This window comes from Scomber scombrus, chromosome 3 (assembly GCF_963691925.1).
Source record: "Scomber scombrus chromosome 3, fScoSco1.1, whole genome shotgun sequence".
Classification (NCBI taxonomy): domain Eukaryota; kingdom Metazoa; phylum Chordata; class Actinopteri; order Scombriformes; family Scombridae; genus Scomber; species Scomber scombrus.
Genome location: NC_084972.1, coordinates 5,736,474 through 5,808,562, shown reverse-complemented (window position 1 = coordinate 5,808,562; position 72,089 = coordinate 5,736,474). Strand labels below are relative to the sequence as shown.

Genomic DNA, 72,089 nt, shown 5'->3' with positions numbered 1-72,089 from the left:
CTTTATTATAAAAATCTGTCTCCCAATGCTACAAAGATTCTAATGTTTCCAAAGAAAAGATATCTATAAAAATATGTAATGAAAGCAATATAAAAAGATGCACCAGACACCCAGTATCATTTCATTTGATATAATAGTACGGCCATGAAAAATATGGTTTAGGTCATTTAGTGTAAGCCTCTGGAAAAAGTACTTATTGTGCTCTATACAATACTGTACTGTAAGTTTATGGGGAATTTAATAATAATAATAATAATAATAATAATAATGATAATAAACTTTATTTATAGAGCACCTTTCATACAAGGGATGTAGCAGTGTATAAAGTGCTTTACAGAGAAAAATAAAAATACAATACAATAAAACAACAATTTAAGGGTTAAATCGAGAGATTAAAAGGTTATTTTACCCAAATAACAAAAAAACCCTGTTTCTACTCATGCAGGTAGATTCATTTGGTTTTGAGATATTTGTAGCTCAGATTTTCGCTGCAACGTCAAGGTGAAAGAGGTCAATTAAACTTTGCTTGTGGTGCTCAAATCATTGAATGATATTTGAAAAACCTCAAAAGCATCTTGCCTTTCGTGGAAAAAATTGATTACTCCCATCTTTCAGATGTTTTTGTGAAGAACAGAAGGGAATTGGTATTTTTTTGTACCCAAGGTCTCTGAACCAAAACCATTTGACATCTGTGGATTATATGGAGCATTTTTACCTGCAGAGACACACATTCAGGTGGTGGCAGATCTGAGAGGCTAATATCTCAAACCTTGACAAATAAAACTACTTTGATTGAATTTGGACCTATTAAGAATTAATTTAAATGTAGTCATTTTTAATCCAGTAGTCAACAGACAGAAAAATTAAGGGACTGTCAAAAAATGACTAGGGTGGAGCGGGGCTGGACATCATATTTGACTTTTTTTTAAAAGAGTCTTTCAAACTTTAATATTTTCTTTGGATCCTCTTGACTTAAGAGAAAACTGCAAAACCTTGCAGTTTATAAGAGGAAATGAATAAAAAACCTAAGATGACAGGCATTTTTATAGACAAAACAACAAATGAATTGACTAATGAATTGATAAATAATCCCTATATAACCTTACTAATGTCGGTAAAGCTGACTGAACTAAACTAAACTGAACTGAGCATTGCTGCAGATATATATTAGGTTGAATATGGACCCCATATGGAGGGAAGATAAGAGGCTGTCAACCAATCAATTGGGATCAATAGCTTGGTCATTTTGTGTGTGAATGTGACAAGGAGCCATTGACAGATTATATTGACTCTCTCTCCCTGGCTTCACTCTTTGTTTTGGTTTTTCCTCGCTTCTCTTTCTCTCTCTCTGTCGGTCCTCACCATCACAACCTGGAAATCAGTCCCTCTCCCTTTAAGTGGGAGGTGAGCGGCAGGGCGCTGCGGACGGTGAGTGTTGGAAACCCAGACCAGTTAGATAGAAAGTCACTGGGAGTGAGTGAGTGAGTGAGTGAGAGGAGGGCTTGCGCTCTCTTGTCTCCAAAACATTTTTACGCACGGCAGCAGCAGCGTTCCACCTCTCTGTACTGTACTGTACTACACTCCCTACCGTCCTCCACCAACACACCAACATCCACCTTCGCCACCACCGACCCCGGCTTGTCTCCCTCTCTCTGAAAAGGACCGGAGCAGAAGTACACCGTACCGAGCACCTTCTGTCTCCCAAAACCACCGCACTTTGCATGCGGTGAGCAATTAAAGCGGGAGAGGAAGAGGAGGAGGACGGAAGTTTGTTTTTTTCTTCTTGTTTTTTTTTTTTTGCTTCTTCTTTTTTTTCTTCTCGTGGGGAGCTCAGGACGCATCGGGACTGGTGAGTGAAAGCTTGATCACACCTCGGTGTCTCTTGAAATGTTCTTCATGTCAATGTTTACCACAAATGAAACTTAGTGAGATGTTAGAGAGCTTTGCACTTCAAGTCTGTGTGTCACGCAATATTCGCGTTCAAAACTTCCAAAAAAAGTGCGGAACCGTGCTGTTGCTGAATGTGATCAATCAGCAAACTAGCAGCTTTAAAGGCGCAGTTAAAAAAAAAAAAAAATCCACCCCATTTATTTATATACTAACCCTAAACCTATTTCCAACTTCCAAAAACTTCCTTTTTCTTTCTTTCTTTCTTTCTTTCTTTCTTTCTTTCTTTCTTTCTTTCTTTCTTTCTTTCTTTCCATCATAATTCAAACTCATCACCCAGTTCATTTTAACTTGGACCACTCAGCTGCACTACATCTACCCTCTGATTCCTCCCTCTCTCTCTCTCTCTCTCTCTCTCTCTCTCTCTCTCTCTCTCTCTCTCTCTCTCTCTCTCTCGTGACATCTTTATTTTTGCCTCTGAATGTGCCAGAAATGAGAAGCTGACAGCGCTGCACCGCGCTCCTCTTCACGGGTGGCAGCTTTACACAGTTATCTAGTAGTGGGAGAAGATGTTGATGATGATGATGACGATGATGATGATGTCAGTTCTGTTGGCAGATGCAGGCGGATATCAGCAGGTTCACCAAGAATAGGTACAAGTGTCAACATTTTTTAGTAAAGCCTTCAACACCCGTTCCATTTCTGTTTGCTGCAGATGATAAAGTGGAAGTGAATAATGAGCTTTATGGAGTTTCAAAATAAAAAGAGGTTGTTCTAGTCATAAAAAACCCAACAACAGCAACATCCTGTCAGGTGTCAACAAAGCATAAGGTTTCTCCTGCCGGACACCACTATGGAAGCATTGTGGTTGAGTTGTCCTTTCAGAGTGTCCGGGGGTCCCCCATATGTGAAAGGGGTCAGTGGTCTAATGCGGATCAGTTGTGATGTCTTGGTGTAGACCGGTTTTGGTGTATAAACTGGTCATGGATGCATAGCCAGCAGGTCCTGGACTAGTTCAGAGGTGAAGTCTCGGTCCCCGCGCAGAGCACAAAGTGTGTAAAAGCTTGTGGACTTTGTGGCACAGCGGGCGGCGGGGGGGGGGGCTAGATTTGCAAGAATGTCTGTTTGTGTGTGTGCGTCTTTATAGTGGATGGCCCCATACAAAGTTGTCTGTCAGTGGGGAGTCCCTGACCTTTCTTTCCGTCAATCCTCCTATTCTTTCCTCATTCGCTCTTCGCTCCCATCTTCACACCCCCTACTGCTGCTACCACACATTGTCTTTTCTTTCTTTCTTTCTTTCTTTCTTTCCTTCTTTTTTCTTTCTTTCTTTCTTGCACACAGTCCCATCATGCTGCTCAGTGTCTGCAGGATGGAGTTGTAAAAAAAAGAGCCTGTCAATGCTACATACCTCTGTCACTCACACACACACACACACACACACATTGACAGGATAATCTTAAAGAGTGCTTTGGCATTTCACCCTTCACCCCTGCCCCCCCCCCCCCCCCCCCCCCCCCTCTTTAGGAGCTTTGTCTATCCAGGTGAATGGGTTCATGCAGAACGAAAGGTGACCCGGGCACTCACTCTTTCACTCTTTCACTCTTATCTTCTCTCATTCTCTCTGCCTGCCGGTCAGGCTTTGAGTACTATCATGTCTTACATCACGGCCGTAGAACATACTCGTTTTTGATTGGCTGGTGAGTGTCCATTAAAAATCTGGTCAAGTGCAGGTTACCATAGCAACACTACTTCTTCACCTGTCAACAAACAAACCTTACCTTGGGTTAAAGTATAAAGCAACTAACGATTAAATTTGGTGTTGATCGATTTTTCGATTGATTAAATTTGTAGTGATATTAAATGAAGAAAAGTAGCAAGTACCCAATACTGAGAAGCTGAGAGTCTAGGTATGGCTTTTCTCCAATTAATTGATGGTAATAATAGTAGGCAATTAATTGTCTGTCAATCAAAACCTTTCTTTTTTGACTTTTGTAAGCAGTTATGTCGTAGTAATTTTGTGACAAAGAATTTTCCTATGGGGACAATAAATGGCTATCTATCTATAATGCACTTTGTACTGTTCCAGTATAAAAAATAATGAACTGCAGTTATTTTCTTATATTGGAACATCTAGTTGTGCATTATTGGTTTTTAACCTTTCTTTCTTGACCTTTGTAAGCAGCTATGTCTTAATAACTATAACGCACTCTGTACTGTTCCAATATAGAAAATAATGGACTGCAGTTATTTTCTTATATTGGAACATCCAGTTGTGCATTATTGTTTTTTCTTCTCATCTTACATGCATTAGACTTCAGAATGTGTTGTATTATTTAACAGTTTGTGTGTGTGTGTGTGTGTGTGTGTGTGTGTGTGCGTGTGCGTGTGCGTGTGTGTGTGTGTATGTGCATTGATATGAACATGTGAGCATATGTGCCAGCGTGCACTATTTCCTATACATTGAACGTCTCCATAAGGGCAACAGAGCAGACAAAGGTTTTTTTCCCCCCCTCATCTCTCCTCCTGACCTCCTATATCCTCTGGACATTGTTCTCTGAATCCTATTGAACCAGGAGTCCATAGAGAAACACCACAATGCAGAATAATGGTGTGCCTGTGTGTTTCTGTGTTTGTGTGTGTGTGTGTGTGTGTGTGTGTGTGTGTGTGTGTGTGTGTGTGTGTGTGTGTGTGTGTGTGTGTGTGTGTGTGTGTGTGTGTGTGTGTGTGTGTGTGTGTGTGTGTGTGTGTGTGTGAGAGAGAGAGTGTAGTCCTCAGCCTCTCCTTCAGCGCAGTGTGAGGCCAAGCCAATCACACAGAACAATGCTGGGTTTTCGGGGGGAAACCTTCTGATCTCTTTTAAATAAAACCTTCTCTTTGCATTGTCTGCTTTGGATGAATCAGAACAAACGTGAATGTTAAAACACTCTGTTGGTCGGCCGACTGATAAACACACTGACGTCGGACAGTTTAATGCACATGCCATGTCTCTTACTGATGCGTTACCATGGAGTCTCACAGCTGTGGTTGTGAAACTTCAGACTGGTCAATGTCAACACTTTAAATCCTTTATCTCATGCGTTTGATTCAACCAATTGAGCACATGGCTGGAATCATATTGTGTTGATTTAATGTTATCATTCTACAAATTATAGTGACCAAATTAATGATTGACCAAATCGGTAAATAGGAAATTGACACATATGAATTGAGTTGGGTGGATCACACATCATTACTTCCAGTATTAGTTTGATTACTTTTTAGAGCTGCAAAACTTAATTGACCTGCTGATTGATTTCTGATCAATTTTGATACTTCATTAAACATTTTTTCAAGACAAAAAATTCCAAACATTTGCCTGTTCTGTCCTGTCTAATGTGAGGATTTGCTCATTTTCTCAGTTTGCGTAATGTGAATATCTTTTGGTTTTGATCTGTTGCTCAGATGAAACCTTTAATTACAAAAATAACTGATAAATTAACTGATAATAAAATAAAATGACCTCTAATTATAATATGATTGTTTATGCACTTGCCATATTGCAATGTACAGTATATATTAATCCTTACGTACAGTTTGACCTGTTTTGACATTTGACAGCTTGTAAAAACACCCCAAATGTCTTTTAATCTGAAATTTAAAAGTAAATAAAAATTATTTTATTTATTTTAATAAAAATAAAATACACTCTGTCTTCTCTTTGAAACATTAATCAAGGTTTAATCACACATTTATTGATCAGTCAGATCGACTATTGATGCTTTCTAAACACATCTGTGGTTCAAAATGTGGTATAGACACTTTTTATGAGGTGTAGGTGTATGAGTCAAAACTGACCCCGAACATACAGAGAGGGTGTAGAATATGAACAGTATGTAAGGGTTAAAATATGTTACATTTTTTAATATTGTAATAATCACCCAAAAATAATCCGGTAATAAATACATTCTCATTACCCCTAATCAAAAACCCTGTATTGATGAATTGACTTGATCTGCAGATCAGTACTAAACACTACTCGCATCCCTGTTTTGTGTCATCATATTAATGAAATATCTGTTTCTGTTGTCTTAACATGAATGTTGGTGTTGTTACTTTTACTTTTCACACATTATTTAGTTTTTAAAGCCCAAATTAAAAAAACAAAAGAATCCTGTGGCGTCTCCAGTAGATAACAGTAGTGCTGTTAACTAGGGAAAAAAACACCAGACCACCAAATGATGCAAATAATTGTTGCTGTCAGTAATGAATTGATGTCTGTATTCAGGCTGCATAGATGATACAGGTGTTTCTCTCTCTATCCTGTAACTTAAAAAGTAGATGAAGTGAGATTATTCTGGTTAATTCTTCACTGAGTCCCTATCACACTCTGCGCCTCACAGTGTCCTCTTTTGCATTATATAACAGCCTATTCTCCTTATGTAAAGCTATTATAACCTGCGGACATGTACAGTAGTCTTTAACAAGTCTGTACATCAGTATCACACAGATAAACAGCAGTAAGAGCTGAGAGGAGACATTTGTGGTTAGCTTGAAAGTGTCAAAATACACCTCATCTTCATTTAAAAAAAAAAATCTTTGATGCAAACAGAATGAGAGAGTGTTAATTATAAGCAGGGATATTAAAAATGTCAGGAGAAGCTGCTAGAATTCATCTCTTTTTGAAGGAAACACAAAGGTGGAAGTGTTCTTTGAGACACTCTTCACTAGTAAGACACACTTCCCACCTGTTGCCTTCGTAGAGGAAGAAAAAACAGGTGACTGTAGGAACTTTATAGGACACACACACACACACACACACACAAGCATACATACAGTGTGCTCACGCTGGGCGGGTGATAAAGTGCAAGTCTTATAGTGGTAATGGGCCCCTTTCAAACACTGAGAGAACAAAGTAGACACCTAGAGACAACAGCAGCAGCCACTGCGCTTACACACACACACACACACACACACACACACATATGCATCCCTGCAAGCATCCACACACACTTACAAGGTAAGATTCATGTTTTACTCACAGCATTAACACGTCTTTGTATCATTTAACAAACCTCAGTAATGTGTGTGCAGTTTGTTTGCCTCTCTGCTCGCGAGGTTAAATATCTTGTGGGCTTTTCATTTGTTTGTCTGTGAGGCAGATGCATCGCTGAAGTGTCTGATGAGTTGTGTGTGTGTGTGTGTCTGTGTGTGAAAGCGTTGTAGTATTAGGTGTTTAGGTTTCTGGTGCATATAAAGCCGCAGATTAAACAGTTTCTTTTAAAATGATCAGGTGGGAGTTCTCTCTCACACACACACACACACACACACACACACACACACACACACACACACAGGTCGCTGCAAAGTGCACGTACACTTGCGCTGGTGCACTAATAACGAAAGAGTGAAGCAGCTCTGGCAGCTTATTTATCCACATCTGTGAATCTTTTTTTTTTTTTTAAAGAATGAAAGAAAGAAAGAAAGAAAGAAAGAATGGAAGCATCCTTGAACGCTGCCCTGCATTTTCTCATGCCACTGTTGAACTCTTTCTAATGTCTCACATGAAAAAAAAAAGTTTCGTGCACTTTTCTCTATCTGTGTGTGTGTGTGTGTGTGTGCACGTGTTTATTCAGCACATGATGAGGAGGTGTGCGATGTTAGAATGCAAGCTCCTACAGGACTAAGGTGTGTTTCGTTAAATACAGAGTTGAGAAGGGGAAGCTTTTGTTGGGAAGTATGCATCGCACGCTTTGAAAAAACAAAAAAAAGTCTGATGTATTTGTGTAAGAGCCATGAGCACGGATGTCTTTGTCTTGCTGTTGCCATAATGCTCATCACATAATGGTCCCGCATTGTTTGACGCACTAGACATGAAGGAGCAGGTTCACAGCGTGTCACTGTCAAACCTAAAACTCTCAATTTAAAGCTTATGAAAGTTAAAGAATGATATCGTTAAGGAGTTCATAATGAATGTAGAGCTTTAATGAAGGAAAAAAGTGAGATTGTGATCATAAGCAGAATGAATGCATGCATTGGTCAGGCTTAGTTAGTTTTATAACTCTACCACAATGACCAAAAAAGGGGGGCTTTGTTTGCCTTATAATACCTTTCAGATACTTTTTTATGACTTTTTCAGCGTTAACCATCAGATTTGCATCCACATCACACGAGCGTTCACAAACAGGTGTTTTTTTGTTCGGGGCCCGGGCATAGATGAGGGTATAATCAGCTCACTGCTGTCCCCCCCCCCCCCCCCTTTTTTTTTCTCCCAGCAGATTTGTTTATTTCTGAACTGAAAGAATACAAACACTCTATTGATACATCGGCTCTGCCCGGCACAAATAAAAACACACTAGTTTCCTGGTTCATTTACATGACTCCAACTCCTACTTTAAGTTGATGTTTTGGACATGTAAGACTCCCTCTCTACACCTGTTAGTTATATGTGTTAGTGTGTGTGTGTGTGTGTGGGAGTGTGTGGTCATTTGCAAATGACCAGCAACCGTTTTGTTTGCTCCACAGCAACTCCACTGTCACAATTTGCATTTCCTTTCAAAAAATCTGTGAAATCTAAAGCAACGGTAGTCTATTATGTGCCGGCTTTGTAAAGGCCGGTTGTCTGTTTTGACTTTTTACATTTGCGGCAACATGTGAAACAGTACTGCTTCTATACACTTTTTTTTGCCAAAAAAATGGGAAAAAGAATAGGTGTCTATCTACATCTTTTGCAGTCATACCTGTTTCTATATGTTGTGTAACATGTTGCTGAATGGCCCCAGGGGATAAAACAGCCGCTCTACTGCAGTTTGTCTTTTCTGCATGCCATGACCCATGCAGCGATTGAGATGCTCCATTTAAAATAATGAGGGATCAAACAGAAAATACAAAATAATGATAAAAAAAGGTGAGATGGTAGATATTAAAGCTGCAGATGAGGACATACAATATGTCAGTTACAAACCTCAAAAATGTGTTCTTATACTTCCTCTATTTGCCGCTCTGTGTGTTCTCGTTCTCGGCCGTTAGCTCACCGCCAAAGGCAGATAAGGAGTTTTATGTTTTAATGCTTCTTCAGGTATCTCGCTTTTTATCACGAGCTGAAGTGGGACAACAATTGATGGAGAAACCACCCAGATAAATTTCTCTATGTGGCATTTAGTTGCTTTATCAGCCTGTCACCTCTGAAAACAAAGACCCCCCCCCCCCCCCCCCCCCTGTGGACTGGATAAAAATAAAGATAAAAATGAACTTTCTCCTCCAGATTATAAAAAAACAACAACAAAAAAGTCAATTTTTAAAGCAAATATTCTTTATTTTGAATATATTTTGTCATTTTTATATATTTTTACTGCTGTCACAAAGAATACATTTTTAACTCCAGTAACTCCTGTTTTAAAAGCGCAATCTCCACAGTCAAACTTCTGTAAATGACATTAAAAATTGACAGTCAGTTAACCTGCCAGTGCTTTCCTGCTTCTTTGCTTTGCTTTGAGACGTGGAGCCGAGCAGAGCAAACATTACAAGGATTAATATGCATTTACAAAGCAAGAGAAGAAGCTCAGAGAAGATTCAGCTGTGAATCCACCCGCAACAGCTCCATTCACAGAAGATTTGTTTTCAGTTTACTCACTTGGGAATCGTATTTTACTTTTAATATACATTTTTTTTGGCAACTTTGGCAGAAACCAGTTTGATTGATATTTAGAGTCATGTTTCTGTCCATCTGGTGAATATAAGTCCAATATTCACTTTCTTTTAGCTCTGTTTTTGCTCTCTACCCAATACTCCTGAGGGAAATATCTGGCTCTTTAGGGGCTAAATGCTACGCTATGTTCACCAGCTAGCTTACAGCTAACTGTGAATTTGCCATTTGGTTCTGAGCAGGTAGTGTTCAGTGACTTTTTACAGGTTTTCTCTGAAAACAGCTGCTTGCTGTGACCCAAAAGGACGCTATGAGAGCACAGAGATTGAACCAACATAGTAAAGCTGCAGCCGGGCAGCTAAACAATGAGCTGAAACTATAAAGCCGAGCAAAGCATCTCACATTACACATTGTTATTATAAAAATAGTGATTATAGCTGCCTGGGATAATTCTATAATTTTCTTAATGTAAACAAATAAAAAAAACTATACTATTTATAGTTTAAAGTATTTCCCACAGCTACATCCCCTAAATGACAAGGTGCATTTGTTTGGAACTATTTTCATTCGCGGATGAATCCACATTAGCTGCTGTAGTTAGCATTTATGACATTTATGAAGGTGTGTGTGTGGGACCGAATCAGCATGTCACCCAGCAGTGTAACAGTGTGGCTCACAGATGTGTTCTTAATGCTCCGTGGCACAGAAGAATATCAAATATCATAATACTTGTTCATAGGATCGGGTTGTTGTCATTGTTTTGTGTTCTTTTCATGCAATGTAGAATCTCACCAGCTAACCTTTTGAAAGTTGGTGTCTGTCTCGTCAGCCTGGTCTTCATCTGTGCTTTAAGCCTCCTGCTCAAACCTGCAGAAAACACTTTTCGTAAATGGTCTTTTCTTCTACTGTTGATTGTTCATTTGAAAGCATGAAGGGAAGAGTCGCAACACAGATTCTAAAACAGGTTAAGAGCAATTTTTTCTTCTCGTCTATTGAGTTGGCTATCAGCACAGATCCCAGGCTCAGGTGACAGTAGAGATACAGTCATTTTCGTGTATGTTAAGTATATATTTTCTCTCATTCCCACATTTATAAATCCTGGCTCCTCATCACTGTTCTCACGGCCCAGCTTTTATCTTTTCTTGTGCTTCTTGAACTGGCATTGGGTTCCCTCCAAGCCCCTGCATAAGAGTTAATAGAGCAAATCTTTCGCTCTCTTTTTTTTTTCTTTCTTTTTTTTTTTTACACCCATGTTCCTCTGGTGTTTTCCTATTTTCAGACACTATCCAGATATATCTGCTGTGTAGTCCAGTTTGTGTGCTAAGCAGGCAGCTTGTTATTACAGCGGTCAGCCTGCAACTTCAGACATGATCTCCAGCTTATTGAAGCTGGTTAAGACCTATGGCACTAAGTTGTTTGTGGCATAAGCTGCTATACTTCTGAAACACACGTCTACATGCGCGCACACACACACACGCACACACACACACACACACACACACACACACACACACACACACACACACACACACACACACACACACACACACACACACACACACACACACACACAGACACACACACACACACACACACACACACAGCAAAGACCTCCTGCAGTTTCTCAATGCTGAGACGACCAGGCCCTCAGCAGAATCACCTGTTGTGCTCCTTACTGCTCAAAGGCGTTTCCATAGTAACACCTCAGAGCCCTGGCCCCTTGGACTATACGACCCTCAGCAAACATAGACCCCCACTACCGCTGCTGCTGCTGCCACCATTACAAACTCCATAAAACACACAAGCGCACGAACACACACACACACACAAATACAAATACACACACACACACACACACACACAAATTCGGTGCACACGTGGGTACTCTCAAGAAGAAGCAGTGAATGGAGTGAGGATATAAAGTGTGCCGGGCTAAAGCAGGGAGCACATTGTGAGAGTCAGGCCTCCTTTGTCTGCGCTAGCCTGAAGGAGCAGGGGGTGGAAAAGGGAGTGGGGGTGGGGGGGGGGGGGGGCTTTGTGAAGGAAGAGAAGAGAGAGAGGAGAAAAAGAAAAAAAAAGTGGCCTTCATACACATCCTTTCTTCCCTTTCTCTTGTTCTATCTCTTTATTGGGAGTGTGTTTTGTCTTCTCCCCTCCCGCCCCCCTTCCCCTCTTCTTCCTCCTCCTCCTCCTCCTCCTCATCCTCTCTGATAAATGCCACAGTAGCCTTTCGCGAGCCGCCACAATAGACGACCTGTTTCGGAGAAGGCGAGGGGGAGAGAGAGAGAAAGAGAGAGAGAGAGAAAGAGGGATGAGAGAAAGAGGGAGGGAGGGAGGGAGGGAGGGAGGGAGGGAGGCATGAAAAGAAAAATGGCTGCTTTTTAACCTGTGCTTCTGAAAAGCAGAAGAATAAAGGAGCCGTGACTAAAGCCAGAGTCCTGTTCTCCCCTCTTTTCTCTCTCCTCTGTGTCTTTGTGAAGGGCGCAGTTGTGTCATCAGCCTATTTATACATCTTATTTAGAGAGCCTTTGAGAGAAAGAGAGAGAGAGGGACAGTGATAAAGAAAAAGAGAGGGAGAGAGAGAGAGAGAGAGAGAGGAAGAAATAGAGGTGTATGAAGTGTATTGAAACACAGCAGACATGTTTTATCTTTTTAACATGTAATTCAGCTTACTTTCAGTGGATCCACGTCATAGAGAACCAAGGCAGCAGAACTTCTAAGGCTTCTAAGGTATTCAAGTGAATGTAATGCAACATTATCAACTCGATATTTGGTCATTTTCATCTTATACTGTAGATCCTAAGCCTGTCACTCAAATTTGACATAAGTAAACGTAGAGATATATTAACCGTAAAGTGTACAGAAAGTAGCAAAAGTCAAAGTACTCATTACCTACAATTATTCCTGTCAGTGTTATATAATATTATTGGATTATTAATATTATTATTATTAATGAATTAACATGCAGTCATTTTAATGGTGTATTTGGTCAGTGAGAAGCCAGTTTTGAAGATCATTTTATACCACTGATATAATGATAATATAACAGTGGGATTGGAGAGTGGGCACTACAATTACATAAAAATACAGACTGTCATTATGTTTGGGGACAGAGTTATTTACCTTTAATTCTTCTACAGTCTCCACTCAGGACGTACACAGTGAGGAATGGAGGACACTACTTGTTTAGCCAATGTGACATGAATAGTCTCTTAGCTGTTAATGTGAAGTGTGGCAATATTGAGGCCAAAAAAAAGATCAAAGTCATGTCCATGTATCATATTATAAGTCGATATATAGACATGATGATAATTACGTTATTGTACGATAAGTCCATTAATTGTGTACAATAATTCCTGTCAGTGTTATGTAATATTATTGGAACATTATTATTAATAAATGTATAGATGTATAGTGGAGTAAAGAATACGTTACCCTCTGAAATGTAGTGGAGTATAAATATAAGGCAGCATACCATTTTAATATGGTGTAAATACCTTCCTGTAATTACAGTACAGGTAACTCAAAACTGTATTGAAGTACAGTAATTAAGAAAAATATACTTAGTTACTTTCCACTGCTGTAGGACAGTTGTTGTGTTAAGTTTGCACAGGGTGAACCGAGTTACTTTATTATTTTAATCCTTAATGTGTTCCTATCAAATAAGTGTTATGATGACCAAAGTAACTGTTAGTGGTATAATCCAAAACACACAAACATGCTCAGTGTACACATGTACCGTCCAAGCATGTCATATATTTGTGCTGCATGCCTTGAACTACACACATACAGAAGTTTAAACTGGGCTTCAGAAGAAGGAGACACTAAAATTAGGTCAACTTTTGTAGTTTCTTTTAGTGTGGTAGTCTGAAGTGCTACCGCTGGCACATTTATGCATGTCACTGGTCAAATGGTCTGTCCATTGCCATGCCTTGAGCTACAGTATATACAGAACATGGATCACACAGTAGAAAATAACCCACATCAGGTGTCTGATGCAGACTATTCTTGTATCAATGCAAGACATATTTGTCGTGTTACATCATTTCTTTATTCCAATGTCAGACTTGGTGACAGTAATCAATGAACTGTAAAAAGGCTGGGTCTTATGACAGTTGACACCAGTTTCTTGCCCTGACCTGACCTGAACTTACCTTTTAAGGTAAGCTGCCTATCAATCTTAAACCACTGAGCAGAAACTCAATGGCTTTACACGTCCTTATACCTACATTGGATCTGCTAAGCTGAATTGGCGTATCCCACCCTTACTAATTGGATAGGCAGTATCATCTTAATGAACCGGCCTTACATCTTAACCTCATCCAGTCAAAAAGCAGATACTCTGTAGCATGACTTGGCCTTCTGTTTACATCGTATCTGCTCAGGTTAAACTACTGTGGCTCGCCCCAATTAAATGAACAGGCACCTTGATGTTCTAATCATGTTTACCCAACCCAATATTTTTATGATTCTATTTTTGCTAAATGTTTCCTACATTGTACAACTTAGACTGCACAGTTTACTTACAGTAGGTCTATGATGAGGAAGGTTTAGATAATGTCATGACACTGGTAGTACTGAAGCTGTTGTTGTTACATTTAGGTAAATGACATATACGTAGCAGCTTCTAACAGGCCTCAACATATACTGAGTGTCTTTGTTGCTGACCTCAAAGAAGGTCCATGTGAACCCCAAGTGAACTTGACTCATATCACCTAACAGTCAGCTCACAGCTTAGCATTGGTTTCGCTTCATCTAAGTCGCAGCTACTAATAGAAACCAAAATTCTGGATGAGAGGTATTTGTAGTCTTTTAGGCTCTTAACAAAAGAGTTACTCTCTAATCTGCAGCACGCCAACTTCCTTGTGTTTGTGTCTCTCGTAGGCTCATATTAGTAAGACCTGCCTTCTTTATGTTTGGGCAACCAACCAATAGACCATGTGACAAATATATTTAACAGCTAAATATTATTAGTGTTTGATATTTGTTGATCTGCATCTCCAGCATGAACAACATATTCAAGTTTAAAGGCAGTTTTGCTGTATGTTTACCTGATATTATAATCTTGTGTTTGTTGATTAAGTGCACCAGAAAAAGATGCATTTGTACCTGTATCTGTCCCGAGGAAGATGTATCCTGGATATTATTTCTTGTCTGGATAGCACTGAGTAATTATACTGAAAATGTCAAACAATCTGAGCTTAAGAGTTCAGCATTAAATCAGTGTAGCAGCTGCCTTCCACTGAAAGTGTGCACTTACCTTAAGTCTTACACCTGTTGACTGGATTGCCGACAGTAATCCTCAGACTTCACTGAAAAATCCCTGTCTCTTTGCAGTCATGTCTCTCTGCCTGGATGAAAACCCCTCCCAAATATTGGCACTGCTTTGTATCAAACAAGCATCTCAGAAATAAAGAAGATGGCCCTCGAAACAACATCATTTTTTATTCCAATCCATTCTAATTAGCATTTTTTTTTACAAATGTGTCCATCCTTCTGCTTTTGAGATAGGAAACAAAACCATTTTGCAAAATCCCACGCTGCTGTATGAATACATAGCCTACATACGCAGCTTCATTAGCTGTGGGTACACCGGTTTAAACTGCAGTTTGTGTGAAAATCCTAAAAATAGCTCTTGTTTTTGAGCGTTTGAACCCTGGTGCACCTTAATACTATCAGAGGCATAGTTACATGTTCTCTTGTGTGGGCTGGAGTTGTGTCTGCTAGATGCTCGGTTAAGGTTAAAAGATAAACTGTCATTCCATGAAGCTTTCTGCATGAATCAGTTCTGTAGAAATTCAACCACACTCAACAAAGAGATGAGTAAAACAGAAACCACAAGTCTTTGATAGTCAGAGTGTTAGCGGAAGGCAAGGTGGGAAGGCTGACTTTCTGAATTAGACCTCCCCCACTAACACACACATTTCTTAGCCCTGATTAGGATGCAATTCAAAGCAACTTCTTTGATTGATCGTGAGCAGTGTTAATGATCAGTAATCATTTAATCATCTACTTTTCCTTCATAAACAATTGATGGTTGGCGATGTTGTTGTGGAGCACTTGGTCTGTCTTTAATTGAAGCCTGTTGTCTGTCGTCGTTGTATTTTTTCTGATAGTTTCCGACATACGCAAAAAGAATTTCTGAAAGGATCACAAACGAAACAAAACTAATTTGCATTGTGCTGTTTGTTAACCAACTTAAAGTTAAAATGAATGAATACTAAACATACAGAGCACTTTCGACAAGGCCTGAGTCATTCCTGTATCAATAAAAATGTTTGCAGCCTACAAACTCGTATTTGAATAAAATAGGCGGCCCGGTTCTTGTGACAAACAGAGTCTCAAGTGGTTTCACTTGAGAAAATAAGTATATCTTTGTGGTCAGAATTGTGGGTGAGTCAAGTGCGGTGTGTTCACTGAAAGTACTTGTTTAAACTTTGATAGATCAGCCTTGCATCAGACAGTATTCAGTGCTCCCAAGTTTCATCAGCTAACATCAGGGAGGTCCGTTCCGGAGGTGGGGGGTGTTGCTGTCGAATAAGAAGCAACACAGAGCTATAAGGACCCTGCGCTCTCACACGCGCTGTATTGATAGTCACACAAACACACGCGCGTCAGGGAGCCGCTATCAATATGCGGGAGAGTTGGGATGTATGGATTACATTCTGTATATAATATATTCATTTCTGTGCGGTGGGATCTATCACTTCTCAGTTTGAGAAATGACAGGTGTGGCGGGTGAACTGCTTGAAATGCGTGTGTCTCACGGTCAATGCGTGAGACACAAAAGGAGCATCACTCAAACATTTCTGTTTGAGTGATGTTATGTTTGTCACCCGTTCCTCGTAAAGTTTAGCAGAGGTGCTAGTTTTGGGATTGCTGCGATTAGAATATTGTGCTTTATGCGGTAAAAAAACAGTTGGGCTACAGCTTAATATTTAAAGGTTAACTCTACGAGAGATTACATTGAGTTACAGTCTTCAGCTGCTAAAAAAAGAAAAGAAAACATGTTTCTGAGGTTAGCAGAACATATTCCATATTTCATGTAAATACTGAACATTGTTTCAGTATTATGCTCAGATTTATTTTGTTCTTAGCTGAAGTCACTATGCTCACTCTAGCTAGCTTGAAATGGTAATTGTTAACTTACTCTGATGAGTTTAATTTTTCACATTTTTACAGAGAGTGCCAACGTACAGCATTTAAAACAAGAATAACACACTTTGTAAGTCATAATTTTCACAATATAACTTGAGAAGCCTGGGCTAAGCAACTCATTTATCTTGAACAAAAGTCCTCAACCTGAAGTTAGCGCTAGGTTCAAGGAACCCTTGAAGATTATGCCAATGAGTCAGCAAAGTCACCAACTTTATGTCCATCTAAATGTTTTTCCTCTCGCTTTTGTCTCAATCTCTGCTTGAGACAAAAGCGAGTGAAAGATTGATTGACAAACCACTGTCATACAGAAATAAATGAGGGGTAATAAGGTTAAAAGAAAAAAATGCTAATAGATAACCAGGATTCATTAAAATGGGAATGGAGCTTTAAAATGACAGTTTCAAAAAATCCCAACAACTTTAAATTGAATTTAGGGGTATATTTAAGATTTTATTGCATATTTATTTATTTAATTTATTGTTATTATATTTCATATTATTTATTTATTGTCAATTTTATTCATATAATTACGACTGTACGGTCTTCAATACTTTGTTTCTGATTCATATAACAGCTTTTGTTTGCTTGTGTTGGCACTGGTCGTGTGTGTATCCTGATGGATGGAGGTCCACTTGTTCATCCCAACACGTAACACAAAACTCAGATGAGAAATGACCCATGATGAGTGCCTGTTTTTCATATAACAAGCTCATATTTACAGCAGCTGTTAATGTTTACAACACAGATAATAATTGTCATCATAAACATAAAACTAATGTGTCAAAAATGTTCCGTCTGCAAATAATCAACTCGCCGTTGACTGTTCTGATATGAAATTTATGAAGATGAAGTATCAGAGCTGAATGTGTGTTCTTGTGTGTGTGTGTGTGTGTGTGTGTGTGTGTGTGTGTGTGTGTGTGTGTGTGTGTGTGTGTGTGTGTGTGTGTGTGTGTGTGTGTGTGTGTGTGTGTGTGTGTGTGTGTGTGTGTGTGTGTGTGTGTGTTTGTGTGTGTGTGTGTGTGTGTGTGTGTGTGTGTGTGTGCCTCTATGGGGCAGTCCCTGAAGTCCAAGAGGAAAAGGGGAGTAAAATGTAGTCTTTGTGATGTCTCTATCACTCAATCGCCGCACTGGAGTTCCCAACACTGCTCTTTGTGTGATGAACTGACTAGTAACCACAGAACAACAGCACCTTATCAGGGCTTGTAGTTCACAGTGTTTGCTTTTCAACACACAGAAACACGCACACAAACACGCACACATACACGCACACATACACACACACATACACACTCATTGGAAGATAAAAAAACAAAAAATTAGGAAACTGAGTGTGTATTCTTGATGAGCGTATTCTTTGGACTATGCACTATGGTTCAGTACCCTTGACATCAAAAGGCCAAGAGAACAGAGGAAGAGAGGGGAAGGAAAGGAGAAGAGAGCGAGGCTTTTGTGTCTCCAGTCTTAAGAGCTCATTCTCTAATGAGGCCTAGTCAGCAACGCAAGGAAGCTTTGTTGCAAAGCTGTGTGTGTCTGTTGCTGTGTGTCTGTGTGTGTGTGTGTGTGTGTGTAGATATCTAACCGACCTCTACGACAATAAAAATAAATAAATAAATTCAAGACCCAAAACGTACACGCACAAATGTATCATTTGTCAGTGTGATGTTAAGAGGGCTCAGTGCTCTGTAGGAAGGCCTTGTAATTTCACTGAAAAGCTATTTCTTAACTTTTCTTAGCAGTAGCAGTGGATAAAAGCGAGGTAAACTGTTGGAACATCGAACAAAAAACAGCATGAAAAGGAGTGTAAACCAAATAAAACACTTGAAGAGACACACTTGCTGGTATGAGCGCAACAGGACAGAGGAAACCTGTCTTTTCCCATCTTGTCTCACTGTATAGATTGGAAGTACAGTAGTGTGTACAGAGTGTGAGATAAGCAAAGTACTCTGGGCTAGGATCAGTTACATTCTTTATAAAATCTGTTGCTCAAATTCATAACATTTTCTGATTGAGTGCTTCCCTATCAGATTAGATCAGTAATTTAAGGCCAATTCATACTTTCCACATCTGTATGACCACGAGTTTCACCTCTGCGCAGTTCAAAAGATGTCACCTCCACAGACTGTACTGATGGCAAGCACGCCAACTAAGCATGTTCTAGAAAATCAAACAGGGATGCCTGAATCTTTTTCTTATCGTTCACCAACATACAGGATCTCCTCAGCTGCATTCAGAGTGAAAACAGCCCTGTGGAAACAGTATGAGGGGCTGTTGTTGGTGTGGGTGTGTTGTTTAAAGTGCCGTTGAGACAGTGAAATGTGATCCAGCAAGTCTGGTTGGAGTAACAGATTATTGGGTTAAAAGGCTGATCAGAAAACCTATGCACAGCGGTTTGTAATATTCTCAGAATGAAGTTTATTCCTCTGGAAAGTTCTCACACTGCAACCCTGTTTACTAATGCACACGTGTGGGATGGAACGTGGACCCCCAAAAGTATGTATAGAGCGCCGGGAACGGAAAGCATGAATTGGCCTGTGCTCATTACACCACCCACATCTGTGGCTTGTGATTTGAAGTGTCTGGAAACCATGAAAGCAATTCTACTCATGCAACTCAATAATACAGATGATGCCAACTAAGGAACCTAATATACCCTGATATACTCTGAGATGGACACGTAACAACAGATGCTGATATGTTTATTCTATACTGGGTATATATCTGCATAGGTCAGGGGTTTTCCATTAAAATTCACTGAGGTCCAAATTGTGAAAATGTGCTCAAGTGAAGGTCCGGAACATCATAATGTCCGTGTTATTTTTCAGTAGCTTGAAGTAGCATTGTAGTTCCATCAGCATCTGTGTCTAGTGGCTAGATAAATACAGTAGAATTCATTTATTAGTATTTACACTGAACTTGTGGGATTCGAATAAATAATAAAATAAGAATAAAAAGATAAATACATTTTCTTTTATTATATCAAATAAAGATGGCATTTTAAAATAAAGTGCATTACAGAAAGCTTTTAATTGTACTTCTTAAATAAAGTTCTTAATTTCAGAAAAATAAAAAAGAATCCCGCATGTCAGACTGCACGGATTGATTAGCGTCACATATAAAAAGATTGGCTATGTACAGTGGTCTGTGAGTTTCCGAGGGCTGCTTCACTTTTACTGTTATAGCTGGAGAAGCTGCGCCCGTTAAAATAAAACGCTCTGACAAAATGTAACAATACTCAATATTGCATCAGTTACAGGCCTGGGTCAGGATAGGACGGCGTCTGGGTGGACGTGTTCACATGACAATGTCCTGCTTGGAAAAAAGACAGGATCAGCCGTTTATGCAAGTGGCCCAAAACACAATATATTTACATTCAAGTGACAGCGCCCTCTAGTTGCTGTAGTAACTATGGAAGGAACAAAGGAGGAAACATAGTGATGTTATTAATTATAGAGCGACAATGTTTCCGTTTCAAATTGTTGGTCGTCATTGTTTTTTTTAGTTTAAAAAAAAAAACATGACTATTATCATCTCCTAACCGTAACCACGTGGTTATTATTGTGACCATGACGATGAAGGTTGACTAACTTTAACAAGGTACTTATTTTAACTCAAACCATGATCTTTTCCTAAACTTAACCAAACATTAACCATAGAGTTGTCAGTTAATTTAGAAAAAGGTTTTAAAAAATACTATTTTTCTTTATTTGACTAAAAAGAATCATACCATGCTGACATATTTATGTTAAATGACATACATTTATGGCAGCCTCAATCAGCTTCCAGAGGTTTTATGATGTAAATATTAACAAAAGTCAGGATTTAATAAGAATCAATTAATAAGATGCATTAAGACTTATTGTGGCATTATGACTACAATTCTATGATTTAAACTTGACAGGTGCATCACATCTCAACTGTCACATTTTGTATTCTACATGTTGCTTTCCTCCCCGGACATAAACTCCATTATTCTGACCTCACTTCGCCCACGCTTACTGTCACCTCTCCAGGAAATCATAACCCAGATAAAGCCGACTTTGTTAGAAAGTGTCCGAAACAGATGAATGCTTTTATCACACCGCTATCACACCTGTTGGTGGGTTGATGTTCCATTGGTGTTGTGCACCCAGGCTGCAGCGAGGGTTTACCTGCAACAGCATGCTAATTATGCAAATGAAGTCCCTGTACGGTGGGATTTGAAGAGGCTCTTTGTACTTCTCCTCTTGAGAGGAGAGATGGGGTTGGGAAAAGGGGGAGGGGGGGGGGCGGAGGAGGGGAGGATGGTTAGCCGGGTCAGAGGTAATAGAAAGAGTAGAAAAGACAGGCGTTAGTGGTGAGGGAGAGCCAGTCACTATGACTAGTGTCAGCAGATCTGTTGCAGTGAGGGAGTGCTGTTGGATCTCCTCACATAAACTCATCTCTAACAGGTCAGTACAGAAAAGCTATTGCAGTCTATTTGTACTCACTATAACTTTGAATTAATTGACATGTTTGCAGTTTTAACAGTAGTGATGCAACTTTCAATCGGCTCCAAATTTGATGGGAAATGATGTTGCTTGCTCTTCTCTGCTGAGCTGAATGCAAGCAAAGTGACACCACTCACTGACTTTCAATCAAAGGAGGAGAGGCAGGTTAGGAGAACCCAGATGAGTCAGGGAGAGATTAAAAGAAAAAGAAAAAAAACAAATCAAGACGAGATGCGGTTTCTTTCAGTGTTGTTTGAGTTGCTGGAAAGCTCTCGTCGCCAGGATCAGCCGGAGCCAGGCCCCTGTGGGCAGACAAGCACAAGCTGGCGCACAACACTGGATTGTTTTATCATCCCTAAGCAAATACTGCTAACTGTGAAACATTTCCCCCAAGCATTTGTTTATACATCGGTTCGCACTTGTCTTACCACGACTGCACAGCATGTTTGAAACTTACTGTTAGAGCTGTGTCATGCACAAATCGTGTCAACGGCCGCCGCGCGATCTTTGAGAAAATGTATTGCAAATGCTTCTCGTTGGGAGATAAAGTGTGATGGAGCTGAATGTGGAAATATGCAAAGATCTGAATGTGAGATATTTTACATTAGCCTGTTTTTTTCTTGCTTGTTTGATAGACTATCATGCATCAGCCAGCTGACTGAGATATATTTTCTGTTGTTGATGTGTTCCTGCAGGGAACATTCTGCCATTACAGCTGTCAGTCTCAGGCTTGACAATGAGAATGTCTTTATTTGTTTAGTACCAAGAAAAACCTCTTAAGATGTCTCGCACTTTATTCTGCTGCTCTCAACTGCTGAGACTGGCTCCTGGCACTCTTGTCTGTTGTGCACTCCCTGCTATTCTGCCTCGGGCGGTAGTTGGAAAGTGACAAGGACGATATAAACCCAACAAGCTGCTCCTGTCAGGAGGGGGGAAGAAAAGAAAACACTGAGAGAAAGAATGAGAATACAAAGGAAGAAAAGAAAAGATAAAGAAAGGGAGAACAACAGAAGGGATTTGCATTGCCAATCCCCCCCCCAGGGGCAGAAATGTTAGGTTTTACGTGTTACAACTTGTTGGGTAACTGAAGGTTTTGTGTGAAGTGTTTCTTGTGTCGTGGGAAGTGTTAGGTTTCAGTGTTGTCGGCGCTCAAAGGAGAGGAGCTGATTTTTATCTGAGGGCAGAGGTATGTTCCCCTTCGTCCATTGTCATCCTTCATCGCTCCCCCCTCTCTGTTGCAACAGGAGCATTCAGCTCACAGTTGGGGACAAGTGTAGTTCTGTGACTGTACAGCCACCACTGTGGACAGACTGACAGTGAGCCACAATGGACTTCTTTTAAAGGCTCAGTCCCCCTAAATCACCAAAAAAACCAGTTCCTTCTGACTCTAATGATATCCAGCCATGCAGATAGTTTTGCTTTTACTTTCCAAATCAAGCTTTTTGTTGGGTATTTTCCATAAGATTCCATCTCAAATGACAATTACTACTACTTCTTGTACACCAGAATGTATAGGATCAAAAACTTTTCACTCTGCAATTAACAAATAATTAGCTTTTCTTTGTTTTACAATATAGTATAAGTGGCTACAACCTGTTAATCACTTAAACTCACTTTATTAATCAGGTTAAACTCATGTTCATTCAATGCATTGTTATTATTGCTTTTGAAGTATAGTTCAGTGACTAAAACCAAGTGACCTGTAGAATTCATGAAGGGGAACATTGTGTTTTTACAGTGTGGATAATATATGTAAATGAACAGTGTTTAATTTCCCTCCGTGTAGCCCACAACAGAGCTCACTGTTCATTCACTTTGGAGATCTGCATTAGACTACAAACTACATTTCCTCATTTTCAGGAGTGATGCCTTCAAGGACGGGAGAATATGAAATCTCATCTACCATGTTATGCTAGTAATAAGGAAGCAGTCACTAAGATGTCATGCTTCTAAATACTTTAAAATAGGCCTGTCACCATAACCATAAGACGATATATTGTCTCAGAAATAATCGTGATAAACAATATTATTGTCATTTGAAGATTATTTTATACCACTGATATAATGATAATATAATAGCATAATAATGCAAGGGGGGGCTACTTTAAAATATCAGTAGATTTGGAAGAAAACTAGTGTCATGACATGAGACCCACCTGACCCGAGCGACATTACAGCCTTGGCCTGACTTCAGCTGCTGAGTTTCTCAATGATCCTAACACTAACACAAACAAACAACTAGCTTTACATTATAATGTCAGAGTGGAGAGGTTGCATTACTATCACGACCTATAAGGCAGAATGTAGTGCTGCACAATCAGTCAAAAAACAGTAAAAACAGTATGGAGGAGGCATCAGTCGAGGGCAAGGCGCCTGCCTCTGCCTGCAGCATTGACCAATGACTGGTAAGGGTTGCCAGGTAGAATAGAACCAGACCAATAAACTTTTATATATTATATTGGATTTTTTTCCAACTCTGAATACAGCACATCAGTGACTGTTAACTTGGGTTGTACAATTAGACAATATATATCATGTGATCAAATAAAAACATCTTTAGTTCATATTGTATTGTTTATTTCATTTTACTCCTCTTTATAGAAATATTATTTTGTAATTTGGAGTCTGTCCATCTTGTGCGCGGATTACATTAATAACAACTCTTCTTTGCCTTTTTTATTTACAAAGCTTTTATTGCACTTAGAGCAATGTAACAACTGTAGTTGTCATCAACTCGAGCACTTCACCCCCCACTATTACTGCCAATTTGGTCGGTACTCGGTACGTGCTTTTACTTTTAAAAGTTGCGTCCATTTCTTTTTTGTCCACTTGGGGGCAGCAGAACAAGCTGACATATTACCACGTTTTTATGACAAAAGTGTATAAAACCTAGTACAAGAAGTACTAACCAAGATAAGCATCTGCAGTCATGTTTAGATGTTCACTCTCCTTCTAGCTTTTCTTTGGTCTCCACCAACTCCTGTAAAACATTACAAGTTTTTTCGCCACTAAATGTTCGACTTCTTTCACCAGCTAGTTGCTAATTTTGTCTATCTAACAATATGGTAACAACAGCTGTCTGCTGCATCTGGAAAAAAGCTGTGGTACACTCGTTAGTGGGCTGGAAAACCAAAACAGCAAGCTAAAAATGCTAAATGACACAACAGACATGCAGAGTTAATTATTTGTGGGTTTGTCACTAAGACAACACCCATAAAGAATATGTAATACAGATTAATGCAGCTTTAACTGCAATTCAGCAACTGAATTAACTACACGCCAATATTAGCCAGGAGTTACCAAAAAACAAGGCATGTTGGAGATTTGTTTTACCGGTTTGCCTTCATTTGTTATTTTAGGACTTCTATAAAACAGTTGATGGTGTGTACTACATGACTAAATAATACTAATCACATCCCCTTAGTTAAACAAATAATATTTGCTTAAACAAACAAATGAACTTTCACTGGAAGCATAAATAGTGTCACCTGCTCAGGCGGTTTAGCCCCTATTTGATCTGAATTTACCACTACAGTTCCTCATCTGCTAAACTAAAATGCTTATAATGTGAGAAAATGATCTCAGAAGTTTCTAATAGTAGGTTTTGGTCACTTTGTTCTACTTTATTTAGCTCAGCAGCTGCTCTGAGGTCTGTTTTATAGTCATGTCATAGCAGTGTGTGGTGAGCACCTGTAAAAGCTGAACAACACTGTAGGTGGTCAGAAAACAGACCTCAATCAGATAACCCTTGTAATCAAATCACGCAATACAGACACACTATATGCACAATATGAACTCCCACATAGGTGCAGTCAGTTGCAGATAGGCTAAGTGTGTGTTTAACTAGATGAGACTGATGTGGAGGGAAGCGATAACCTTGGCTGGCTTGTATTGTTCGAGCTAAGACGCTAAAGGCATTGTTAAAAAAAAACAACAAAAAAAAACCCTTTGTGCTTGTAAAACACACACGCACCTTGACGCATTCCTTGCTGTCAACGGCTCTGTGGGTCACTGAGATTCTGTGCATACCTCTGCATTGGGTGACACACACACACACAGAGTCTGTGCAGAGGCGTGTGAAAGCCACCTGTGGCAGCTCTACAGTCCAGCCTCAGTGGAACGTGGAGGGGGGACCCAGGAATAACTTCCAGCGTGGGACAAAACACGGTGTGTTGCAGCTGCCAGTATGACCCCCCCACCCCCACCCCCACCCCACCCTGCCGTCACACAATCAGCCACTCACCAATACCAACAACAGCTTCTGCCATGTTGGCTAAACAGTTTCCCACCTCTCTGCCTTCATCTCCATCCTCATTCCTTCTGAACATTTAGAAAGAAAACATACACCACACCTGAAAACAGCAATAATGTAATTCCAAGGCTTGCTACAGCTCACAAGTGTTGGAACAAGGTTTAGATTATAGGACTAAAACTAAAAGACTGGTATCAACCTTAAACTGCAGCCTAAGACAGAAGCCAATTTTATCTCATTTTCCTCCTCAAGTAAATTTAAATGCTGAACCTGAGAACAAGAGTTTGGCTTAAACACACACACACATCCATGCACACACCTACAAATAACTGAGTGTAATATCCTGTCCAAAGTCAACAGTAGTCAAGCAGGTGGCATCAAATGAGTTTGAGTGCTGTTGTTCCTCCAGCTCACAGCTGTATTTAATGCACTACAGGGCTTTTTAGTTATCATCAGCTGTGCGAAATGGATTTTTTATGATTCAGAGTTTGAATACACACACATAAAGGTATACCTACACACACACACACACACAAATACACACTGTGCGCAGGTTTAGAGCCTTGGCACACAGGTGGCTTTTTGTTGAAATGCAATAACAACATTATTATGCATTTGGCAGAATGCTGGCATTTTTTTTTCTTCTCATGTTGCTGGGTTGCAGCAGAGCACCATGCCAAACTTCATGAAGCTATTAAGTTAGTGTGGCTTTTATTATCAGTCCTGTCTGGATTAATAAATAACACCAGGAACACAGTTCATTGCATTTAACAGTTTTGAAATTTTGCATACATTTTCCAATACTGTCCTGCGTATATCTATACCAGTTCAAATATCTGTGGGCAGCGCCAATATATTTCAGATAATGTTTATATGCCATTATTACAAACTTGTTAAGATTATGTAGCTATATGTAAAAGATGCTTTGTGGCTTGAATTTTGTACATCAATTTAAATTGAAATGCTTCAGCCTATTTTTGTTTCATATATAATTTTATATATTGAAATCCATGGCAGAGTTATGTGTAAAATGTGTTCCCTTGTATCCAGAATTTGATATAGTCTTTCCAATGAAAGGGGAACTTTTCAGTATAAGTGTTATAACTTTAAGGTGCTCTTTGGAGTTTTTGACCACTAGTAGCGCTATGGAGCTACATATGTTTAGCAGGTCACTGTTTTGTTTGTATGTTATGCTCTAGTGCAAGTAAACAAAGATGACGTGCATGCACATCATGCTATTTCACTGAATGTGCAAAGAGATGTAGCTGTGTGCCAAAAAAAGGAGAGAGGAAGAATGCTAGTTAGCAAACACGGATGTAAACAAAGCAGGGTTTTTTTTTTTTTTTAAAGAAAGAAGGGAGAAAAAAAAAGGTTTGTTAAGCTTCAAGGATACACACAATAAGGTCTGGTAAGAAACAATGAATGTAAACACAACAGTTTGCTTACAAGAAAATTCCGCACCTTTAATTCTAGGAAGGTTTTCAGTGCAGAACAATAGGTTGATTGTGTCAAGCGGTCACCCAAAAAAAACTGTTAACTATTGCATTGCATTAAGTGTGACTTGCTGGTGGTTTCAGTCCAACTGTCTCAGCAAGAGCTCTTGTCAATTTTGTTTTGAAGACTCTTTTGTCTCGCACTGCTTGTTTTGATTCATCACTTCCTGTGATTTCCAGAAGTGACCACGAATATGTCAAATTCATTGCATCTCAGTCGGTAGAAGGTAGCCTCACTTTGTGATTTAGCAGCAAAACTGTGTTCTGCTGTGCAGAGCTTTAAACACACACACACACACACACACACACACACACACACACACACACACACACACACACACACACACACACACACACAGAGACACACGTACACATGCATATACATCACGGAGGTTTGGAGCCTTGGACCCTGGCAGACAGGTGGCTTTGTTCAGAAACACAGTGTGCAGGCTGGGAGAGCTGGGTGAAGTAGAGGGGGGCTCTAATCATTATTATGCTTTCCGCAGAACGGTGGCGCTCCGCATTTTTTTGCCGTGTTCCCGAGTTGGTCGGCACATTCCGCTGGCATTGTTATCTGGCCTGTTTCCTGCGGCCGGCGGCTTTTGTCAGCCTCTCCCCCATTGTCCCGGCTTCCTTTGTTCCCCGGCTCCAACAATGGCTTTTTTTCTGCCTCTTTATATATATGTGCACTTTTTGCCCTTGTGTGTTCTGTTTGTTTTGTTCTGCTGTCTGCTGTGTTTTTCTTTCCTCCTGCTGCAGAGCTGGGAAATAACACACACACACACACACACACACACACACACACACACACACACACCACACACACACACATACACACACAAACACACAAGTCTGAGCTGATTTGTTCAAGTTCACTGTGGTTCAAACCTCTCTCACTCAACCTGTCCTCTCCCGCTTTCTGACTCACTGAGGTGTTGTCTGTCTCCCTCCCCTCTAACCTTCTATTATTCACTTTTTTACACACACACACACACACACACACACACACACACACACACACACACACACACACACACACACACACACACACACACACACACACACACACACAGACAATATGCCTTGCTCTGACTTTGGATGGCGGTGACACATCCACCACCTAACCCTTGACCTTGACTTCGGCAGTGCCTGTCACTCGTCATGAAACAGACCCTGGCTGACACACATTAGACATCAAGGACCCCCCATGTGAGGAGAGTTTGGGCCATGTTTTCATGAACTGATCAACATCAATTCAGTTAGAGAAGACAGTGGAGGGATGATTAACCCTAACCCAAGTAAATATTGAATGAAAAAGAGAATTGAGTGTTAAAAAAAAAGAACCTCTGCAACAGAGTTGTAATTGTGACATTACAACAGAGTGGTATGGATATGTACAGCACACTATCCTAAATGTATCATGTGATCCAGCCATCTCAATGTTTTTTTACCTGACTGTAATTAGAGGGCAGCCTTTACTTGGTCATATTTCTTGGTAGGGTATTTGAATATCAGCTTTTATTTGAGAACTTACAGTATACTTTATTTTGCTGAAGATCCTTTGTAAGGACCCATTGGTGGGATACATGGCAATCAGTTTTCTTAGCTCTAGAGATGAGTTGTTGGTCTTTTTGTCGGTCTCAACAACAATTGGATATGTAATCGTCAAGTTTTGTACATTCATGGTCCTCAGAAGATGAATGCTACAGTCTTTGTTGAACCCCTGGCTTTTCCCCCTAGTATCACCATGAGGTTGATGTTCGTGGTTGGTAGAAAGTGAAATATCTTGTTAAGTATTTGATGTATTGCCATTGCAATTCAAGGGTCTTTAGAGGATATATTCAAATGATTTTGATGATCCTCCAATGTTTCCTCTAGCGCAACAAACAGGTCAATTTTTCAATTATTCTATAAAACATCAAGATCAATGTGATGGATTGCCATGAAATTTGGCTCAAGGGCAAATAGTGCTGACTTTTATACCCTTGTGAAACACGCCTTGGAATTTGCTACAGTTATTCCCGGTTCCTTAAAGACAAATTGTAAAGACTTTGGTGATCCCCTGATCTTCCTCCAGCTTTGTCTTGTTCATGTCTTTGCGCATACAGCAGCGTTTCCTTAAGCCTGCTGAGTCTAGCAGCTCTTTTCCAAAAGCTGTTTTAACTTGTTCATCTTGCAGAGTTATTCTTTTCAAACAGGTTAAAAGGGTATGGAAGTGAGCACATGCATGACTGCATTTTTTATTATATCAGTGAGATAAATTATTTGCCAAGTACTCAAGGATGTTCTTTTATGGCATTATCTCTGCTCTTTCCAGTAATGGTATCAACTTCCAAATTTATATGGCAAATGCCCAAACCTCAACACGCCTAGTTGACACTTACCATCATAAATTTTAATTTTGTTTTTATCTTCCAACAGAATGGTTGAACCCAGCCCTCCAGCGCTGCACCTCCACTCCATTGGAGATGTCAGCATGGTGGGTGTCGGTGTCAAAGTAGAACAAGAGGACTCCAGTAGAGGGAGTGGAGTCATTACCAATGCTGAACCTCTTAAGACATCTCCCTCACGTGATTGGTCAGGAAATCAGCCGCTGGAGGCCCGTCAACTGACCCCACCGCTGTCCCGCTCCCCTTCGGTAAGGAGATTACAAAAGGCATGAAAGAGTGTGTAAAGTTGCAGAAAAGCAAATGAAAAATGTAGGAAATGTCACAGATTGATATGTTAAAGTAAAATTTGTACTTTTCTTTGTCCTGGTGATGCTTTGTCATCTGATGGTCTCTTTCTGCGTCCTGACAGGAGGGCTCTCCGGGTAAAGAGCTGCCACACAGGCAAAGCCCGCTGGGACTGAAAGAGGTCAGGCACGATCGACCAGAAGGACAATCCAACTTCAAAGAAGGTCTGTCTAAACTCTTATCATGGCCTTTCATTCACTTTCTGCTGTCCATTGTCAAGACGAGTGTTGATGTACAATAGCTGACAACTAACCATACTCAGATCAGCAAAAGAAGCTGTCCCAATTAAACATGCAAAATTACAACTATCAGTTTTCATTTACCTATTGACCTAGCCTGGCAGCCAATGTTTCCATCTGGTATCCTGTTTTGAATAATTTGACAAAACAATCCTAGATTTCTTCAGAGCTGCTTTGAATGTTCTGTTTTCAGCGGTGTGGCCATAGGAATGGTAATGTCATTCAGTTAGCCAACGACCACTTTGGTCCAAACTAAAATATCTCAGCATCTATTGGCAAGGCAAGGAAAGGCAACTTTTATTTATATAGCGCATTTCATACACAATGGCAACTCAATGTGCTTTACATAAAACAAACATTTAACAGTAGGAATTGGAAATAAAAAAAACATAAAAACATGCAATTTGAGAAATAAAAATAAAACCCAATAATAGTAAGAACATGGAAACATTAAAACATACAATTAATGTTCCTCACAGAGTGTAACCTAATGACTTTTCTTCATTAGTCTGGCATTCTCGTGTTTGAATGAAATCTTCACAACTATAGAATGGATTGACTTGAAATTTGCTACAGTACCTAGAGTAACAATTCTGTTGGCTTTGGAGTGCCCATGATGTTTTTCGAAACTTGTATCTATCGGTTATGATAATGTTGGACCAAAGTCATTACCAAGATCCAAGAACACAGTAACATGATCGGTCAGATGATTTCACAGCATGTAAACATTACAACCAATAGAAACCTCTGAAAATGAGATCCAAGTTGTAATAAAACATCATTATGTTTTAAACGCGCAGTTTTTAAAGCTACTATGTTTAGAAGCTTGCGACTTGTGGCAACTTGCGATTATCTTTCAAAGTATTAAAAGTATTCAAGTGGCATCCAGACCTATGAGGGGTGCCAAAGACATTTCCCCACTCTGCATATAGTATCTTTATTATTTGTATTTATCTAATATTTGAGTTTTGTTCAGAGATCAATGCAAACATTTGATCAAATCCATCAAAACTGTAGTTGATGCACTGTTAGTGTTTTAGAATAGGTTGTTTCTACAGCACTCAGCATGAGAAAAATGTAAACAGACTTGTATTTGGATATGCACTTAATTCATCTCAACAATGACTTACCATTCACTTCAATACTGGATTTTAAACATTGGTATCTGTGCTCCACCTCCACCTCCACAGTCTTTCACCTTTTTTACCTCAGTTTTATTTCCCTTTATGGGAGTCTCTTTCTCTAACTCACACATACACGCATCCATACAATTTTCTCAGGGCCACATTCTGATGACTCCATATCTTATGTGTTTAAGTGCACTACATTCTGCTGCTATTCAGCATTAAACAATGCAGACTGCAGAAAATTGATGCGTACAAGTGACGGTTTGTCTAGCAAAGCGAAGGTGTTGTTTTGGTTCCTGAATGGGTTTGGGGGTGGGGGGTGCTTTTTTGGTCTGATAATGCTCAATCTTTCACATGTCGAGTAAAAGGCTTGTCTCCAAGCAGCTCCTAAGACTCTCCCTGCCCTTAAGTCTTTCACCAGCCTCTCCACTAGTTGACCTTGGATTGTTCTCTGTCCAAATATTGATCCACTCTAACACTCAAAACTTCTCCCAGATGCACAAACAACCTCTGCCCTTCGGCACCTCAAATGTGTTCTTCAATCAATGCCATTAGGGAAGGCAGAGGAGAGGCTGAGAAAGTAGTTTGGTGTCAGATGGATTTTATTTGACAGAATATATATATTTTTTTTTACGCCATCTAGTGCTGCCCATTGCGGTTCTGCTGAGTACCTGTTGTGTTCTGTTAACAGTAATGCCTACCATTGAGAAGCTGCTGAATGCTGACTGGAAGGAGAAACTTCTGGATAAAAGCACAGTGGGGACAGGACAACTGAAAGGTCAGCTTTTGGTAGGCCACTGGTTGGAGACATTTTCAGTCAAAATTGTTGGTGTTATCTTCCCATTTTTCTAAAATTTGGCCAAGTGGGGCAAAAAAGAAGGAAACAAAAAAAAGCATATAACATAAGTATTTTCTTCATCATAGCCAAGCCAATCTCAACAGGCGGTAGACATTCACGAACTGATACTCAGAGGAACTCAGACCCACTGTCCCATTGTCATATACAGTATTTATTTACCCCTTTTATTAAGCTTTTTGGTTGTTGTCCTTGCTTTAAGTTTTAGCAAGTGAAAATACATCAATAACATAATTCATGATAGATTCATCTCATGAGAATGATCAAGAAACCAAATAGTCCAGTGTCCTTGTTGTTGTTGTTTATTGAACAAAAATGTAATTAGAAGGAAAGTTTCCATCCTTAGATTCTTTCTACTGTCTCTTTTAAGTTGTATTGATATAATAAATGAAAGTTTTTTTTAAAGGAGATAATAGAAATATTTTTGGATACATAACATGATCATTTTTTAACACAACAGCGTGTAAAGGGGCAGCATAACAAAACCCTGAAAATTGACATTTCCAACCTCTCCAGGTACCCCAGAGTCTTTGGCTGAGAAGGAGCTCCAGTTGTTGATGATGATCAACCAGCTGACCGGCCTGAGGGAGCAGCTGCTGGGAGCCCACTCAGAGCAGAGGAACATGGCTAACCTGCTGCTGGAGAAACAGCAGCAGCAGATGGAGCTGGCTCGACAACAGCAGGAACAGGTACTGCACTCCTCAGAGGTGTCAAATCACCGAGTCCCAGCACCAAAATGTACAAATAATGAACTTGCAGTGATAAAATGTATACATGTTTTTCGACATAACTTTCAGACAGATTTCTCAGTTTGTGTGTGCTCTTTTTTTTTGTATTATCTTGATGAAAAATATATGTGGTTAAAAAAAAGTCCCTTCTGTGTGTATTTGTTTTTTTCATTACATGCAAAGAATAGTGAACATTAGGCAAATTAGACAGATAACATTTCAAGGCGATCTTTGTTTGAAATGTCATCCGGTTGTGTTTTTTTCACTCCTGTATGACTGAGAATGCATCAGTTGAGAAAGAGAGTCAAACAACAGGAAGGCGTGACGACCGTCTTAAAGAGAGCTTAAAGATAAAAATTAGGGTTACTTTAAATGCTAATGGTACAAGATCCGTTAATGCAAATGTTTATAGCACATTACTATACACACACAATCCACTTATTCTTGTCTTGAGATCAGTTAAGTAACAAATTGTGTCCCTCTGGTGCAGTTCATGTTCACTGCAATGTTTTTTTCAGTTGAACCAGGTTTATGTTATTAAGTATTAAACAAAAATGAATTAACCACCTTGTCTCCTTTAAATATAAATGTACCACTACATTTTAAATGTGTATTTTGTCAATGGTGCACTGTGATTGCTCTATGTGTTGAAAATGATTCACACATTTTGCAGTGAATAGCCAATGGTGGAAGTAAAGGCTGACTGAGGCCCTGATCATGTTCACCTACATGGTGTGCGCTAATGAATTAGTGTCATATACATGCAATGTCTGAGTGAGAATATTGTGTCTTGTATCTCAGATCGCCAAGCAGCAGCAGCAGCTGATCCAGCAGCAGCACAAGATCAATCTGCTTCAGCAGCAGATCCAGGTCAGCTCCTCTCAAGACCTTCAGATGCTCCTTCAGATGCTCTTTCATGTACACACACAGCCTGCAGCATACTTACATATGTGTTCATCTTAAGACAGAAACCAGATGTTAGAACTCTTACGTAAACTGCATTTGTCCTGCATCGTCCCAGCAGGTGAACATGCCCTACGTGATGATCCCGGCTTTCCACCCCAACGCCCAGTCCCTCCAGGTTACCTCTGACCCCCAGATGACCTTGCCTTTGCAACCAATCCCCTGCAAACCAAGTGAGTTAAAACGAGCTAGCAAACAGGTTTCAGCTTAATCCCTTGTTGGAATGGCAACAATAAAAAGTTTCATTGAATAAAATAAAAGTACACTTAAAAAATAGTCTAACATACAATGATGGATATCATAAGTCTAAACACATTTTGTATTGAGTATTTCCTGTCGCCTTGTTTTTTATAATAAAAATCCATTAACAAAAGACCAATGAGATTTTTAACAGGTTCTATTTGGATGTTTCTTTTTTGATACAGTGTCTGTAGCAGCGCACTGTTAAATCAAAGATGGGCAATGCTTTGGTGGGGGCATATTTTTTAGGTACCACCACCACCACAGAAAGACAATTCTAGAACGTCAGATTGAGCAATAGATCCATGATTTTTCAAGTTTATCAGACACAAAAACACTGCACAGTAGCTTAGGTGCAAATTATCACAGTGACAATCATTGTATCTTTTGTTGCAATATACACAAGGTACTGTCATTTGCATTGCAGTAAAAGAGCCAGACTCAGCTTTTTTGTTGGACACATTTTTTGCAATGGATTCCAATAGAGACGAAGAGAAGTTTTAAATGTGGACAAAAACATAAAACATCCAGAGGAACATCTAAAATCAAAGTCTGATGGGATCAATAATTCTTTCAATTTGTCTTCATTTATAAAAGTGATCTTTTAATAATGCTCCAAGGTTATCACCAGGACTTTTGTGATAGGAACATTGTCAGCTTTTATGGCCATTTCTTACATACTCTATTACTAGTTTTGCACTTCAATTCAATCTCTGTTTTATGGAAAATGCAAAAACATCAGTGTCAGTTGAACAGTATGGTTTATAGTACCTTTCACACACTTATGCTTGTACAGTTTGCAGGCTATAGAGGGCACAGCTTAAAAAGCCACAGCTTTGTGCTGTCTTGCTTTCAGAATACTTAAAAGTGGTGCTCATGGTTGACCTTGTCTTTTCTATCTTTTTAAACCTAAAAGACACAAAGCCAGTCTTTAAAACCTTGTGGGTGGAATTCAAGGATAGCCATTCATTTGCTTTCTTTATTTCAAGAAATGTGCGTGAAGTTTTTCATGTTTTGACAAGACTAGGTGAAACCTAGTACAAATCTGTACCGTGTATGACACACTAGAGGGCTTTTAATTCGAAACGAAGGATACAAGAATTGGTGACACTAGATTGAGGCGGCAGTTGAGGTTACACAGTTACACTTTCATTATTCGGTCCACCAATGAAACATGGTCAGACTTCTGTCAGGGACAGACTTTTGATTTCCCTGAAATGAAAATACAGAATGCAAGCAGGGGTTTAGGTTTGGGGGGGCACTATAAATTACCTTAAGACAGTTCTGATTACTGTGGACCTATTACAAATTTTTGATTATTGCATGCCAATTTTGTCCAAAACAATCGGTCTTAAACCTGCATTACCCTTCAGTAATAGACTTATCCAAAAATGTGAAAAGTCATATCCATACCATACATAATCACATCAAGGAAGCTGCAATGGGTTCAACCATTTACCAGACCAATGCTGGCTCTATAATGATCAAATAATGCAAAATATGCAAATATTTATTCAGATCTTTTTGTCCAAAAAGAGAAAAGCAGTAGAATTATAGAATATACGGACTCTTTTAGAAGCAAAATTCATGCTTTCCTTGTCTAGTTTTCCAAAATAGTCCACACAACAGCCATGTCTGTCTGCGATTAGCCTGAAATTGGTTACTAGCTGCTTGAAGGTCCACCCTACCGTAACTCCTTTAATATCATTTTTGACCACCTTGTTGGTGGTTTACTATGTGCTTGCCATCATCATGGAAATGGGATGCCATATTGATTTGACGCAAATGGCACTGATTGGCTGAGCTTTGTATCAACGCAGTCACTCATGACCAATAATGTTTGGGTAGTGGAACATAACTTGAAAGATAGGCTGAGGGTTAACAGATGTCTCTACCATAGACTTGAACTGGATTGAATCTCAAAAATACAGATCAAAGCGTACCAGTTCAATGTGGAACACTTCCTTAAGTTTCCAATTACAGGACTATTCAGTATTTTATGTGATAGGTGGCAACCCTAAGTATCCTAACCTGGGTGACAGACTATATTAATGTATGGCAGTTTCATTTTACACCATCAGAAAACCACCTTAGCTTTACCCAAGGTTTTTTGACCTGTTGCATCTTATCTGAAATTCAAACATTACTTTCAGATGATGCTTAGAATGACCAGCTAGTTTCCCCCATTTGCATTAATGAAGAGAACAACAATAGGCTGATTTACTGATTGGGCGAGGTATTCCTGTTATAGCTTGTTGCGCTTACTTACTTTCAATTAGGGTTGGGCAGTATAATTATATAGGGTGTCTGCCATGTTGTTCCGTTAAATAATGGTAGTTATGCCAGTCTTAAACTTACAACCTTTCCATGATGTTTTGGGCAATTGGTACAGTCTGATAGGCCACTCCCTGAATTTAACAGTGGTGCTTCACTACAAGCATCTTGTACTGAGGCCTAAGCAACACCAGCAAAAACCAGCAGTGACACCCTCAGCACGGGTAGTTCCAATCAAATATAATGATTAAAGACAAACATACTAACCAATGACATCTAAATGTGTCCATTTCAAATATGAACACATGTACTGTTAAAATATTAATTATGCCATTTAGATACTGTATGAAACAAAGCAATATGGTGTGTCATATTTCTGTTTCCTGATGTATTGGCATTGTGAATGTTATGAATGATGAAGTTAAACTGAGGGAGGAGTGCAAGTAAACTATAAAGTCACTGACATTTCAACCAGCTGTGTGTCGCCATCACAGCTATAACTTTTATAGCAACCAAACTTTGTGTCCCATAACAGCAAGACTGACCAAGCCCTTTGTTTCCACATCTGAGCTTCTACTACTTTTTCACACAGAACTTTTTTTTTTTTTTTTTTTTTTTTTACAGCCGTGGACTATCCCATGCAGCTGCTGTCCAACCCTAACCCCAACCCTATTAAGAGGAGCAGCGGTTCTTTCCGACAGGTATGGTATCAGTGCAGTAATACTGTTTGCATGTCAGATTTTTATGTAATCATTGTAACAAACTCCTTTTTCTAACTTCTGTAAATACACGTGTTATGCATTCACCCACTGTGGAGAGATTACATCTACAAAATTTAATGAGGAGACAGTGAATGATAGTGTTTGTTGACTGTAGTGTGTTTATGTACTGTTTATGTGTGTGGTTTAAGGGTCGTTACACAAAGCAAAGCCCACTGGATTAAACATATGATACTTTTATGTTATTTGGGACAGTGAAAAGCTTTTAGAACACACCACACCCTCTGTTCAAAAGTTTTATGTGTGTGGTATAGGTGTGTGTGTGTGTGTGTGTGTGTGTAGCATGAACTGTATTTGCATTGCTGTTTCTCAAGCATAGATAGACCAACACAGCTTAAATAAACAAAAGGTAAGACAGGATGAGGTGAACGTGAAGACAAAAGAACAGAAACGCTACAAAGGTGTGACAGATGTGCTCCGATGTGCTCCAACATGCAAAATCTGCTGTGCATAGCCGGAATACATGCACACCCTCGCCCTTTGCGGTTACGCCTGAATGTGTGGCCCCACCCCTGCTCATCTGCTCTCACTGTTGTGTTTCTAGGAAGCCAGTCAGCCCTTGAACCTGACCTCCAAGCCTAAAGGGCTGGAGATGGGAAAAACACCCAGTCCACAGAGCATGGAGCTGGGATCGCTGGCATTGCAGGGGGCCTACAGAGCCAGAGATCTTCAGAGAGAGATGTCCCACAGCCCGCCACGATCTGCTCTCAGTGAGTTCTACTGACAGTTAGAAAGTGGGGATGCACTATCACAAAAAGGGAAACAACTGCCATTTCCTCGCTTAGACAACTTTTTCTTGCAGTGTTGAGTGCAAGAGGGTCTACATTTTGTTAGAATTGTGGTGCAGGTGAACACACATGGGTCGTGTGATGCACAGGCCAGCTGATTCATGCCATTCTAGTGTTTGAGAGTTGTTTGAATAACTCGAGCAATGTGCTTAGGTTTTAAATTCTTCTAAAAATCAGCCCTGCAAATGTTTTATGAAGGAGGAAATGCATTCAACATCTGTAATATGCCTCAGACAGTTTTACAGTTTTACTAAGAAACACATAATATAAATTACTAATAACTATGTATTGATAAAAAACAGCAGCTATGGGAAGAATTTCTTTCAAATTAATCAAATTCTTTCAACATTTTAAATGGGTTTTTTTTGACTGAACGGTGCGAACGGCAAAATATATATGTATGCAGAGCAAACTTTGCAAAAAAAAATATGTATATGTAAATGCTTTAAATTGTAAAGTCACATTGTCGTCACTGATTTAACCCCAGCAGATGATCATATTAAGATATCCGTCACAAGCTGACATCAGCTTGGGGTCAAAGTAGAAAAAAACATTGGAAACCAAGCATTCAGAAGAATTTGGAGCCGGTGCTTTTCACTCACAAGGATTACTTCTACATACATTTACTTCATTATTTGGCCACATTTAATATGAACATCCAATACTGTAACATTATATTTATGACTGAAAAAATAAGGTAAAGCATAATAGGTCCCCTTTAATAAACAAATAACAGTGCAGCCTACAGAAACGGTTAAGACAAAAGACAAAAAGGGATTGTACCAACAGAAGCATTTGATTGACAGGTGATCTATGTGTGTGACTTTACAGTTAAGCACTTGGCAGAAGGCATGTAGTTACATTCAAAGAAGGGATTGTCGGTTATCACAACATATTATAAAAAGTTCATTATTTTAAATCAGATAACATTAGAACATACGTTTCTGTAGTTTCCACCTGCAGGGACACAGAACTACTCTTCATCTGCTGGTGAAGGAAACAGTTTATATATCCGTGATGTGTTTCTAGAAGAAGACTTCAGATGACATCTATCTTATGTTTGTTATTTTTCATCATCGTGATTCGTTACTTTGTTTCCTCATTTTTGTTCTCCTCCTTCTCATCCTGTTGTTTTTTTTGTTTTGGTTTGGCCAAAGGTTTCCTTGGAGACGGCGATGTTGTCACCCAGGCCATCCATGATGCCCAGCAGCTCCTGAGAAACCACAGCACCGGAGGGAGAGAGAGGGAGAGAGACAGAGAAAGAGAGAGAGATTCCTCTGGAAAGATGGTCAGTTGATATCCAAACTAAATAATCCACACACACACAAAGTCACAAGTTGTTTATCTACAGCAACTCTGAAACATGCAACTAGATGAACATGACAGCAAGTTTGCATGGTGCCTAATGTCTGAATAGCAGTTTTACATAAAGTCAAAACAATAAACCTTCTAGATCTTATCACAACATGTAAAGATGATGATAATGATTGTTAATAAAAGGCCAGTGTGTGAGCAGTATTGTAAATAGCTGGGATTAGTGATGCAAATACACTCACTGAATAAACAGGATAGGAGGGTGTCTCTGTCTGTCTCTCTCTTTTCCTGACCAACATCGACACAGTCTAATTGGGGGTCAGAGTCAGGTTTAGGGTTTCAGGGAGTCATGCTCCTTCTGAGGGTTTAACCAACTAAAGGATATCCCAGCTGTGGTGAACTCACACACACGCTCACACATAGAAGAACATTGTAGCAACTGAGTATATTATGTGTTGCCCTCTAGACACAAAAGACAAAGAGGTTCTGACTCTTGTGTTTGCCTTATTAGTAATTGAAAGGGGGTTGCGTATTCGGTATTCCCTGACGAATATGGTATGTTGTTTTTTGTACGTTTGTTCAGTGCAGTCATGTGTAACATCTTTGTTTAACTTACACACATCTTCAATAGTTTAATACAGTGCAGAATTAAAACGATGCATTCAGAAGTTTAAGTTTAAATGCTTTGCCAAGGAAACTCATCTTGCATCTATGTGGTAGTCATTGCTTAGAGTGCCATGAAAGTATCCCAAATTTAAATGTTCTTTTCGTCCAGAACTCGATTATATAAGCCCTGCTTGATTTTGTTTTGGTTCCTCTAAAAAAAAAAAACAACTAAAAAAACCTGTCTTCTATTCTGGTCTTGGTTTTCATTCTTTGAGGTGGCTGAAGCTTTGGTCTCAGCCTCGTCCTGGAGCAACAGCTGTTGCAGCCTCACAATACCACAAAGGCCTCAGTGTGGCATTGACAGAGCCACCTGCCCTTTCTCTTTGTCCACAGTAATACTGTACTGTCGCTCTTCTCCTCCTCCTCTCCTCCATTATCCTGCTCCATCTCGCCTCTCCCTACTGCTGCTGCTGCTTTAACACCAATACTGTTGACTGACCTATTTTGGTATTACACTCCACTGCATGCCAGGGAATAAATACAGTTTTACAGCACTTGAATGGATGAAAGATAATATGCCGGATGGTGCGCTAGCTTTGCAAATTCAGAGTTGCTACATTCCCATCTCTGCCTTTCTCCTTCACCTTTCCTCCCTCAGACAATAAACACCATTCTTCCTCCTCTATAGTGTGGTAATTTCCTTTCTTTGCATTTACAGCTCTGCATTTAAACAGCAGCTGATATGGCAGAGCGTGCCGTTTTCTTTACCTTAAATAGCACTCTGTGTAACACATGCCAGCCTTGAACACACCCTTTGTACATTGGGTCATCTTTTTTACTGCGGTCGAAATTCAAATTGTGTCTTTGTGCTCGAGTGTGAATATTTATGCGACTTTACTGCATGTCTGACTTGATCTGTCTTTGTCTTTTTGTATCATTTTTTAGGAGTATAAAGATTCTTCACGCAGCGGGAGAATTTCACACTCGGAGCGGGGTGAAGACAGACAAGCACTGATGTCCACTGAGGACCACCTCAGCAGCGACTCTGAGGGTAGGTGTCCCCGGAAGAGCTTGTTTAATGTTGACAGCCTTATCTTCATTAATGGGAAGTAACATCAGCAGTGTCCAATTCAGCTTCTCTCAGTCATGAGTTTTATAACAACCGTCTATTTCAAGAGACAGTATACTGTAGTTATGATCACAAAATGTCATGAGATATCACGTTGACATTAAAATATCTTCCACCACCACCTACGGATTTAACTTAATCACATCACCACCTCCTTGAGTGCGGCTGCTGTAATAAGCAACGGAACAAAAGTTTCGGGTACAAACGTGGGTGGGATAGGTGAATCATAACTGCATATGAAATGGGATGTTTGTGGGTGAAGCGAAACTTTTCCTTCAGTGAATAAAGGTTAATAACTAGTGAGGTAACACAGTCTGGAGATATTCACCAATTTTAGGGGTGTCAGAGAAAAGGTTAAACACATTACCACTCCTCGGAAGGAACAGAGATTTATTTAAAGAGGAATGAGTCCAAGCTCAGCAGCAGTTTGGCGTGGGCCTCTTGACTGTAGTCTTCTTTCCTGTAGGTGCCCTGCCCGTCTCGGTCCCAGGTGGCTACGCTGAGGCCCGGCCTCCTCCCTCCTCGGGCCACATCAAGAGACCCATGAATGCCTTCATGGTGTGGGCCAAGGATGAGCGCAGGAGGATCCTGCAGGCCTTCCCCGACATGCACAACTCCTCCATCAGCAAGATCCTGGGTGAGCTCCGCTCTGGGTAGGGGTGGGTTTGACTCTGTGTCTCTATTCTGAGACATGGCCTGGCACATGTGAGGGCATGAACAGCCACCTGCTTCTCCACACACACTCATACACATATACACACACACACACACACACACACACACACACACACACACACACACACACTGGCATCCCTTTCCTCGGACCAAACATTTACATACCTCTTTATTGTGAAGAGTTTGTGGCTTGTGGGCAACCATGCTTCACACAGACATGCACACACACACACACACACACACACACACACATGCACAACCGCGCACGCACACAAACACAAACGTCATTTCATGTAAAGCATCTACTTAATGACAATTTACTTAGTTACTTCTTAAACACATCCACCCAATTGACCGAGACCGGTTTTCTTTGATATACTCCATACTGATAGGATCACTGAAAATTCATGTTTATGCTGATTTTCACACCAATTACTACGGCAGCTAATCTCACACCTCTCTGTTTGAAGATGTGTGAACCACACTTTCACCCGGAGAACAGAAACTTCACTTAATTGAATAATCTCTGGTTTAGTATAAATGAAATAACATGTGGTTGAAGACAGTGTTAGTTTAGTCAACAAAGATCATGGTGATAACTTTTAACTGGTAAATAGGACATGATATGTTAAATTAATTTAAAAAAGTAGTGCTGTATGACGATGGTAATGTAGTAATAAAGTAAAAATTAAAAGATTCATCTGGTTGGAGGAAGAAGTCTTCTTTTGCTCAGTTTGATACATTCAGGGGTTTTGTTGTTACAGCCTTACTTGGTCTAGTGTGCCCAGAAGCTTAAGTTAGCTAACTTAAGCTAACTTTAACTAGTTGTTGCTGTTAGTGACATTAATGACTTGTGCTATGAGGTAGTAGCAATGTAGTAAAAATGAAAAGATTCAATAACTAGTTGGAGGGAAAATTGATTTGTGCTACTTCTACACAGTTTTGACTTCAGTTAGGGTTAGGTGTGCCCGGAAGTGTTCATGCTATGCTAGGCTGCATGTGTGAACTTGGTTTTCCTCCTAAATTTTTTTAGTTAAAGGATTTTTTTAAAAGTGGGAAATTAATTATTTAGATTTCAACTCAAAGACACATAAGTTTAAGTGTGTTCTCTTGCTATACCTGACTTTCACCTGCTGGCTTGATTGCGCATTAAGGTAACTTTCCCTCATCCTCCTTGTGCTAAATGTATCTTTGCTTTTAGGCTCCAGGTGGAAGTCCATGTCCAACCAGGAGAAGCAGCCTTACTACGAAGAGCAGGCCAGGCTGAGCAGGCAGCATCTGGAGCGCTACCCCGACTACAAGTACAAACCCCGACCCAAGCGGACCTGCATCGTTGAGGGACGGAGGCTGAGGGTGGGCGAGTACAAGGCCATGATGAAGAACCGCCGACAGGAGCAGAGAGCGACATACACGCACAGGTAGAAAAAGCAACGCGCGCACAGCGGCCAGCCTGCTTCACACAAGTTCGAGATAATGAGAGCGCATTTGTCCCTGGCAGACAACACTAACAATTCACTCCATTGGCAGGAGTTTGCTCTGCACCTCCACACATAGTAAATAATGCCTGCAGCTCCCAAAGCTCTCTCTTTTTTTTACTCTTGAAGACACAAACAAAAGTGCTGTATTGATACTGCAGCTGGGCTGTTTTTCAGTCTGTCCTCGACAATGAATAGCATCTATCGCCATTGTTCCTTCGAACTCTTCCAACTAGTTAAGCTGGAGGAGTTGGAGGTTGGAGCTGTTAACAGGGCTTTTGAGTGTCCTCATTTTTTATTTTTTTATTTGCCTTGCAGATATATTCACCACGTTTTTCTTTTAGACTCTTTAAAGAGGTGAGATAATATTATGTCACAACGTTGTGTTTATTGACAGTAGTTTACTCCCGTGGGGTTGAACGTGGTAACAGCTGATGATGTGTGTTGGGACTGGGAATTTGAATGGTATGATTTCTAGGGGGTCATTCCATATGTTCCAATGTGATTTAAATTACAGGGTAACATGTAACATGAAGTGTTAAGGTTGATGTGAGTTTTCACAGTCTGGTAATTTGCTGTCACCACAGCCAGCTGGATACGGGATACAGAATTGCTCGTCTGGTGCAAAAGCCGAAAAATGTTTCTAGTTTAGGGGTTTACTTCCAGGTGTGCGGTCCAATGAATATGTTTCTAATGCTGGCCACGCCTGCAGTTACCACTCCGCCCATAGACTATAGCTTGCGATGACGTCAATTTCGCCTCAAGGAAAGTTTTACAAATACAAAACATTTATAATCATAATTGATATTTCCAGTTGGAGGTGTTCTGTCAACAGTTTTACAGACTTCTTGTTATAATGGTCTAAGGAAAAATCGCTGCAATAACACGAGTGGCCACTAGGAAAAAATTGGCAGGAGCTCATCCAGTTCTTATTATACATCCATCCTGGACCCTTGGCTGATGGTAACTTGACCCCCTCTTTTGTATATTGTGGGACAAACCAACGCTGAGAATGCAGGAGCTCCTAGTGACTCAGCAGGTGTTAAAATGACATCAACGTAAAGTAACGTGTAGCGGGAATCAGTGCCAACAAGCAGAGGCTAACTTGCACCCACTTTCTAAGCCAAAAGCAAAATAAAACAGCACAACTTCTGAAATTTAATGTTACATTTAAATTAAATTTATAAAATAAATAAAAATTGTTAAAAGGGCAAACAGGTTATGCCAATGGTTAATACCTCACACTATCTTGGCTTGTTGAAAAATGTATTAAAATATGTATTAATGTTTGTAGGATTAACTGTATGATGTGCTTCGGTCAGTAGGAAAATATAGGTTACCTCATATTTCCATATGCAACAATTGGAGATAAATCAAATGTCAACATTTAACTTCCAACTGAAAAACATAGTCATCAATACTTGTTTGAAATCTGATGAAACTGCATTATGTTAATAGTTTTGATAAGTCAACATGTTCTGCACAGCAGTCAAACCTTATCACCTCTCTCATATGAAAGATAAGAGTCACTGAATACCAGCAAACTGTTTTTTTTGGGGTTTTTTAATCTCAGTGTGCATGTGTCACTTCCTGTCTTTACAGTCAAACGGAACCACAGCCAATCCACTATGCTCACAACGATGGCCAGTACCCGGGAGGTGCCGGCTCAGTGTCAGTGGCAACCATGCCCTTTCACCCTGCCTTATTGGAGCATTACCTGCCGCAGGCCCCGCCCGTGCCGCGTAGGGCAGAGGGCCGAGCCACGCCCACTTCTCTGCCCAGGGAGCGAATGAATGAAAGAGAGAGAGAGCGGCCTCCGTACAGCGAAGGAGAGGAGAGTGATGGTGGGGAGAGGAGTGAAGGGGAACTGGTGCTCCTGACAGACTGAAAGGGGGGGGGGGGGGGAGTGGGGAGAGGGGGAAAAAAAGAAAACGGACGGGAGGGATGGGTAGCTGAGGAGAAAGGGGTGCTCTTTGTTGACTGACAGTATGAGGTGAAGAATGGAGGATGAACTAAGGAAACGGGGAGGGATTGAGTTGTCACTGAATGAGAAAATTGCCCCTTTTGTGAGGAAACGTCATACTTACTCCCTTGTAAATTAGCTGAGTCCTCAGTGAAACCCTGCCCCACACACACACACACACACACACACACACACACACACACACACAGAAAGGCAAGCTCTTATCTTACTCATTTCCCTTCATAGATATGTCATCAGTCGCTTTGTGTTAGAATACAGAAAGTATATTGAAGTTATAATGTGGATGGTTTATCCTTTAATCCCTGGAGCTTCTTGTTCCCCCCATGTTGACTTTCAGTGCATAAAATCCCTCACAGGAGTTAGTCATTGGAGGAAGCTGTAAAAGGAACCACACAAGTTCAACACAATCCTTGTTTATTCATGTTAGTCAGCTGATGGACCTTACAGGCAAGTAACTTCCCTCTAGTTAGTGCAGCAGCACTGTGACGGAAATGTCATCGGTATGCAAGTACTGCCCCCTGCTGGTAAACACTTGTTACTGAGGAATGAGAATCCCAGAAGAGCTCCTGTCTGCTTATTTTCTTCAAGTTTATTTCATATTGTCAAAGTGAAAGTTGTGAAGTTGCTATCTTTTATATAAAAATTAAGGGGGGGAAAGGAGATTAAAGGTTTATTCCAGCAATTTAGTATTGCATTTTCATAAAGTTGAGGGGCTCAAAAGAAATACAGCCTTTTTCACAGACCGACAAGTAAACTGAACTTGATGTGTAGAGTTGCTGTAGTGCCCAATCACATCACTGTAGCATTCAGGAACTCACTTTCGGCTGATATAATGTGTCTTTTAATTTGTCTCACTGGAGAAGAAAAAAACATGGCAGCTGTAAGACGTTATTCCACTTTAATTTAGTGTGTCTAAAGGAGAGGCCAGATCTTATCTATAAGTGACAACGGAAGTGTGTTTGTCACCACCAGCGGAGTAAATGTTCCATCTCTTAGCGCACCTAATGGGTTTCCAACAAGGGTACCCATGAAATTAACATTATACACAGTAAATTAACAACCAAACCTTCCTCTTCCTCGTCCTCCTACATCACACTGTTGAGTTGAGCTGTGCTGTATATGCTGTATTTGTGTGTCTATCACATCCCTCTCCATAGCATGGTGGGTTGACCTCAGCCTTGCCTATTTTTTAATACCTCTGTGTTTGCTTCTTTGAGTGTTTATTGATTGTCGTGTTGAGCACCTCCTTTCTGTGTATTCAAATGTCTGCTGTTTTTTTTCCCTTTTGAGATACAGCCTCCGACAGCACTGCAGAACATTTCCACATACACCTTTTTTTTTTTTTTTTTTTTAACTCTTACAATGTGTGAATTTGGGGGGGGGGGGGGACATTTTATTTTAAAGATCCTTTAATTTCATACTAATTTGCTGGAGATTTTCTGGGTAATTTGCAGACATTTACTGGGTAATTTTTTTTGGACAGTTTACTGAGAGGGTGGTGCAATTTGGTACAATTGTAAAAGTCTTTAAAAAACTGACTGGACTAGGGATGCTCCAATTTTGGGATGATACAAATACTGATTTTTAAAATAAGAATTTGGCTGATAACTGATATATACCAAATTGTACCTTATTTACTGATAGATTGACATTAGTTTTCAGGGTTTAGTTTTGTGTGTAAAACATATTAGCATATTAGGTTGTTTCTTAAAAATATAATTAGCACTTTCCCCATATACTACCAAAAAACTATGTGAAAGGAAGGTCCTCAGAATTAATGCTTACACAGTGGATACTTTTAGGAAATTATTCAAAAAACCTATGCTAAGACAAACTAATCATTTTCTGCCAGTCAATAAATGTGTACCAAATTGTACCACCTTATCTGTAAGGTTACTGGAAAGGTAAGGTCTGCAAATTACTGGAAATGATTTTTTATAAAAATTACTATAACATTTTACAGTAATTTCCCGGAAATTACAATAAAATGAAGGGCCCTGTAAAATAAAGCGTCACCAAAAAAAAAAGTGTCATTCTCTTGGTACTAGTGTGTCTTGTGTTCAGCCTCGTTTCAAGATAGTGACACTTTGACATTCGTTGAAAAAATGTCCTGATCTTCCTGAAGCTGCACTGAAAACATTGGATTTAAAGACTGAAAGTGAAACTAAATGACTTATTGAATTGGGCATTTTTGCAGTGACTGATCAATCAGTCTCATATTGGGGGGTTAGGTATAAAGATCCATCTGAATATGCTACAGTATTGTCATCTTTCACTTTCCTGTTTCACAGATACAGAAGCAAATCATTCCCAACTCTGAATGTTTCACATTGGAACAGCTACCTCTGGTAACATGGTGGCTACAAAGATGGAGAAAATGTCATGTGTTGGTTATGTTGAATGTTTTGACAGCACCACCCAACGTGAACAGAATATTTTGGTCAACTTAACCACTGGTCAACTTAGTTATGAGAACAAAGAAACAAAACATCCATGTGTCCTCTATATCGCTGGCTGTGGTGCTAATGCTAACAGCTAGCTGACTGAGTGATAGGCTTTATGTTAGCACTTAGCATAATCTTTGATAGTACTGCTGCATTCACTAATGGTGAGTTACTCAGTTAAACAATATGCCACACTGAAAGCCACACTTGAAAGGCATGCAAGTTTTACTAGCTTAAAGATACCAATTTTTATGACAATATAACCAACTTCTGAGTTGGAACAACAACCTAAATTGACATTTTATTTTGTTTTCACTTGTACAAAATAGGAAATCCTGAGTTCCATAATCAAACAGGCTAATTAAGTTCCATGCTAACAATTTAGCCTGGTTGGCTTTAGTTTTGTCCTGAAGGTCTGTAGCATTTTGAAACTTAGCTACAAGCTGGCAAGCTCTCAAGTGGAAAGCTAAGTAATCGTAGCTTAGTTTGTTGTTTTATGTTAGCAATTGGTACTTTAAACAAAATGTAGCCTAAAAGGGGGAAAAAATAAACTAGCTAGGCTACTTTAGCTCTTTCCATAGTAAGTGAGGATTGTGGAGGTTTGCGGAATCTGCAAATTCACTGTTCAGGGGTGTTCAGCTGTGGTTCAGTCACATAAAATAGGGCCACGTTATTGGCTACATTATCCATAGTGTGTTTAGCTAATAGCTATTAGACTGTAGTACCTAACATTTAAGGCACATAGATGATGTTTTTGTGTGTTCTCATCACCTAATGACCATGTTAGGAAAGAAAAACTTATCATAATAGCACTAGGGGTCAATTAACCTTTAGCTAACTGCAAGGTTGACAAATCAACAAAAGGCGGAAAAATAGAAATTTCAGACCTCTGGGGTTGGGGGCGTATCCATGCCTGTTCAGGGCTGTGTAGAGTAAAGATGCTGGTTTTGTGTACAGAGATGGATATCAGAGCAAAATGTTTATCTTATTTTAGTGGAGACATGCTGAGGAGTCACCGCTCGTCACCCCTGCTGATGTAAATATAGAAAGAGACTTTATTTTGTTTATAAGAGCCTGTGTAATTTAAAGGTGTACATTTCTCTATGTTTTCAGAGTTTTGTGTTTTTTTTTCTCTTGAAAGACAATAAATTGGTTGTGTTAATTGTGTTTTGTTTAATTTATTTTGTCACGAGTGTGTGTGGTTCCTTCCCCACGGGCCCTGGTTGGTTTAGTAATTACTTTGCACCTTAATTCAGATCTCCCAGAGGACGTTCCCACAGTAACAAACCACCTCAGCTTTTCTTAGCTCATTGCCACATTTGCACATTATCAGCTGGTAATAGAAAGTAAATGCAAATTAGAATCTTGTGTAATCTTAGTAATCATAAACTCTTACCTTGACAAGCAGATATTTTAACTTGTCACAGACAGCTGTAACTCATATGGCTGCACACCAGTCACATTCCATTTCCAAGGCTCCGGTATTATGCACGTTGTCTCATTGGGACACCTAAATGGACAGTTGTGGAAGAAGTATGAACCCATATGTGAAAGTACCAGTACAGCAAGTTGAAATACTCCTTAAAAAGTAACTTAAGTAAAAGTACACAAGTATTATGAGCTTGATGTAGTTTAAGTATTATAGTAAAAGTACGTAAGTGTTATGAGCTTGATGTAGTATGCAGTATTACAGTAAAAGTACTGCAGTATTATGAGTGATGTAGTATGCAGTATTACAGTAAAAGTACTGCAGTATTATGAGTGATGTAGTATGCAGTATTACAGTAAAAGTAGTGGTTTGGTCCCTCTGACTGATATATTATTATATATGACATCATTAGATTATTAATAGTGAAGCATCAGTGTTAGAGCAGCATGTTACTGTTGTAGCTGCTGGAGGTGGTGCTGGTCTCAATAACTTTATATACAGTTAGCTAGTTTAGTCCAGCGGTTCCCAACCTAGGGATGGGGCCCCTCACAAAGGTCAGTAGATCAATTTGAGGGGTGATGAGATGGTTAGTGGGAGAGGAAAGAAGATTTGCCTCAAAGTAATTTAAGTGCTAAAGACTAATGAGAAGTGTATTAGTTAAATCAAAATATACAGAGACAATGGAACCTGCCTGATCATTAACACCCAGCTAAATGTGACCCAGCATTACACCACACAGTACAGCTTCAAAGATGACCCTGAACTGAATCAACAGAGTCTAAGCCCAGGATGTTAGCTGTCATCACTGTGCATGTGTGCGTTACATTATTACTAAGGCCCAAATGTTTTGTATGTAAATCAGTTGTGTAGAAGGCTAATAATCTACTTTCAGAGTACAATATTTTTATTGTAGGAGTAATGGAGATGAAGCATAAAGTAGCATGAAATGGAAATACCAGTCTGTACTGACTGTTGTCATTGTACTCTGTTATATAATGTTATGGCTCAATGCTGTTTTATCTCAATGTTTCAACAACCAATGGCCAGAGCCGTTTTTTGTATATTTTGATGTTCTATAGTGCCATTAAACAGATTGATCTTTTTTCCCTCATTATTATAAAAAGGCTCTAATGATTTTAGAGTATTTTATTTTAAATTCAAGTTTTTGAGCTTCATTTTTCTGGTCTGTCGTCGTGGTTTTAATGTTTAGGATGTGCCTGCATGTGCCTGTTTCTGATGCTCTGAGTGCCTTTGATTCTTCTATACCAGACAACACTGTTATATGAGTATTAGTTATCTATGTCCTGATAACTAATGAGCCACTATTGACTCCAATTACATTTGTTGACTATTTGTTCTTCAATTACACAATTTACAGCGAAGTGAAAACTAGTGAAGCAGTTTGAGATTTGATATTTAGATGATTTAAAATGCATAAAAACCTGCTGGTTTGCTGTAATATTTTTGTGTCTAGTGGACACTGCACATGGTGACAGGATGTTCAGTGTCAAATCTTACCTCTAAAGCAGTGGTCACCTACCCTGCTCCTGGAGAGTAAGGTTGCTCCTGCATGTTTTAGGTAGCTCCCCACTCTAACACACCTGATTCTAATTATTAGTTCGTTATCAAGCAGCTGAAGCTTGTAAAGGGCTTGATAACGAGATAATTATTAGAATCGTTAAAAAGAAGTGTTAAAGTGGGGCAACACCTAAAACATGCAGGGCAGTAGCTCTCCAGGAGCAACGTTGGTGACTACCGGTCTAAAGCATAGTTGGGATGTTTTATACTAAAGTCTCCGCACTGAAATGTCTTTTTTTGAGCTTTAAACTAAATTATATGCTGGTGATTATACTGATATTGACACCAAATTACTCAAATCAGCATTTTATGGGTTGAAAGTGGTTCAACCTGTTATCTGCTGGGTATCTGTCATCTAGGGAAGTGTATATTTTGCCTTTGGAATAAGTTTGCCAAACTATTGGCCCTGCTGCTTGAGAGAGGAACTGCTGGGATTAGTATTCATCAAACTTCCCACCTGTTGTTGCCTGAAATATTCTATGTATTAATGAAACTGAGTTGAACGTGCTTGTTTTACTGTTGCATTTTATTTTAGGCCACATAGCGACTTGCCAGATGACCGTGTCACTGATGGTGTCAAGAGTTCTCACACCGGAGCTTGGCGCTTCACGCAGGCCTGCGTGTGTTAGTGTTTGACAGGATATCCCCCAACAGAGGTTTTCTCTTTCCTTCCTCTGTCAGGGCAGAGGCACGGTTAGCTGGCAGATAGAACAGATACAAACAGAAACCGGAGTGTCAACAGAAAGAAGGGAAAAAAAGGATTATATATAGTTTTTTGCACTTTTTGAGTCCAGATAAATGAAAAAACACACGTTTTAATCATTTTATACATTTTAATGGAAATATTTACTGACAACTATTAAATAAGTCTTCTTGCCACTCCTACAGAGGTGAGAAGGATCACTGTACAGTAAGCTTTTCACAGTATTTCTTACAGTATTTACATCCTCCATCTTCGCTGGCTTTACACATTGACACAGCGTCTCCTTCATCAGTGGATGAGTACATTTACAAAGTCACATCTGCAGGTCGAAGCATTTACAAAAAAGTAAATATCAGCATACAAAGGAGAAAAAAAATTATCAGTTATATCTGTACAGTGTCTTTTAAAATTAAGTCGTTAGTACATTCACACACAAAAAAAGTTAATCTCAAGTGAACCGCAATGCACACTCTCTGAAGCTAACCATTTTGGTACGATTAGAAGACGAAGAAAGAAAAGGTGTGAAATGCGTTAAGTTAGATTCACTCAATAAATAAACCCTGTTTTAAAGACTGCCTTTAAACACCCTAAAAGGCCTAACAGAAAAACAAAGAAAACAAAAAAGACTGAAATCTTTGACGGCCAGCATGGAACAGGAAATTCAGACAGATAAAATGTATGTATTGGTCTTTAAATAGGGGACGTTTTGAGTCACTTCATTGAATGTCCACACCCATGAATTGTTTGGTTTCATTACCACCTTACCCAGTGTGTGCTGAGAAAATTGTCAACAAAGTCATCTTTGTGTCTAATAAAGTGAACATTAAGAAATATCAATTATTCAAAGTGTAAAACTACTTTAAACGTATTTTTATTCAATGGACTGCAGATCTACAACATCTGACACCAAAAAATATAAAACTTCATTATCAGCGCAGTCAACAGCGCAAAAACTGTAATTGTGATGATTAGTTAGTGTCCGAAATCTTGATTCATTACTGATGTACAAGACAAAAAACTTATTAAAAACCAGAACACATAATTTGTAGCTTTAGCATTGAGTTCATTCTTGCCTTGGAAACGGCAGTTAGACAAAACAAGCGTAACTCAAGGTCCACTTACTACCTTTTTTCTAGACAATAGCTGTCTCCATCAAAACTGAGCAAACGCCATCTAGTGACAAAGACTGTGTAATGCATCTGAAAGCTACTGAAAAAGCTAGTAACTTGACCTTGAGTTGCAATCGTTTTGTTAAATAAGTGCCACATTTATTCATGTATTTAAAGAGCAACTGTAAACCTTATCTTTGCTGCCCCCTGCTAGTTTAACTTCACATCTTGCTGCAGTGATATAAATGTGAATGTACTCCAGGGTGTGTTAATACACTGTGATATCACTGCTGGCTCATGTTACAGCTGTGAGGTGGTACAAAAGACTTGAAACTTTCAACAAGTGACAAGCAGCTTCTCAGGTGTTAAGTTACTCTTTAAAGGCCTGGTAATCATTTTGGAAGCGACGGTAGGTTCCAGGCTTATGTTTTGGAGTTTGATGATGAGGGCCCACATTTGATAGCAGGCCTTTAATGCACTGTATGATTATGTGTGTCAGTGTTTCCTTCAGAGTAGGGTAACTTTCCCTAACATAGTGCAATAAGTAGAGTACTTCAGTGGTTTGTAGAAGCAGAGTGTGAAGCTTGGTGAAACCTTTAGAATACACACTACTTTGGTAACACAAAGATGATTTTGGTGCTAAACAACAACTTTTTGGTGCCAAACAACACAGTGGGCAAGGTGACCAAAGGTGGGCCAAATGGCTGCTACAATATTAATGCTCTCCTGAATGAGTGCAATTTTTTTTAGGACAATCTCAGTTCTGTGTGGAATGTGTTTTCAAGCTTATCGACCCTACATTTAACTCTGGCCTTTACCATCAGTGTCTGCCAGGCTGTTGGAACTTTTTCTCTTGGAAACTGTGTCAACAGATGAGGTCCACTCGGGCTCAGTGTCCTCTGTTTAAGTCAATGGAGAAATTCATTCAGTGCTCATGGAGTGCAAATGCCCGTTTTCTGTTTTTTTTATCCAGGCTGAATTCCTATCACAGTATTAGGATTGTGCATTCAAGCAGCAAGCTCACTAATTTGGCCTTTGTCCGCAAAATCTACTATAAGCAGATTATTCCACTATTAGGTCCCTAAAATAAGGTCCCTCTTGATTATTCTCAAATTAGAAAAATGCACTACTGTTGCAGATGATTTGAGCTTTTTCCCCCAAGACAATTTCACTGATAGCTTTTTGCTCCAAATATATATTTTTGGCCATTATATAATTACATCGTTCAGTAAGTAACTCTTAAACCCGTTTAGCCTCACACAGCCCTAAAAATGAGTTCGGAGTCACATTCAGAAGGCTCTGATCATCACTTTTAAGGATAAGCACCACTGACACATTTCAAATATAAATGCTATACACGCATGACATGCGTCATCTCTCACTGACAACCATTAATATCTATTAACATGTGTCTGTTCTCAAGGACTGCTGCTCATCTTGTAAATTATTAAGACTATCAGTTATATGACACCCACAGTGCAGGACAAAGGTCAGAGCTCAGTGTCTCCCCCTGCTGGGTTAATGAGGGGCTTTCCTTTCTTTCCTTCCTTCCTTCCTATCCTGGAACTTGGTATGAATGAACGGCATCTGATATGATCTGGAGCTCAGATTCATTCATGAATGTGTTGCGTTTGTCAAACCAGTCTAACCAGATCAGTGATTGCGTCAGTGATGGGGAAGGTGTGAATTCTGTGCAGAAGCCAGTGTTTGTGTATTGGTTGATTTTTTCTTTGAATGTTCAGTATCAGCATATCTGCAGGTACCCTTTTATAAACTGTGATTTAAGGCCAGTTGAATAAAAGAAGGGCCGATATCTGATTTAATTTAAGTCGATTATAAAGGTTCTTAAACTATTAATGTCCAGAATGAGAAAAAGAACAGCTGGAATGAGTAAAGTCCAACTACGCTCATTAAGACAGACAAGATGTGTAATGTACTATTAAACCTGTAGAATATTAACTGAGTGCAAATAATCCTGGTAATGCTTTATAAGGCATGTAGCATTTTTGCTTTCAGATCTCAAGGAAGTTTTTTTTTCTACTGAAGTGATCTCATGACAGCAGCACAGCCCCCAGATTACCCAATCCTGTCTTTTTTTTAATGAAATCTAGACTTCTCTGATTGTGTAATGAAATTTGGCTCCGAATCTAGGATGGGGATGGATTAGGGGCGCAGGTCTGAAAGCAGCGGTCTCTGATGGATGCTGCGTGGCAACAGGTGTTACTGATTCAATCTCAACAGATGTGAAACAAAAGTGGGGAGAGATCAAAGATAGTAACATGAGGACACAAGAGGGCATAAAGTGGGTGGAGGAAGGGGGGGTGACTGGGGTTGTGATTTTCCGAGAGGTCCGGAAAGTTCAAGTGGAAAGTTTAATGGAGCGATTCGCCGTCACCATAAAAGTCGAGAAGGTGGAAAGAACGTACACAGAGTTTAGAGTGACATTTACGTAAATCCCCTTTCTTTTTTTACCCTCCTCCCCTTCCTCCTTCAGCATCGCTTCCCAATTCAACGCGGAGCAGCACTCACTAACGCAACCCAAACTTGACGAGTCGTTTCACCTGAGATGTTAAATAATCCGCAATGTCATCACATAAATAAATAAATGCACATTTAGCTACTCTCTTTCACTGATTGCTATAACACAATAGTGATTCAACCTATAGCTGGTCCATGAAAAGCTTTCCCCATTCGCTGTTCCACACACACTCGGTGTCTGACAGGTCCTTCTTAGGGAGGCAAAAACTCCACTCGCACACAGATAAGTTATGTTTCACATCTCTAGCAGCGGCAGCGGCGGCAGCAGCAGCCAGTTGCTTGGAACAACTAGAAGAGGAAGTGACAGGCGGCTCGAGCGTTTGACGAGCTGTCGGAGAAACGCTGCAGCTACGAGCACTTAGCACCGAAGATGGAGAAAAATATTGAAAATTGAAGTGTTAAAAACGAAGAGGACACACCACGTGCAGAACCTGAGGAATCCCAGGTGAAACGGGTCTGGAGTCTACAGTAACTATAACTGCTGCGGCAATAAGTCATAAAAAGGAGGCTGCAGCACTGAGCCACAGACACGGTGCACATAGAACAGGATCAAACTCATCAGTCAATGGCAGCACCAAACCCTCCCTGACCTTCGTTACCAGCGTTATGGAATATTTTGGCGCCAGTGTAACAGACAGTAAAGCAGGTTTTTCTTTAGTCACTGAGCTCTACCCTCAACTCAGACTGATGTGCCCACTACGCCCTTACAGGGAAAGCAAGATGTCAAGTGTATCGAGATTAATGAAGAACATGGACATACACAAGCATACCCACACGCACATACACTCATAGACACACACACATAGAAGTCTGGAAGATTTGTAATTTTTGAGCTGGAGCTGTGAGAGATAGAGAGAGATGTGGAGCTTAAGTTTGGAGGAATGAAAGAGTAATTGCGCTTGTTGCAGAAAAAGAATGCCAGGTAGAGGAAGCAGGTGGTCCATCAGCACCTGGCTTTGCAGAGAAGAGTTCCCACCCTATAGGAAGTCCTGGGATAAAACCCGGACTGCCCCCATTTCTGTCCTCTCTCCTCTTCTCAGTCTGTCTTCCCCCCCCTCCATCTCCTCTCATTCTGGGATCTGCAGGGCCATCACTGCAGGTTTGGTCTTGAAGTACTGGTTGAAACGTAGCACAGCGTACCTGCAAGAAGAAAAAAGAAGAGCGAGGAGGTGTTACATTTAACATTTCGGAGGACTCATCGTGACCAAAGTTTGCATTTCACTCTGAATGTGGAAGTTTAGTAAGCAAATTTAGGATAGATAGCTCATGTCAGAACTGCTATTTCAACACCTGATGAGTCATGGGCAGTTCCTGTTGTCTAGATAACATTAGTCGTCTCTTTCATTGGTCCAGTTGTAGTGATGGCAAATGACCAGAATGTCAAAACTAACAGCAACCAGCAGTCCTGTAATGTTACCTGATTATTTAAATCAGGATGCATGGTAACTAACATATAGAATGCTGAAATCACATATGGACCCACCCACAGAGATATTGCACTAATCAAATGACCAGTTTCAGCACTGTCAATCATAAGGATGGGGTTCAATAACATTATCTTGAATGTAAATCCAGTATCTAATCCAGTTATCAACACTGAATAGTTTTGAATCCCTTATTGAATCTTGATGTGTTTACTTTTCAACATTTTCAAGTCACTAAAGGTTAAAATAACTACAACTACAACATCTCATCATATGTTTCCCATTGATCTGTGCTAATATAAGTGTAAGGAGAAATAAAATGTTCCATAAATATTTGTTAGCATTGGAGCTTAATGGATTCAGGTGTTTTGCTGACCAGTAACTAGGAACGAATTATAATGTTTTAAGACAGACAATATAATACTAATATGTCATTTGACACACAAATCTACAAATTGAAGTATTACCCATCTGTTGAAGAATTGAAGAGTCTAATTTATTTATTTATATTTCTCAATTGATCAATTGGTTGTTTGGTCCATTAAATGCCAGAAAATGGTGAAAAATCGTAAACCACTGTTTCCCAAAGCACAAGGTGACGTCCAAAAATGTTATCTTTCATCCCAAAAACAGTCCACAACCCAAAGATATTCAGTTTACTGTCACAGAAACCTCTAAAGAGTCACATACAAGAAGCTGGAACTAGCTTCTTTTTTCTTAAAAAATGACTCAAAACCATTTTCAAAACAGCTGGCAACCGATCAATTAATCATCTACTACTTTCAGCTCTAATTTGTACCAAATTGTTCCACACTTTCTATAAAATGTCCTTAAAAATAACTGTTAAAAACCTGCAAATTACTCAGAGAATTTAGTATAAAATTTATGGGCCTGTACAATAATTTGCTCTTGCGCCACCCTTTTCTCAACAAGGTGGGAGTGATTGGGTTGCAGTTCATGAACCTCCTTAGGTCTCCTTCCTCTCTGTGAACCCACTAGGGGAGGCAAACCCGTTGTGTATGTGTTCCAGGTGTGTGGTCAGGGAGTGTTAAGTGCTATGGACGCTCACAAAAGAAATGAGAGACACATTGGCTTTTGAGGTTTTTGGTTTCACTCTTTCATAATGCACCGTTTAACCCCCACTGACAGATTCTTTTTAGACGCACAGTCCCACCTATCACTGTAATATCCCACACGGGTGGTCACCACACACAGATACTTACCCGAGAAAGTCAAAGTCGATGGTTGAGTATTTGGCCTGGATGAGCGCCCAGAAGCCCCAAAAGAAGTGAGAAGCCTTAAAAGAGACAAATCAGGTATTAGATGAGGTTGAGTAATGTGAGACACTGTGGGTGTGTGTGTAAGAGATAGTGTGATTGTGTGTGTGTGTGTGTGTGTGTGTGTGTGTGTGTGTGTGTGTGTGTGTGTGTGTGTGTGTGTGTGTGTGTGTGTGTGTGTGTGTGTGTGTGTGTGTGTTTTCCTCCTCACCAGTGCAAACTTGTTGACCTGTACATAGAGTGTCTCCAGCTCTCTCTGGCTGACTTCTTCGGTTTTCTTGGTGAAGAGTTTGTACGCCTTTAGATACACCTTGAGCCACTCCATCTGCATCTCCCGACTGGGATACAGCCCGAAGTCTGGCTCAGACATGCCTAAGCGCACACACATGCACACACAGCTGTAGAATAAGCCATACTGGATGAATTTAACTTAAACTCCAATGGGCAAAACTGACTGTGGTTCCACAAACCTGCGAATTCATTGAAGTGGTTGCCGATGTCGAAGGCCTGGTAGTTGTAACTGGAGTATTCATAGTCTATGAAGCGGACATGACCTGAAAGATAACAAGAGATTGTCAAGAGATGTCACAATAACTACTTTTGTTGGATGATATATTGTCTCAGAAATAATCGCGATAAACAATATTATTGTCATTTGAAGATCATTTTATACCTGATATAATGTTAATATAATAGCATAATAATGCAAGGGGACAGGGAGTGGGATTGGAGAGTGACATGATGATGTTGATAATTACATTATTGTATGATAAGTCGATAATGTAATTATTGTGACAGGCCTAGCTAGGTGAGAGTAGGGCTAAGCAATATAAGAAATGTATTTGATCAATTTGAAGTTTTGTTTTTGCACAATATGAAACGTGTTTAGACTGTGAAACTCAAGTTATTATAACGTAACTTGGACAAAAAGTTTATTTTCAGCCAAAAAGTAACATAGCAGGCAGCTGTCTTGAATCACGACAGTCCTGTAAACTGTGATATTATTAGTTACACTTCAGGCTCCAGGTGGCTCGCTATTTCTGGGTATCTCACAGTGAAGGTAACAGTCACAACTATAAGAGGAACACACTGAAAATGACTCTGCACACTGATCTGCACTCTCACTTTCTGTTTGTTGACAAAGTATCATCTCTGGTTATGATCAGGTGACCTTGCAAACTAGGCTCATATAACTTATAGCTACTGTTAGGAGGGAATTGGAGCCGGTGTTAACCTCTGAATGGCAAATGACCCTCATTTCATCATTGTAGCTGCCCTTTAACAGTGTAAGTGATGGTGTATGGGATCCACTTTTTTTTCAATTTGCTGAGGAAGGAGGGGTTGATGTCTGCTTTTGATGAGCAGCTTGACAGATGTCGAGTAAGGCGTACATTTTCCATTTTTTTTTCGATTCAGTGCTTTTTTAAGACTTTTCAACACCTGATATCCTGTTTCAACAGACACAAATTTATCTTCTGGATCTAGTCATAGCACTGTATAGCCTAACCTAAAAACGTAGCCAAACTGATATTTACAACTGCGTCAACATGCGCTTTTCCTTCTCTGGATAAGACATTGAGGTTTCATGTTAATACCAGGTGTAAATCTCTGAAGAAGATAATAAAATAAACAGCTGGTGCTACACTCGGGTAGAGGCTACCTACCCTCTTTGCTGTTGTGAATAATGTTCTTGCAGAGCAGGTCATTGTGGCAGAGCACCACGGGGGAGCCCAGTGTGGAGAGATGCTCCTTCATCCACACCATCTCCTGCTCGAGCACTGCCTTGCTGGGCACCTCCTGCTGGATTCTGGACCGGGACCACCCAGGAGATGCAGGGAGAGGAGCGTGAGACAGAGAAAGAGATGGAGAACGGTCAACTTTTTGCACACTCTGACCTGATTTCAGCTTCTTTTTATACTATTATAACACCTATGCTGAATATCTGCAGTAAAACAGTTGCAGTAGTGTGGACTTAGTTGTTACTGACGAAACAAAACAGCCTATTCTTGTTCTGGTTATGTCTCAAAGCGGGAATATATGTAACGTGAAAACAGCTGAGACCAACATGCACGGGCAGCACACGGGCTCAGTGGGGCTGAGCTGCTCCTGGGATCCCAGTTACAGAGAAACAAGCACTCAGTGGACAATCATAATGCTGCAGCGTGCTCCCTTATCACTATGGCTGCTCCACTATGTCTCCTATGAAGAAGCCCTGTTCAACCGAGGTTATATGGCTCCAACTTACCTGTTCAGATCATTGGCAGACGCTGTGTCAGGCTGAAAGTGGTATTATTGGCTAGTGGAGAAAGGGTTAAGTCGTTGAGTTGGTGTCCTAGCCAACCAGACTGGTGTGTGTGCTGAGCAAAGACCCCTGTGCTAACTGTAATGGGCTTAAGGGGCTTAACCCACAGTCAGCTTCATAGCAGAGCAGGAGAGGGAGGTTTGGTTAAAACACTCTAAGGGAATTCACACACACACACACCCTCTCCTTGGAGATTTTATACCTGGCTCGCTGCCTCTGCTTTACCTGCTGCTTCTTTTATTTTTTAACTCCCACACAGACTGAGTCGCAGCTGCACGGGCCTTACGTTGCATATTTGCATCTCAGTGAATGTCTGCCTGCTCTTTTCTGCTCAAGGCTGCTGTGCAACAAGTGTCTGCCGTCCAGGACCGGGACACTTTAGCTGTCTGTGTTACCAAGGAAGAGGGTAAAGTGATCTGATACACCGAGCTGAGCAAACATCTGCTGGCCCCGCTGCATGCCTCAGACTCCCTAATCCAGTCGGCTATTATTGTTACAGTTATATAAGCCACATGCTGGAGTTAATCTAATAGCCATCAGAACAAAAAAGATATCAACTGTGACTGGGCAGCTGGTCAGATTATGAAACTGCCCACCTTTGTCAGGTCTAAAGGTCTAAGAGCTGAGATGCAAAGCGGACCGTCTTCAACCTAAAACTCTTGGGAATGTTTTCCTTTCCTCTTTCCCAGAAATAAAAATACTAGTTTGTATAATGCCTAGTCAGTATCAAATGCCACACCGTCAGAATATATATATGTGTGTGTGTGTGTGTGTGTGTGTGTGTGTGTGTGTGTGTGTGTGTGTGTGTGTGTGTGTGTGTGTGTGTGTGTGTGTGTGTGTGTGTGTGTGTGTCAGCTCAGGAGTCAAAAGTTTATTGAGTTGTAAAAATCTTTGTTCAGAGTCTGAGTCTGAGTTATATATCACAACATCTGTTATAATCTTAGGCATTATTTTTTTTTGGTCATAACTGCATAAACACTACAGGATGTATAGATTTTCTGCATGTTAGGCTGGCCCCTACACTGCCTCTTATTTTTATTCATTGGCTTTGAACTCAGTATGAGAGTTGTCTTTTCTTTGTCTTTTGTCTATTACACTAGTCTTTGTATTTGTGCTATGTTGCTTTTATGTGTTTGATTGTTCAGCACTCTGGTCACCTGCTGTTGCTTTTAAATGTGCTTAATAAATAAATTTGACTGGACTTGTTTTAAATAATAATACATATCACCTCTGAACATGTTATGCTGAAATAACATGTCTACGGCCATGCTAGCGGCTCTGTGAGGCTGCACTTGTGCAATTGATGCTCATTTGGTTTATCATGATGGTCACCATTGGAATTTAGCATGTTTAAATTTGCTTATCAGCACAACTGAGAATGACAGCAATTTCATTACTTTTGTTTAGTTTGTTATGTATTTGATCACAAACCAAAGTATTGAACAATTTAAATTTTGACCTGAGGGAAAGTCAGGTGATCATAATTAGGATTAGGATTCATCTTCTTGGGGGCATTAATATATGTACCAAATTGCATCCAGTCCACCCATTAATTTAGTTTTAATTAATAATAATTGATATTTCAAATGTACAGGTGGTAGGATTGACACCTTCATGAAAAAAATAACCTCTGCATAAGACTACAGGACTACAGACTACATATATTCTGTATGTAACCTACATTATGTGCTAAATCAAGAAACTCTGGTAACAAATTAGACAGGATAACTTGTTTATTCCTGATGCTAAAATATTTAATATAACTACTTAACTAAATGCTCTTAGATGATATTAGGGGCCAGGGGTTAGATAGCCTCTGCTCTCATAACTAGCTTAATGTAACAGGCAAATCCAGCTGTGTCTCATGAGCTATTTGCATTAAGATCACAGCGTGTGCTGAGTCACAAGAGGAGTGTCGATTTCTTAGAAGCAGCTGAGATCTCACCTGACGTTGGAGGCTTGCTCGGTGAACTCTGTGGCCACCAGGGAGAAGTATTTTCTCATCTTGATCCAGAGGTTGGGTTTGGGGATGCAACCATTGTGTGCGTGGATGGCGTGGATACGAGCCATCTCCCTGGCTATCAGTCTGAGAGGAGACACACACACACCCACGAAATAAATAAGGTTATCATAAAGGCTAGATTTCAACATGCACACACTACCTAGCATTGACTTTGCTTTAATAGTGTAGCTTTAAAGAAATAACACAGTCCAATGCCACACTGCCCTGCTACAGGATTATGATAGTTTTATCTGCCAGGTTAGATGAGGACGAGTATCTCTTGCAGTGTTCCTGGAAAGAGTCTTAATGAAAACTGACTGACGTAGATAATGGGAGAGTGAAACAATGCCAAGGACTCTTTTGAGTGCTTTACAATAATTTCTGTACTCATACAATGATATCTTCTGCTCAAAAGCAGTAATTAGCATTGGTTCATTTGTTTTGGCAGTATTCTTCCACCAACTATAATTTGCATGTAACTCGAATGCGTTTCCTTCATTTGCCTCTTTCCTCTGTTGTGTCCTCATTGTGTAAGTCAAGGTTTTTTCATGGACTGTAGAAATGTAGGATTGTTAGTGTAATACGACACTGCTACCTAGCACTGTGGTATAATTGTACCATCTCTGAGCTAGGTCAGTAAGTCCTGAACAGTCCCATGATGCACTCATGTCCTGACCTGAGTAGGGTAGGATCTCTGACATCCTGTGTCCCGAGAGCGTCCCCCTGCATGAACTCATAGCAGATGCCGTTCTGAAAGGTGCAGTAGAGGCGGGGGGCGCAACCATTAGCGTGCAGCACCTAGAGGAGAGATGCAAACACATATAACACATATGAAATAGGTGGAGAAACAATTCGGAAGCAGCTATTGATTTACTGAGGCAAACTCAGAGGAGAGCATGAACTCATTTGACTCTACCTGAAAGCTTTTGAGCTCATTGTCTCTGTCCACAATCAGCTCTGTCTTGTTCCCGTATACTCGGACCAGGACTACGTCATCTGGACTATCGTCCACGAAGCAGCCCACCAGCTTGTTGGTGGTCCCGTCAGTGAAGAGCTGGAAGAGGGAGGTAGAAAAGAAAACTCATAAAATTCATACATTCTGCCTGCCTATGTCTGAGCATTGCCTTGCCGAGATACAAGATGATGCTCTCAACCTCAGAGTCAGGATCATGATGAAGACACCATGCAGCTCTGACATACATGAGATAAAAGTAGTAATTAATGAAACATTCAATCCTATCAAAAGTTATACCATATGTGATTGACATTGATAATACAATTCCAATAAAATAAATAAACTTGCTTATTTCAAACTGAGAATGACACATTGCATCAGGCTGCAACTTGAGAACTATTCAAATATGTATCTCCAATGATGTTTTGTTTATTTTTCATTATCTGAGCTGTATTCATACCATACCATTTTCACTCCTTCAGTCTGCGGCTATAATTACATGGTTTAGTAATCATACAACAGCCTGAAATGAAACTGTCTACCCTTCCACTGCTTAATCTTTCCTCTATTGAATGCCTTGCTCTAAAACCTCCATGCTCCATGCTTCTCATCTTCTGGCCCCCCAAACCAAACTCATCTTTCCTCCCTGAGATACACAACCTCCCCGTGTCAGCCTGCTCCATGTCAATCAACACTGCCATTGTTGGTGATGTGAATATATACATGCTACAAAGCCTCATGTCATTTTGCAGTAGAGTTCCTGAGTCTGACCGTATGTTGTGGCTAGAAGCAGCATGCTGATGTCCCTACTTACACCAGGAGGTCCACATTTCACTTGGTCATCTGACTCCAACTCCATAAATAACCTACAGGTCTATGATCTGGGTGTGTCCAACCACAAGGCGGTCACAATGGCTTTGACACTCCTGTCGCCCCCCTACTAAACCTCAGATGCTTTCCTATTACTAGAAAAAGCATTGACCCAGCCATAATGACTGTGGACCTCCAGCATATATCACCTGCCAAGCATCTGTGTCAGTGGATGAACCAGTGGAGCTCTACAATACATCTCTTAGCAGTGTCTTTGATCTTCAAGCCCCTGTCACAATGCGTGAGGTCAATGTTTCACGCTCTTATCTCTGGTTCACTGACGAACTGTGGAAAATAAAAATAGCTGGGCATGTCCTGGAATGATGCTTCAGACACTCTGGGCTCACTGCCTATAAACTGGCCTTCCATGAACATCAAAGGACTTCATTGCTGTCACTCCTGACAACCTTAAGCATCTTTTTCCCCACCATAAATCATCTCCTGAAGCCACAATCATCTTCCCGAAGAGCTACAGAAGAGCGATGTAACAACTTCATTGACTTTTTCAGAACCAAGGTCAACAACATCCGCTCTCCGGTGTCCATCTCTTCCTCTTTGCCTCTATCTGTCATCGACTCTGTGGGATCTCACCATTTGTAATCTAATTTACTGGCAGAGCCACAGTGAGGAAATCCTCAGGAAGAGGAAACCCCGTACTTGTGCCCTGGACCCTATTCCCACAACCTACTCAAATCATACATCCCCATTCTCAGCTCCCGATCACCAAAACTGTCAACCTCTCCCTTCAAATGTTACCGTTCCACAGTCATTCACCCCCTCCTCAAGAAGCCCTTGCCAGTTAAAGAACTATCTCCAACCTCCCTTTTCTGTCCAAGGCATTGGAGAAGATGATTGCTACCACCTTAAGAACAACAGCCTATTTTAACATTTCAGTTAAACACTTAAACATCTTTGCTCAGGGTTGTGAATAACCTGCTGATGGCAGCTGATGCAGGGTCCCCGTCTCTCCTCATTCTCCTTGATCTGAACACTGCAGATCATACTATACTCTTAGAGTGCCTCAACACCACCATTCAGCTTTTAAACTCTGCACATTAGTGGTTTCATTCCTACATTTCCAGTAGGACAGAGTATGTCTCACCGGGACGATGCAGGTCTAGATTGCTCCCTGTCACCTGTTGTGTTCAGCAAAGGTTAGTTCTCAGTCACCTCTGGTTTACCCTCTACTTACTACCCCTTGCATCCGTCATCAGCAGACATGGGATGTCTTTTCATTGCTATGCTAATGATACCCAACTGTACATCAACACATCTCACTTTTGACAGCCAAGACACAGGGCATCCCCATTTTCTCCTCAGTCACTAATCTAGGTGTTAGGTTTTATAAGTCAGGTCTATGCTGATTTATTGAACTTCTAGTCTTCTGAGTGCTTGTATCTATCCCTTTGGATCTTTTTTGGTTGTTTGTTTTTTTCCAATGTTCCCAGATCTCTTAATAATTGCTGAAAAAGCTGCAATAAACCTTCTTCCTTCCTGATCAAATCTTATGCTGTAGCTGCATTCTGACCGGGCCACACGAGAGTAACAGCAGTAAACGGTGTTATCGTGTCCGCACTGTTGGAGCCAGTTCCAAGGACTTTGACCCGGCCATGACACATCAGTCACACAATCATTTTTATGAGGATGGAAGGAACTTCACGTACGTCATTATGCACACATGCATTTTAAGTCATCCAGAGAAGCCGTAAGTTTAGACAGTGATTTATAACACTTTTTCCCTGTTTTACGTCATCCTGGTCATATAGTTCAAAATACACTAATGTATACATAACACTTGGGATTTCCATATGAGAGCATAAACATAAACACAGACCTAAGGCAGGGTAATATGACATAATTTAATATCATGATAATGTTTTATATTATTAGAATCTCATGTCTGTAAAAAATAAATAAATAATGTTCTTGACCATCTGACAGTCCCATATATTGCAGGGAAAGTTTAATCTTTCGATTTTATTTTGGCAAAGTTGGTACATGACTTCTTTTAACAGTTGAAATGGTGACATCTTTTATTAAAGATTCCATCTATTTTTTATCCCATCCAGACATTTCTTATAGCATATTATTATTATTATTATTATTATTATTATGTATTTAAGGTGAGCACAGAAAAGCTTTCGTCCTTCAGCAGATTCAAGTGAAGAAACAAGAAGGAAAACACTTAAGTTGAGAGGGACCTGAGAAAAATAAACATTTATATTCCTCAAACTAAGGTATTTTTAAAAAGTCATTTATCAATACTGAAACCCAGGTATCGTATCAACAGTTAACAATTTCTAACGATGCACAGCTCTAGTGTAAATATGGGCCTTAAATGACATGCATCAATGGCCAACGGATGGTTTTTGTGTAACATCCTTGTGACAGTAAGCATTTGAATCAATTAACGCCTCTTCTAAAATGAAATGTAAGCAAAAAGCACTCTATGCCTGAAGCAAGGCGTTATGCTGGCATCAGATTTAACAATATTTTTGGCTTTCATGTCAGACTAGGCAATCATAGTGTCATAAATTCTTGCCGTGTCTTGACCAGGAGACTGGCAAAACTACAAGTATGACCCGACCAATCATCATTCAAGATTTTCTGCAAGTTCATAGGTCGACGGGGAGGAGGGTCAGGAAATTGTCAATCATGTCAACAGAAGTACTTTGTACAATATTGGTAGTCTGGTTTTCTGAAAAGACAGAGAAGAAAGAAGAAGTGATTGTAGACCTGTTTCTGAGTTTCACAAGGAGGACAGCATGTGTTGTCTCTCCTTCAAAAAGAACCTAAGGTAACGAATGTATTAACATGTCAAGAACATTAGGAAATGTAGCTAGGTAACAGGTTCTCTGGATGTAAACAGAAGGTCTGGTCAAAATCAAGGAACATGTTGTTGGACTTGTCAAACTAGACAGGATAACCTAAAAAATCCTGACATGTTAGACTTTTCATTGGGGAGTCTTGGGGCATCCCAGATGCGACATCGCTGTTTTCTTCATTTAAGTCACACTACAAGGGGTGAAGACGCTTGTTCGTCATTCCTGATGCTCATATCATATCAAACTCTGTCTGAATTCACATAGTCTGATCCCAGTATTAAAACATCATCCCTCCAATGGGAACCGGTGGCCGATCCGTCCCACTGCAATGAACACAATAACAACATACACACAGCCTGCATCTCCCCCGGCCCAGACGCTCACTCACACATATCTGGCATTCCACGCGTGACTGACCACAAAGATGGGCGCGCAGGCATCCCTGTTATGACCGTACATACACAAGCATACATGCCTTTGCTACCACATGACTGATCCTGTCTACCCACCACACAATACGCCGCTAAGACCGGCAATCAATACATCGACAGACAGCGATAAGCTTGGACCCAGACAGAGCCATACACTGCCTGTACGGGACAATGACGGATGGCGCTGTTTTATTTCCTATTTTTCAATCAAACGGTTTATGATCAGTGGTGTGACTGCGACGCCTGAGGCGGCCTTTCTTTGGCAGAGATGAATCACTCTGTCTTCAATACAAGGAGGCCATTGCTCTCTTCTGTTCAGGACCTCTCTCTGTGTGTGTACAGTGTTTGCAAATTGACAATGTGTATTTACAGTAAAAGTCTTCCTGTCCAGGTGGCTTGGCTAATCAGGTGTTTCTGTCAACAGTGCTGCCCTGCTGTTCTTCACCACATTTAGCTCTTCCTGCTCCCATCAAAACAACAGTCCCACCGCTCAAGAACATCCTCCCCGACTCAACCGAATAACACTTTTTTCCTCCCCCACTTTAAAACTTCTCACTTTCCCTCACTGGGGTACCAGCTGTGACCTCGTCCAGTCGTGCAGCTGTACAGCTCCATACGAGGTCTGTCAGACAAAAGCATCCACAGCTTGTTTGGGTGGTTGTCATTGAGAAAAGCTCTGACGCTCTGGCCGTGTAGAGATGGAGAGGTAAACACTGTCGCGACCTCGGCTGCAGGTGTGTCTGCGGTGGGTGGGGGTTAGGGATCCAGAGAGATTAGCGGGCAGGATGTAAACACATGGTTGCTGTAGCTGCATTCTGACCGGGCCACAAGAGAGTAACAGCAGTAAACGGTGTTAACGTGTCCGCACTGTTGGAGCCAGTTCCAGTTTTTTTTTTAAATGACACACATTTGTGGTTTAACTTCTGGTGGTGTAGTGAAGGAATAATACCCATAGAGTCCAAAATGTATACCAGGAAAGGAACACTTGTCTTCCTACACAATATTAAGGAAAGTAGCAGCTAGATGGTGTTTTATTCTGTCAAGTAGTTTTAATTTAGCTTCTATTTCTAACTTTTTTCATGTGCCTGTATGTCATTGCATGTATGTCACTTTCTTGTGAATCACATGAGTTGTTAAGATGAATAGATTACCTTGTACCCTATCTGACACACTCTTATCATGGTAGTGTCAATCATGAAGTTTATAGTGATGAGAAACACGTCACATGCGTCATTATGCACACGTGCATGTTAAGTCATCACAGACCTAAGGCAGGGTAATATGACAGAATTCAATATCATGATAATGCTTTATATTATTAGAATATCATGTCTGTAAAAAATAAATAAATAAATAATGTTCTTGACCATCTGACCGTCCATATATTGCAGAGAAAGTTTAAGACCATATAAATCACTATCACTAGCAGGCCATATATGATATCATATCTAATTATTGCACAGTCATGCACAAACACATCTGTACTGTATGTGGGTCTATTCTTGAATAATTTTAAAACATGCTCTGAGGTCAGGTCCTGCACAGTCACATACACAAATTTAACCCTCATTATTATATTACTAAATAGTTATTTATTGATATAATCTTACACATTACTCAAAGTCCCCAAAACTGTTTTTAAAAAACTGACTTACAGGGAGTCATTATGTAAGTGCAAAGATAAAGGCTTGAATATGCAAATAAGGCTGCCACACTGTATCTGTACTGTACTGATTTGTATTTACTGATGCTGCCATACCTTCTGCTACACACTCCATAAACATGCACTGATTTTTTTGTCTTTTTTTTTTTTCACTGCTATTTAACATTACACAAGTAAAGTCAAAATGCTCCAACAGAGGTGGTGAAGGCTAAAGATAGCAGAGTGCTGACCCTGAAAAGAATCAGTGATCAGGGAATGCAACTTTGGGAACATCTTAACACTGACAGTTCTTTATATATTCTCTTTTCCCCCCCCCAAAGTTAGAAGCTTTACAAAATGCAACTGAACTACACCATTAGAGCGAGACCGAAATATCGGTTAAGTGATATTATCAGCCGATATTGGCCTATCACAGATATATCGGTATTGGCATATATGTTGTCTTATATGCACTGATATTTTATATTTATTTTTAAGTTATATAGGCAGCATTTAGTTTACTGCATACATATATTTTTTGTTGTATGTGTTTTATTATTTATAGTAATTTATAATTATTGTGTTGTGATGTATGTTTCAGTCATATAGTTAAATTGTAAAATATCATGATTCCATTACATATCATAAGTGTATGATGACTACATTGCAAAAAAATTGCTTTTTATGTACATATTCTGTGTATGTAAGATTATCGGCTGTCATTTCTCTACAAAAACATAATTTCCCAAGACTTTCACTTGAAGAGAGAAAGAGGATAAAGCAGTTTGGACCAGACCGGCTTCAGCAGCTGCAGGTGATGGATGAGCTAAGACCCGGAGCTCCCGCTGCTGTTATGATAAACGGAGCTGGCTAGCTGGATGTGGTGTGAGTTATTCCTTTTATTGTTTATCTGTTTTCTGTTTCAAAGTGTCGGCACCGAAACGTTGTGGACAACGACCTAAACATCTAAAACATCTCTCTGAAAAATGCAAACACTAAAGTAGCTACAGCCATCAAGACGGCTTTTAACTCCCTAATATCCATATCAGCCCCAAATATCCAGTATTGGTCATTCCCTATACACCATTCACCACATTTGCTCTGAGGATTGGAGTCTGGGGACGATTAGTGTTTGGAGAAAGTTCAGGAAGCAAAATGTAGACACTTGTTCTTTATCTGAATGATGATTTTCATCTAGGCATATTTTAAATACATTAATTGAATTTAATATTAATAGATAGGTAGCTAGATGGATAAATAAGGACCTGCATATATAGCCAGCTGTTGTTTGTTGTTTTTTTAAGTAAATAAAGTACTTAAGTGTTAACCGATAACATTAAAATAGATTTTGGTCCATTTTAGTTTAAAATACTGCAAGAGCATTGAATTAACTTCATAGAGTGTATCACTATACTACTGCCCCCTCACTTAGTATTAAATGTGAACTACATTACATTACATTATGAATCTTTACATTTTCTTCCTCAAACCCCTCAGGGACCTCTAGTGCCCAGACCCCAACATTAACAGCTAATGTGCATTACCATCAACACACTCGAGTCACACTGGATAACAAACCAGAGTGTAAAGACATAATAAAGAGCTACGTTTGTATATCAGTGAGCAGTGTGAGGTCACCCAGCTGTCCCAGTTTTCATAAGGCGTGTCTGCGTCCTTCACAGAGCTATTAACTATAACGTTTCTCCACCAAACTGACACCACGTCACCAGCAGCTGACACTAAGATGACAGCGTCACTTGGCTTTAGTGCTATATTTAGTGCTACATGTTTTAAACTATGGACATATGAAGCTGTCTGTAATTATAGCTAATTATTTTCCTACCGGCTTTTTGAGGGCAACTTACTTACGAGCGTTACTTTGCTAGCTTAAGAGTTCAAGACTGTGAGCGTCTTGCTAGCTTGGCTACCAAATTATTTTCGCTATAAAGACTGAAACATAGTATCAAAACGACATGTCTTCGTTGAGGGAAGAGGCAGTGGCTTTAACTAGCGTTTAAGAGACGTTAACGTATCCTCAGAGTCGTGTTTCTACGGGCCTCCTCCCGGCTGCTGCCCGGTGATGCTGCGGAGCTGTCAGTCTTAGCCTAGCCTAGCATCCTCCGTGCAGCTAAGTTATCTTAGCGGCTAACGTTACCTTGGTCTTGACGAGGCTGGGGTCCCACGCCGGTCTCAGCTCCTTGATGAGCTTCATGGCCCCCTCCGTCACGTTGTGTTCGTCCACGAAAATGGGGATTTTTCTAATGACCGGCGAGCCGACAGGCACATGTATCTGCGTCTCCATCCTGCAGCCGTTTATCTGTACCGTTAATCTCCCGAGCCCTTCACAGATATTTCTAGATACAAGTGTTGCCTGGTTCACAAGCAGTTGGATAATGGCGTGTTTTAATGAGTGAATGGAGGGTTGGTTTGAGAGGTATATGTTGCGTGACGGCTGCTGAATAGTGAGGGCTTTAAGCAGTGAAGATGTGCGGTCAAACTGCCTGGTGTGTGGATGCTTGTCGCCGGTTTTCTTAGGAGCAGTCAGCCAACTGCACCATTTCCTCCTACTTGGCTCCGCCCGCCTGGGATCATCCGATTGTACCGCCGGTTGAGACGTACCACAGCTGAGCACGCCCATTATTTCCGAGGGAGTCCGAGGGAGCCCGGATTCAGCCGAATGAAAGTTCATGCTGGCTTCAGGGGAAGTTAAAAAAAAAAAAAAATTCTATCCATAATATCTATTGTTAATTTTATCAAAACAGCCAGTAATTTGTCATTTAGACTAGTTAAATCCATACTTAAGTAAACGTACTGCAGTATTATGAGTGATGTAGTATGCAGTATTACAGTAAAAGTACTGCAGTATTATGAGTGATGTAGTATGCATTATTACAGTAAAAGTACTGCAGTATTATGAGTGATGTAGTATGCAGTATTACAGTAAAAGTACTGGTTTGGTCCCTCGGACTGATATATTATTATATATGACATCATTAGATTATTAATGGCGAAGCATCAGTGTTAGAGCAGCGTGTTACTTTTACAGCTGCTGGAGGTGAAGCCGGTTTCAACTACTTTATACAGTTAGCTAGTTTAGTCCACTGGTTCCCAATCTATGGTTTGGGGCCCCTCCAAAGGGTCACCAGATAAATGTGAGGGGTCATGAGATGATTAATGGGAGAAGAAAGAAGAAAAAACAAAGTTATGACGCATAAATGTGTTTTCAGTTTTTATAATCTTAGATTTTTGCTGAAATATTGGATCATTTGAACATTTATTGAAATGAAACCATGTGAGAAGTTTAGAGGGAAAAATCACTATTTGGTGGAGCTGTTAACAACTTATAGACATCTGAAATGTGAGCCTGACTACACACTGCTTTTTGTAAGATGCCAGAAGACAAAAAGGTTGGAGACCACTGGTTTCATCTTTAACAATGCCTTGTATTTTTAAAGCTTGTTATATTATCCATTGTGTCAAATCTTCATCTGAAAAGTAACTAAAGCTGTCAAATAAATGTAGTGGAGTAGAAAGTACAATATTCCCATCTGAAATGAAGTGGAGTGGAAGTATAAAGTAGCATCACATGGAAATACTCAAGTAAAGTACAAGTACATCAAAATTGTACTTAGATACATACTTGAGTAAATGTACTTTCTACCACTGGTGGAGTGATAGTTTGGCTTGTCAGATGGGCTGTGAATGTATGTGTTTGTGTTTGGGAGGTTATGTAAGGATTGCCAGGATGCTGACAGCTCTAACAAAGCGGTT

The 72,089-nt window shown here is 40.1% G+C and overlaps 2 protein-coding genes across 2 annotated transcripts; one reads left to right on the top strand and one right to left on the bottom strand.

Moving 5' to 3' along the window:
* Window positions 1-29,299: 29,299 nt before the first annotated feature.
* Window positions 29,300-44,693, top strand: LOC133977482 (transcription factor SOX-13-like). The gene is made up of 14 exons (XM_062415663.1): window positions 29,300-29,515; window positions 29,677-29,776; window positions 31,670-31,756; window positions 32,351-32,523; window positions 33,364-33,432; window positions 33,587-33,698; window positions 36,664-36,740; window positions 37,363-37,528; window positions 37,621-37,626; window positions 38,764-38,894; window positions 40,517-40,577; window positions 41,122-41,292; window positions 42,532-42,748; window positions 44,408-44,693. Exons 1-14 carry the CDS (start codon window positions 29,300-29,302, stop codon window positions 44,691-44,693), a joined length of 1,872 nt encoding a protein of 623 aa, XP_062271647.1.
* Window positions 44,694-55,467: 10,774 nt separating this feature from the next.
* On the bottom strand, window positions 55,468-70,806 carry etnk2 (ethanolamine kinase 2). The gene is made up of 9 exons (XM_062415879.1): window positions 70,474-70,806; window positions 62,512-62,649; window positions 62,272-62,393; window positions 61,539-61,679; window positions 58,956-59,098; window positions 57,762-57,845; window positions 57,503-57,663; window positions 57,238-57,311; window positions 55,468-55,730 (listed from the first exon to the last, which is right to left on the bottom strand). The coding sequence occupies exons 1-9, from the start codon at window positions 70,618-70,620 to the stop codon at window positions 55,658-55,660; spliced, it is 1,083 nt and encodes a 360-aa protein (XP_062271863.1). The 5' UTR covers window positions 70,621-70,806; the 3' UTR covers window positions 55,468-55,657.
* Window positions 70,807-72,089: the final 1,283 nt, after the last annotated feature.

Coding starts and splice junctions, on each gene's coding strand:
- LOC133977482 (XM_062415663.1), top strand. CDS start 29,300: ATGGTTGAACCCAGCCCTCCAGCGCTGCACCTCCACTCCATTGGAGAT. Junction 32,524..33,363: donor CTCGACAACAGCAGGAACAG/GTACTGCACTCC, acceptor CTTGTATCTCAG/ATCGCCAAGCAGCAGCAGCA. Junction 38,895..40,516: donor GAGATTCCTCTGGAAAGATG/GTCAGTTGATAT, acceptor TCACACTCGGAG/CGGGGTGAAGACAGACAAGC.
- etnk2 (XM_062415879.1), bottom strand. CDS start 70,620: ATGGAGACGCAGATACATGTGCCTGTCGGCTCGCCGGTCATTAGAAAA. Junction 62,650..70,473: donor CCAGCCTCGTCAAGACCAAG/GTAACGTTAGCC, acceptor TCCCTCTTCCAG/CTCTTCACTGACGGGACCAC. Junction 59,099..61,538: donor GAGCAAGCCTCCAACGTCAG/GTGAGATCTCAG, acceptor GTCCCGGTCCAG/AATCCAGCAGGAGGTGCCCA.